Raw genomic sequence first — 71859 nt, 5'->3', positions numbered from 1 at the left:
AGCAGCAGCAGCAGCAGCATTGGCGGACAGCTGGGATCATTTACTTGGTCTATTATATACATATTTCATACACAGAATATTATATATTATTATAGTGCACAGGTGATGTGTTTGGCGCGATTCCGGTAAAACCTCGTTGTGTATATTATCATACAGAGAGAAAGCGAGTTAAAGCTTTCTAACCTACCTCTAAACCAGCGTTTCTTAAACTGTGTCCCTTGGAACCCCAGGGTTCTGCGAAACTTGAGGTTTTTTTTTTAAACATTTTAAATGTTGATACATTATTATAACTTTTATTGCAAATATTCCTTACATAAAATGACGCATTGAAAGTATTGAAACAAAGTAGTGGTTCTAACTGTCGAGCTGTAATGATTTATTGTTCAAAGCTCAGTAAAAAAAAAGCTAAAAAAAGTTGGGGGTCCACGGTGAAAGTGCACATAAAAAAAGTTTAAGAAACGCTGGAATTTCAGAGGGGGCGGGGTTAGAACCCCGGAACCCTCTACCCCCGCGTGGCCGCGTATTCCACTGCTCGACATAACCCACTATATGTACGTATGGGCGATTGTAAACTCTCCCGATTTTAATGACATGTAAACTCTCCCGGGTTTAGTCCAATACTACCTGACGGGAACATGTAAACTCTCCCGGGTCTACTTCAGTATTACTAATCTAGGGGAGCATGGGGTAACATTCGTTTTACACTGCAGTTTGTAACACTAAAATAATTCAGTCCGTCGCATGTTATCATAATACGTTGTTATCACTTAACACAAGATAAATACAGATTAAAATATATGGTAATACAATTCATAATAAAAATTATAATCACAATCTCTGCAGTGAAGCCAATTCATAGGGTAGCAATAACATATAAAATAACTTGGGAGAGTTTATACACATTTCTTTCAGGTAAACATAATATTTACCCGGGAGAGTTCACCATCGGGAGAGTTTACTAGTTTTAAAAATCGGGAGAGTTTACCACCGCCCGTACCTATGATATATTATAGACTTTCATTTACCAATCACCGGCGGTCCACTCACCGGCTCACTCACACCTACAATAACAACGTAGTATCGAACGTCAGAAGAGTATATTATAATAACAATAATACTATATAATAATATAATAATATAATAATATAATTTATATAATAATACTATACTACACAATGCGCACAGTTCGCAGCAAAACAGCTGTGCCCGAAGTGCGAGCCGCGTTCGGGGCACGTGTCTGAATATAGGTCAAACGAAAATGACTGCGACACCGGCCGGCGGGTGAAACAAAAACCGAAATAATAGCCGAAACATGGAAAGGGGTAGGTACACTGCTAGGTCAGTGTTGCCTGCCGGTGAAACGTGGACGGTCTCCGCGCAGTGTTTAAGTATCGTATTATTTTTATTATTACTGTTGTGCATAATAATAATATATTATAGCTTACATCTGTTCCGGCGACGAACTACGGATTACTGCGAGCGCGGCCGACCGACCAAACACGCGCGCCACCCGAACGGCGCAGATGCGTGTGTGCGAAATTCGAAAAAAAAAAAAATAAATAACCACCAGCCGCAGTCGGCCTCGTCCGTTTGCGTTTCGCATGACATTGTGCGTATTACATATTTTTGTCGGTTACTTACAAACGGTTTTTTTTTCGCCGTACGTTAAATAAAATAATTATTATTTTAAGTTTTAGATACGTGGGAACAAAAACCAAATTATTTCTAAAAAAAAAAAAAAAACGGAAACAACAAAGTAATATAATACATATATATATGATTTATATTTCATACACATAATATTATTTAATGTTCTTACAAAGCGCCAATATAAATATTTAAAACTAACAATATCGTAAATGGTATTGACTAGAGCCATATATAAATCGCGTGCTAAACATTTTACCCTTGATGACGACGAAAATAAACATATAGTTTAATAATAATATATCAATCATTAAATTTCAACTACCGAAAATATCGGCAAAAACAATTAAAAACGATAATCTACAATAATTAATATTATAATACATTTATCGCAAATACAAATAGAATTTAGATGGTAAACAATTTTTTTTTAAAATATAAACCAGAAAGTAAACTATAATAATATGGTCATATTATAATAATATCGAACAAAAATGTATTTAAATGTAATTTAAACATATAGTATAACGGCTTAATAATATGGTAATATTAATAATAATAATACAGACATTTCAGGGGGAAAGGTCATCGAGGAAGCTCTGAGGGCGGTAATTTAGTTTTAAAATGTAAACAGCAACAATAAAACACGATCGATAGGTAAATAATCATAACAGCTCGATTCATAAAAACGCAAAAATACAAATACTTAAAATTTAAAACACTTAGACATTACTCACGAAACAATAAAAATATCAGTTTATGTCAATACACGATGATTAACAAGAAAAAAAATTATAATAATAAAAAATCACTTTTTTCACAAAATAAAAATAAAACAGTATAAAATATAGTTTGTCCGTATTAACTATGCATATATATATATATATATATATATAATTGATTGGTACCTATATAAAATATAAATATGTAAATAACTATCGCGACTTTAATGTACTGTATAATATACGAATATAGTACCTATATAAGTTGAACGTATATAGTCCAGTTATTATTATTATTGTGACCACATAATAATTAATTATACAAATACTACAATATATATATATATATATATATATCATGTTCCTACGTTCCCTATTTAAGTATACTTTTTTTTTTGTTCAAAGGATAGCGACTAAATTCAAATAACATTTTTGCGTGCGAAGCGAAAAAACACTAGTGCGGTCCGGCGAACACGGCCAGTGGAAAGGGGTGGGTGGTGTGGAGTGGGGTGGGGCGGTCGGGCGGACGTGAGTTGCAAAAAGATGAAAATATCATCTCGTGCAGCATGACAATTATATATCGGTACCTATATTATAAACTCCAATGTGATGGCGATTCGCGGGTAATAATGACTACAACATATAATAATAAATTAATAATATATATTACTTAATGTTTATACTGTAAAATATTATGCTGGTGATAATGCGCGCATAAAATATAATATGTTTTATGTGCGGGGACTTGCGTGAAAGATAAAAAATAGGTATTAAATAGTTATTAGTCCTAAAACGTGGCAGCGGCGTTATTATTAATATACAATATATCGTACGGTTAGAATGTGACTGGCGCGAAATGTCGTTAAAATTTTTTTTATTTTAATCGAGCCGCCAATAGTGGTATCCGCGTGGCGTGGACGAAAACATTTTTAACGCGTAGTAGTATTATATTATGTTAATATAATAATAATATTATATTATGGTGTGCCGCTGCACGTGCGTACCACCGATGGAGGTAATGTGTTCGTGCGCGGGAAAAGTGCACAGGAAACTTGAGACGGAGTAGTGTATTGTATTAAATATATATATATATATATATATATATATTAATATCATCACAATGCGTAAACATTTTGTTGTTTATCACTTTTTGGTACCAATTTGTGTCGGCGGTCGGGGCGAAAGAAACGAACCTACCGCCGCTGCTGAACGGTTCGTAAAAAATAAAACTTAACTTTAAAACGTATGGCACTGTGGTACATATTATAATAATATAATAGATGTATACGACCGTATAGGGATTGTGTTGAAAAACTATTTTCGTTGAGCGCGTGATAATATAATAATAACAAAGAATAACTACTATTATACTAGACCATTGATTTGAATCTCGGTTACTGCGAATAATTTGTCGACAATAATATACATATTATATATTATATATTATGGTGCGTTTGGAATTATAATAATCGTCAACATGCGAGTGCAATGTGTCTATGACAATGACATAATATAATAATATTATGAGTGAGTGGTATACGTTTGCAAAAAAAAAAAAAATAATAATAATAATTCGTCAGACTTTTCGTATAATATTGTACGCGTGACTCCTCATAATAATATATATAGGCATAGCACAGTAAAATAAATTATATTATATTTGTTCAAAAGTATAAAGAAATTAAAGTTCTAAGAAGGCCCTTACCACTCCCGTATGGCAGCATATATATATTTATATAATTTTTATATACACATTGTTTTAATATTATTATTATGTATGATATATGCGCAGCATCCGATAACTCAGGAGGTGTAGAGGGACGAACTCTGGACATATACCATCATAATATTAACATTTTATATTATTATACAAAAAGGAAAAACAAGTATTATTTTGAGATCTTTTTGTGTTTTTTTTTCTTCGAGTTAAGGTAAATTAAATTTATCTCTATAAATGTACAAACACACTGCACACATATTATATAACGTACCATTAGGTCAGTGCGTGTATGAAATGTGTGCGAGTGTGTGAGTGATGGTGTTGTGGAAATGGGGAGGGGAAGAGAGCCGGCGGCCGCGTTCAACCGAAACACACGTCCAAACAGTAAATCAGACAATTGCAAAAACAGCTGTCCGTACACTTCTTCTTGTTCTTCTTGCCGGTGCCGCTGTTCTTCTTGTTCTTCTTGCCGCCCGTACAGCAGAACGACCGCTTTGGCGAGTCGAACTCGGACGACTGACTGCTGTCGTCGCCGTCGCCACAGTGGTGTGGGTCACTCGCGGTGCCTCTGAACGACGAAGACCGCCGCTTGATGACGTACGACAGCCCGCCGCCGGCGCCCGCGGCCCCGTGGTTCCGTCTCGCCCGCGGCGTGCTCATGTACTCAAGCGTTTCCTTGGTCAAACGCTGGCAGGTCCACTTCGGTTGTTTTGGGTTGAGTATGTGCTTCATGAGCACCGCCGTCTCCTGGGCGTTGAGCAGGCCGCTGGGCATCGGGCCCGACAGGAACTCGTTGGCCGTCATCTGCAGGTAGCGCACTGACAGCAGCACCGTGTCGTCCAGCACCGCCCGTCGGTTGGCCACCGTCAGTTCTAAGTGCTGCTGTTTGCACTTGTGCGTGCACCACCGCTCCAGCGTCGTGAACAGCACCTGCAGCACACATTTAGCATACGTTAGTATAGGTACAACACAATATGTAAATACGATATACATATTATAATATACGTTATGTGTTTATGTATAATTAATGCGTAAAAACATAAATTATTATCAGAATATTAGTATTATATTGTATGACATTTAATATTATACTATGTACTTAAACCTATAAATTATGATCCGCATATGTACCGTTATACCTAAATAGTTTGATGTAATCTTTAAAACAAAGTATGCGACATGGCGCGAAACTCGTTGAACATTGTTAATAATTAAGGAACAGATCACAGATCACAGATGACCCCTCCCCCTCTTTGTGAAACTCCAGATGGGGTTAGAAATTATTAATATTTTACTTTATATCAAGCCCTTTAAACCATTGATATCTGTTATTATGGTCAGATCTGAACAAGGATATTCGAGGCTACCAAAGAGTCCAGTGTTTGGAAAGAACGTCGTTCATGAACGCACGTTCACGCGTTCACGTTCATAAATAGAGAACGATACGTGAACGTCACTCGTATTTTTAAAATAGAACGTGAACGTGAACGGCGTTTATATTTTTAATGAAATTAATCGATTATTAAGAAGTTTAATTTATTTACCATTTAATAAATATATTTTTAAAATATTTTAATCAATCATATTATAATAATATTTTCCATCATAGTTCCTATGATATCGAATTTAAATTTAATTAGTAATTACTGAGAAAAAAAAATTAAATGAACGCCCAATAAATGCGTTCATTTTTTGAATGAACGTGAACGTGAACGCGAACGAGTTCCTTTTTTAAGTACTGAACGTGAACGTGAACGAGTTCATTTTTTTAGTGAACGTTACGAACACTGCCAAAGACTAAACCCTGCAGATTCACGAAGATCACGGAAGAATCAAAAACTTTTTGGAAGTCAGTATATATCACATCAAAATTGGACCGATGATGAAATTAATCATAAATGTAATTTCGGAACATTAAACAAGTGATAGTAGACTAACTCGGTCGAAAGTCTTGCTGTTCTTAAATAAAGACAAGATTGATGGATGATAGGAAAGCGTTTAAGACAAGAGACTTAAACATTTTGGATACACGGGATTATAAGACAATTGGGCGATAATTAAAAACAACAGACAGGAAATAACTAGACATACATAATATCTACATAATATATTAATATTATAATACGAGTATATATACGTGCACCACGATTGTCTGTTGTAATTATCATCACAAAATAATGAAAGTGTATTATGTATTATCATGTAATACGCTGTTGACGTTCATCTATAGTACCTAACTAATATTGTTTTCAACATTCCTCAGTCGCAAAACATGTCGATTAAACCCTGTATTCTGATTTAAATAATGACCGTGTGCAACAAAATCCCCCTGCTATATACGATATACCAGGCACGGATCCAGAGCAAGGATCTGGGGGAGGGGTACAATTTTTGTTAATGTAAAATTACAATATTGGAATCACTATCCATGAACGAAAATAGTACTAACTTAATTTGTGCACCCCAGAATGATAAGTATAATAATATGTTATATTATTAGACATACATATAATTTGAAATATAGTATTATCAGGACTGTAGAAATATTAAAAAAATGTGGGAAATATTATGTATGGGGAAGGGGCGCTGAGCCCCTAGGCCCTAGATCCATCCCTGCGACATACGCACGTGTAGGTATAGCCGTATAGGCATGTTATGTGTTAATCTCTAGGTAAATGCAATATAATACATGAGCGTCGCCTCACCATTTCATTGGACACAGCCAGTCCATCTCGACGAAGTAGTTCCCTGAGCTCGACCGTATCAAGTTCGTCGACGCTCTCATCAGTCATCACCCGATCAGCGTTCCTGTCGATGAACGCGCCACAGTACGCCAACAGCGTGTCGTAGTGCTGGACCATGCGAGCGAACGCCTCAGAATGAGCGTCGTCGGCCGCCACAGCCGACGGCATCAAGTCTTGTAATGGCGGCGCCGTGGCCCGGGCCGTGGCCACTGGCGAACAAGCGGCGGGCTGTTCACGGCGTGGCACAGTCTGGCCACCATATAGCCTTGCCGCATGGTACACCATGAGCACCGTATCCACGGTCAGGTTGCGAGTCAAGTAGACGATGCACTCGTCAACCAGGTCCACGCACATGTACTTGTTGGCCAGCCCGAGCGTCTCCAGGGCGGTCACCACAGATTTCAGTTCCACCTTGTTTTTGTACATAAACCTGCAACAAAAAGAACGGGGTTTATGATATATGTATTGGCATATAATTTTACTATTGTAAATTGTTATCTTTATTCGCGGTTATGTATTGGACTTAAAGTTAAACGTTTTTGTGGCTCAAGGCCCTCACCCGCTCCCAAAACTTGTCTTCCGTGCGTGAGTTTCATTTCAAAGTATAAGTAGGTCTACTAATCAGTTATAGGTACAACAAATTGGTATTAAAAAATCCAGTAAATGGACAGTAAATTATATATTTTAGTATTTCAATTTCAATTCTTGTATACGTATTTAAACTGATTAAATTTGAATGTATATTGTATATATATTATATATTATATGATATATGTATATTTGTATAATACATATATTTAATTGAGTCAAGTTGCCAGGTTCTGAATCGATATTAACTTTAATATGGTTGATATGTGAACTTAAACAGCTGCAGGTTTTTACAATCATAATTAGTTTTAAACTTTGGAGGCTCGTTTTTCATTGTTTCATGCACTTGACTATAGTGTAATAATTAGACACGCTCGAAAAACACCCTAACCCATTCTAACCCCTATGAATAAATGTTTCATTTTTATTACTAAACTTTAATCTAGAAAAACTTCGTTTATTCGCACACGATCCTAAAAAAATATTTATTTTTCTATAGAATCAATTGTTCAAGAATTGTATTCTTTTACTGTGGCTGTTCACAATTCTTTTTGTGGCATGACAAATAACCGAAAAAGGTTTCAAAATTAATTGCAATTAAACTTACAATAGTTTATTTTTTAAAAGATCTTTATTTTGGATGTTAATGTCCAAAGCCTAGAGGTTGCTATATGGATTCACAAGATACATGATATATTTAAAAATATTTTATGGACAGGCAAGAGTTTAACTGCACTTAATATTTATGATTATGACGGCGTTAAAGTTATTCTGCTTTTCTATTTTAAAACTTTTCATAATATACATATTTTATACTAGGTATGTGAGTAGTATATATTTTAGGCAATAAAAGCGCAAAGCATCATTATGAAGATTAAAAATAAATTCACCCATGAAATGTCATTTGATTTATTGATTATATGCCTAATCGTTTCTATAAATCTCCAAACCTCCAAAATTGATCAGCATAATATTTTTTTTTTAATGGCATGTATAGGTAACATCTTTTTTAATGGCACAACGCCAATAAGTACACTGGACACGGTGAATATGACGATTTCAGGCTGTGATTGATAGAGCACGGAAGATTCTTTAAAATCCTTGTTATTTATTATTTTTATTTTTATTACTATCAGTTGGATAGAATCAATCAAATATTACATCAATGGGTTAAATTGTGATACTTGATAAAAATGCTCTTCTTAGAATATACTATGCAGGTTTTGCCATGAGTAATTTTATTAATTATAGTCTGTAGTCAATATGAACTCGAATTTAAATTCCCTTGAACTTAAAAAACTAACATAATAGAACTAAGCAAAAGGTAAGTAAATATTTGTGTATTTTATTTATTCATAAATAAAAATACTCTTAATCTCAATAATTTAAAAAAAAATTAAAAGCAAAAAGTGATTCATAATAATATATCTAGTACAATATATTGCCTAACAACAGAAAACAATTTATTCAACCTATACGCACTAACGATGTTTGTGTATTACTATATAAAAGAAATACATTTTATACAACAACAATTCTAATAACAACTTTTATTGAAAATCTAAAAATTTAACTAAATTATATTATATTTTAAACGTTAGTGTTTCCATCGTTTTCATATATTGGTACTATGCATACATATCTATTTCTATAAATAAACGCATTCACTGTGCTTGTGTGAGTCACAACTATAGTAATACATTTTCAAAAGAAATACCTAAAAGGCTAATAATAGAACATAAAACTAAACTTATTTAAAATAATCTAAGCTGCTTGTATTTAAAATATATTGATGCTTTTCTTTTCCCCACATCGATTAAAGTCGCAAAGCCCGCGAGTGCCGCAGTTGCAAGAAGTTGATTTTAATCATGTATAGAAGAAAAAAATTCCAAGAAGTCGATGAATGATTAAGCCAGAGGGTTAAATATCATAATAATTCGATTTTTTAGGTTTCACCTTGAAGTGATCAGCACATTTAATTTCATCATTGTATTTCTTTTTGTACAAAATTCGGAAAATATTAATATTTTACAATTTGATATGAAAGGTTCAGCGTTCAGCTGATTGCCCCCCTCCCGAAATGTTTTCAAAAAATATCTGTTTATGAACATGTCCAAGTAAGGTTAATTAATTCATTATTTTTACATATGACCCCTCCCTCCCTCTCCTTTGTGAAATGTCTTCTGATACACAGGCTGATATGGTTACCAATAGTTTTGATACTAACCAGTTCATATCGCGTACATATAACCGTGTTTACGGTGTACCTTCCACTAAAATTTTTTCCAAAAACAACATACACGAGCACACATACATACATAATAAATATATATACATACATAGAATGTAATCTGACACCATATTGTTCATTGAGTATAAATTCTATAGAATTGATGCTCATTGCTGACATCTACAGTGACACACTGTGATAACTGATAAATTTTAAATCTAAGTACAGATATATATATTCTTTTTAAGTATTATTAGTATACTTGCACTCTTAAGTCTATGTATATTGCATATAGTATATAGATACCCAAGTGCTCGTATATCCAAGGACAATATGCTATTATATTAAACGAATGAAAAAAAAGGTTTGCAATTGTAATAAAGACAATTATATTATGCCACACACGCCGCAGTAAAAAATAATATATATTTTATTTATTATTTGCCATTTTCTTATCTCGACAGGAAAATGTATACGTACACCCAAACAGGATAGTAAATAGTCGTTTTTCGAAGTAAATAATAAGTGAAAAATTTGATGACTTGTTTTTTAATCTATTTACATTTCTGACCTAAATGCGTTACACAATGTAATTAATTCCATCAAAATGGTATAATTGCATACATTGATGTATTACCTATGCATAATTATTAAAATAGATACTATGCATATGTTTTATACAAAATTTTAGGCAAAAATATATTTCAGTATGCATTCTTCAACAAACACATTTTGTAATTTAAATGTATTCATATATACATGAAGTAAAAAGCAGTTGAAGAATTGTAAAGAATATTAGTTCCTGTTAAGCCGTTTGTCGAGTTCCATAAATTAAACCAACTGTTTAGTATATTATAGCATACTCCAGCAGCGTTGGCTCACACAAACGACTTAATTAAATCATATTATCAAAAGATCCTAAATGGAATAATCAACTGCAACTATTCTTGACACTTTAGAACTTAATATTTGTAATTTTGTAGGAAACTAACTGCATCAATTTTGGTACATAAACTGGCTAAACTTAATTGGAATATTATATTACCTATGTTAATATAAATAACTTTGATGAATTAATAAGCATTTGATTTTATATGATACAATCTCATTGGACTCAATTATTTTTTCATAGGCTACAATGTACGTAATTGGTTCGCGCAGTGTTGCGTCTTATATTAACCTTCTTTACTACACGTACTCATATAATATGAATAAATACATAGTTCCTACATGGCTACATGTATTAAAATTTTCCAGCGATTTAAATGGTTAAATTTCAAAGGAATATTAATGTCCGAACGTGTTTAACTTTCAAATTTCAATTAAAATTTGACGTTAACCGATATCGATATAACTACCATATTATGTACTTTGGCATAAACTCAAAAATATAATAGTATAATCATTTCCGATTTGTATAATCGGATTCATAATTAACGTACTTCAATTTTTGTAAATTGAGTTTTTATAAAAGACGTGACAAGACGTGTTTCTGAAACGATATTTTAGAAATATTAGCTGGAAAAATTTCAAGTTCCCACGAATACCTAGCTATAATATTGATCGATTCAAGGAAGTAGGTAGTAGGAACACCGCTATCTGTCGTCCTTGTCCAACTTACATTATAGCATGACGTGCTCAAGACAAAAAATTATTTTACTTATTATTATTATTAATTAAAAATTATTATGAACTATGCCAATTTTCAATAAACGTCGATGTACATAAAAAAGTAGTAAATACTATAATATTAAGTGGAACAATATGGTAGCTAAAAACATGACGATTTGCGATAAATGATAATATTAAATATATGAATCAAATAGTTATGGGAAAAAAATGTTCAGTAAGGTTTTTTTTAACAAATATAAATGAAAATATTGCAGCCATTTAATTTCAAACAACGATGCATTTCGCTTTAATAAAGTTGTGTAGTACTATAATAATTACGTAGTGCGAAACCCTCTAGAGTCTAGGACAACATGATTGCGATCAATATATTTCTACGTACGACTCGTATACTTCCTACGAGTGTGTACTCAATCGTGATACATAGATATAAGTTGTGTTTAACATTTTTTTTCTTAAGAACCGACAGCTGTTTCTAACTTGCATAGACATAACATATTTGTACTATTATAATAAGACATTTGGGTTTGTATAAAAAATACTATATTATAAAATACTCAGGAAGATATTAAATATAGACATTTCTCGATATCCTAACTTGAACGATATTTACCCGACGCAAATATGTCATCGTGCCATAAATGTCTTTGTCATAGAGTACCTATACGCCATAGTTTAAGTGTATGACACCAAACAATTTATCGTAGCACACTAGCACCTATAAAGAAACAACGACTCACTTGAGTAGGTTGTCGAAGGCTCTAGGGTCGTCATCCGGTATGTGGATCGGGGTGCCTTTTTTCGACCAAGGTTCCCGGAGCATGGCGTCGAAGACCGGGTATTGACATAGCACATCTATGTGAGCAGGGAACCTCCAACATTCGGGATCTCCGACCAAAAATGTGACGTCACTGCCCGCTTCGCTGTTGTACATGTTTTTCCACCTGAAATCATAAAAAAAAACAATAATATTATACAAATGTAATAAAGCCATGTAGGTGTGCATTTCACGGGCAAAGTACGAAATGGACAGTCACACACTGCGCCCAGGGAGGGTCAATTTATTGTTATTGTTTAGGTTTTAGTTCATTCTGAGATCCGAGTATAGTAAAATGTATATATTGTCCGGACATAGTGCACCGTGACTAAATTTCAGTGAACAAACTGCAAAGTATATAGATACACAGATAATTCGCAGGGAATGCATTTATTAGAATAATTCTGCATTAATTGTATAAATATATATATATAATATTAAGTTCCATTATAAAATAGGTACTAAAAATATAGTAGAGTAAACTAACATTATCCTATTTTTTAGTTTTTTTTTGATACAAATATACAATTTACAATGTTTACTATGAGTTTACCTGATTTTATGTTTTGTTTTTCAATTGCCTAATACTGTAAATGCTTAATTTAATTTAAAACTTTATCCGCAATTATTATTATGTACCATACCTAGTCCAATAATTTACACATTTTGTAATCTATTTCTCAGTATATACCATGTTTTTGAATCGATGCCTTATCTTGTTGATATTTTTATAGATAGTTTTGTCAAAGCAAATATTTTATATTTATTTTAATATCGACGGGGTTCTTAACGAAAATTTCGTTTTTAAATAATTATGTTAACACTCAAATTGTTATTAAAATTGGTTAGTCGGACGTTTTTTGTAGATAGGTACCTATTTAGTCATTTTTATTACGTATTTTAAGGATACTTGATTTTTAAGCATATTGAATTTTAATGTTTATAAGTTTATAAGTGATAGAAAATAAAAAAATCTATCCCTGATTATTAATTATATCATCAGTTATTTACTTTTATTGTTGTTGACATTTTTACAACTACTTTTTAGATTCTCCGAGGAGCTATATGAATGTATTGATTTAACAATGTGTTTGTATATGTGCGTCTGTATGTTATGTGTGTGTAGTGTGTGTGTGTATGTATGTAACATGTATTCACGATTGATAGTAGACAAAATGCTTTGATTTTCAACTTCAATTTCTTTTCTGGTAAGAAAGAGAATTTAGTTGATACTTTTGGGAAATCAAAATTAAAAATTCTAAGTACTTTTCAAAATAATGGAAAAAAACTAAAACAAAATTAGTGAAAATTAGTTTAAAACAATAAATAATTAATTATTTTTGTTGCAATTCAAAAACGAATAACAATAGATATCGACAATATCGTAATTTACATTGATATTTTCTATAAGTACGTCAAGGTGCAATTTAAAAAATGTATTTCTGAGATATTCATAGATAATTTTTTTTTTAATGTTAGTTTTTTTTTTGTTAATATTGAAAAAAAATGTTGATCTAACAAAAAGTTTGACAATTTAATACAAAGTTCTTCATACATTTGTATTGTAGCTATTTAAAAATAAAAATAGATACACAAGCGATAAGTACGTTTTTTTTGTATAAACATTGAAGTTCAAATGTTGACATCATTACTAAAATTTTGAAATTGTTTTATAGTTTAAAATGTATTAAATGTTTAATTGCTACAGTTAAGTCTTGAAAACTTAATACAAGGTTTCTCATAATATTATAGTAGATAATATTGGAATTTAAAAATTTACAAAATAAACAAACACAATTTTTTTTATTGACTTTTAAAGTTAAAATTTGAACAAATGTATATAAAATTTTAAAGAAGATTAACAATTTTTGTTACTTTTTTATAATTATTGATAAATACTAATAACAATTATGAATCAGTTGATTATTAAATGTATCCATAAGTACTACATAATGTAGGTACTACACAAATTAAGCTAAGAATTCAGTTAAAATATTTTATCATCCACTATCATCAGTTCAGACTCAGGGTATCCATCAGTTAACATTTTTTTTAAACACAGATTATATAATAGAAATGTCTACTATATGATTTACTTATAATGTTATTTTAACAAAGTAAAAGTTTCTTTTCCTTAGTACATATTTCCCAAAATGTGAACAATGTTCGAGTATCTTAGTTTGCTAACTACTAAGACAAATATTAGATTATAGCCGCACGAAATCACTCGTAAACTTTTGACTCGACGTCCGTCGCATAGATTGTGGTAAATGTTGTACAGGTTCAAGGACCGTCGTGATGCCGGCGTTTCAATAAAAACGTATTCGTCATCGTAATATGCAGGGTTATTAGGATTTTTCGAATTAAGTTTTTAATGATAAAATGTAGAAATATATCGGAAGCAAATTTTAATTATATTATTAGTGCATACAATAATATAATATAGTTATAATATGACATGATAAAATATATGATTTATAATATTTATATACATCGAATAGCGTTCATCAATCACGGTCGTCGAGGTCGCTCACCATTGTCACAAATTAACAAATACCATTTTTTTGATTACATGCGCGTATTATGAGTAAAACGATAAAAATATAATTCCATGATATTACATTATTATTATTAAATGACTACACGCATGGAACAGTATTTCCCTGTAGATCGACCACGTGTATTTAATATGTACAAATTGTACTCGGGTGTAAGTGTTCAAGTGTGTAACAATAGAATAACGATCAGATCTTATTCAAGTGACTTTGGACCACAAAGATTCTTTACAACATTTCAAAATATTAAGATAAAAAAACAATGTGGTATATTAAATATATGGGCACAAGGATCAAGGGAAAAGTAACGTTTTAGGTATTTGAAAAATATAAAAAACAGTCAAAGAGTAGCACATTAATATTTCATAGTAGGTGCATAATAAGCACTGCAGTATAGTCTTACATTTGGACATTGATGCATGTTGAACATATTATATTGACAAAATCTGTGTCTGTTCTTTTAGGGAAACATTGATGATAAGACTGTATGCATATTATTGTTTCGTAAGACTCGAAAACAGGTCTGATCGCAGTAAAACGACCACATGTGTAAAAAATAAAATAAATAACACGCAAACAGAGTAGTTTTTTATAAAACACACAAGCCATCAGACAATTGGAGTTGGCGGAAGAATAGTTTATAATAATTTATATTACGGGTGATGGGGTTTTTTCCTTTACACATTGCATCGATTAGGTATATGTATTCAATAAACACGTCTTATTAATGTACAGTTGTTATTATTACATCTTAAAATAATAAAGGATACTATATATTATAATAGAGAGTGCATTGAAATACATAATATAATAATATAATATAAATAAATAAATTATACACACGAAGTCGTCTGCACAGCGGGATACTTTTTTTATTTCCCTATGCAATTATTATAAATTAATTAGTTTGTAAAAACCACATTATATGTATATATTATTTTTGTAATAAGCACCACTTTGTCGAATGTAGCCTCCGATTAAATACAACACGACTCGAAATCATTGAAACGGTTAAGAGCAGTCGCGCACTGCTATAATATTATAGGTTTATACGTCATGATTACATGAACTGAATTAACTGCCGAATTCGTATATTATGTTAATGGCACCCATGCACATTAAAAAAGTAATTTTAAAATGACCATTTGACTCTAATACATATTTACAGATTTATTTACATTTATTTACAGAATATAAATAATATAATATATTACGGAGCTCGACAACAATGCAGCTGTAGCCATATGATGATTGAATAGCGCAAGCGCGTTATAACTAGTACCTAACCAACATCTTTACGATCATACGTCGGTGGTTACAGAGGATTTTGTCGTTGTATGGACAAGAGTTTCAATCGTTTGAAGATCTCCGCTTAGAAAATACCCACTCATCGAGATCACGAATATTTTTCATCACTTTAATATATGATGACGACGATGTATTTATTATTTATAGTATATTGTATACACATATCACTCGTATAGTCATATCAGTCATGAATGAGCTAATTCTAAATTAAATTATTTGTCGTTGGCCAGCTTCAAAGGTTTGATTTTAGTGTTTTGAAAGCTCCGTACAATAATAAAAATATTCAAAATGATCACTTGTAAATGTTTAAATTCAATAATAGACTCGTGTGTTGATAAATCAATTCAACACCAAGTAAAAGTCACCTATGACTTATATTAAATGCAACAACAAAATTGATCAAGATTTTCCAAAAATGACCTAATTAAATTATTAATACATTTCAGCAGCAAACCAAAGTCCATAGACAATAAAATTGTGCAATCAATCACTAGTTTAATATGTGTGATATATTATGTTGGAACTTGGTAAGTATAATATCAGAAGAATTACTAAATGTTGAATCGGATTTTGAAAACGATTTATCATGGAGTTTATCAGTATCTATGCTTCAATTTAACAAAAAACCTATACTGTAGGCACCTACAGACTACAAATATATTACAGACTACGATGGGTCGATACCGTATATTCGTAGGCAACACGCAGCTCCTGCAGTGTAGAAGTAATAATATGATATTGAAAATTGAACAAAACACCGGATTCCCATATAAATATATAAGAATACAAAATGCAACAATAAGAATACAAATGATATGTCTCGATGCAGGAGCGAAAAAAATGTATATTACATTATATAGATGTCGATCCGTTTATTGACGGACGACAGACGAAAAAGAAGACGGTTACAATGTGCGTGTGTATAGGCATTTATGCACTTATATTATGAGGTATTATAATATTATGTATAAAGCTGATGTACCTGCAGCGATATAATTTTACGACTGCTACACCCACGTGTGAAAATATTAAATATGCTAAAATTTGCAATATCGGGAGGCATTCAACCGCGGTTAACCGTGTGTTATTATATAGGCCGTACACACGCATTGACGTCCTCCGTATACATCACCCTTTGGTAGTAGTACAATAATCCTTCAAATTTATTGTGTCAAAAAGTATAAGGTCGCATTCCTCTAACGTTATAATAATAATAACCACAATATAATATATTGTCTCGCCTCGTCGATCCCGTATTTCTGCACCCCTTTCCACCATCTTTTCTTTTCGTTTTTATTCGCAGGGTGATTCGCAGGGTGCGAACTGCGTAGTGCTCGCGATCTCCGCACTTGACCACCGTTTTCGTACACAGCATAACGGTACAATAAGCCGACAGTATTATGCTATTATTATTATTATTATTATATACATACATCTTCGCTACAGGGTCTCACACAATACATTATATATATATATATATGTAAATATATATAATATGGTATCATGGTGCCCATGGTGGTAACAATGTATATGTATAGAAAACGAAAATCGTATTATTATTATTAATCTCCATCGCAGGCCCGGCTCGGATTGCCCGAGAAGAGATTCTCAAAACGGTAAACATATACATTATACCTACACACTATATTATATAATTTATATATAGGTAGTTGCAGGGTGGTTTTTTTTTACAACGAACCATTGAACCATTCTTATTTATGTCACTACAAATGTGTATAAATGTAATTATGTGTTGTATAAATTATAACAAAACATTTATTACAAAACTTGTGAGTCGTTATTCGATGACTAGGGATTTTGGTGTAAAGTTAATGTCTCACATGCAAGAACTGTTAGCCGTTTCGGGGGGTCCAAATAAAAATATTTTTATATATATATATTGCAGTATTGCACTATGATGGTGCCTGATCGTGAGTAAAATCAAATTGTATAAATGTTTACGAGCATATAAGTTATAAATGTTATAATTTATTACATTATATCTTACCTGCCGTCTTTGGACGAGTTTTGCGGATACATGATTTTTTGCGACGACCCACGGTTTTCGACCAACGGTGACCCTCTGTCCTCTTTTATTGCAATAGGGGAAGATGATTTTCTGGTGGTACCGCTGTAAAAAAAAATATATATAAATTTCTTGACCTTGACGAGGGTATATTGTTCAGACTACACGGTTTGGGTTTTACTTTTTTATAACGCTGTATTTTTTTTAGGTATAGATAGTAGATATTGTATTTTGTACATTACATATGGCTTAAAAAACAAACCTGACTATTACTACCTGCTCAATAGCAGGGCTTCAAAATTGTGTGAGACAACAGTGGTTGGGATCGGTTAAGAACCAACATAATACCCACAATTTATGTCTACAATTTTTTTACGAACCCTAGTACGTATTTATAAATGTCGTTTATTCCAGATAAATTGACATTTTAAATGGTTTCAACTTCGAAACGTAATAAATTCTATTTCTTTACTATAAGTATATTATATAGTACCTTATAGGTAACACGACTTCAATTTGTTTTATTTTTTCATTTGTTTAATATTATCAGAAGTATAATATTTTATTGAAGATAATACAAATTGTTGAGTGCGGAGGTACACTTAAACTGACTAACTCGTTGAGTTATTATACTTAAATCAAAATACGATAAACGTCATATAATTCAAAATATTTCCCCCCACCTCAGTCGGATTCATCTACAAAACGAGGTACACTAACACCGACGTACTCGTGAATTAAGCCTACATTAAAACCAAAATACATCGAGTGCCGTATTTTATAATTGTTCGTTTGACGAAGTCTGCAAGTAATACAGTAATATACAATTAACATAATATTAAGCACAGTCACTCTTAATTTTCAGTTGCAGTTTAAATCGTATTTAAATCGTGTTTACTTATGGTTGAAAATCATATTCTGATCTTATAATTATAAAACTGTATTCTGAAAACCTCGGTTGAGTTAACTGATCCGTTTTAAATACAATACGTTTAGTGTTGCACTGTTGCTAAACTTATCTAACGTGTAAGCTGCGTCCGTCGATTAATAGATATTAACTCCGAGATTAGTGATCAATGATTATTAAGTTAATTGCACACTAAACCAAACCGGTCATTCTTCACAAAATCCACAAAAACTATTATTTTACAAGGGGTATTACGAACAATATTAAAGATCATGTCATCTGGACAATTTGATTGGTGCCGCATTATTAAATTACTATAAAATTGTTACAAATATTCTATTATAATCCTATATCAGTATTCAGAAACACAGCATAACCACATTTTTTGTTGTTATTTTAATTCGTTGTATGAAATAAAAATGTTAAATTTTTGAGTACTTTAACAAATAGAACGGAACATTGAAAATTCTATAACATTTATGAAGAAATCAATTTTAATACAAAACATATCATCTCATAAAAAAGTAAACATTTTTGTCGTTCTAAAGTCTTAGTATATTATAGGCAATATGATCTTTGACACAATTACATTCAAACACCTAAAATGATATACAGGGAAAAAATAGAAAAATAAAAATAATACTGTTATTCCGCCGAAATTATTTCAGCAGGGAAGCGCTGCAGATGTTCCAGCAGTTTCATACCTCCTGTAGCAGCAGGTGAACTACCGCTGCCGGTTATCATCGCCCTCTGTTGTCCATGACTGGGAGCGCAAAACGCAGAATATTTCGGGAACATTTCGCATAAGTCCAGCAAAAACAAATAAACTAGGGCGTTTTGTATTTAAAAGTACGTGATTGAATAATATTGCCGTCTGTTGACCTAGCTGTAACCAAATTCGTTTTTATCCGTAGCGATCACGAGTTACTAGATATTAAAATATTTAAGATATATAGTTTAATCCCAAACGACCACAGTCCACAATACTCGGCGATTTTCTATTTTTGTTGAATTTTGACCTTTGATTGGTAAAACAAGTTCACACTTTAGAACATCAATTTTTATAATACACATTAAATAACAATTAATGTAATGTAGGTAATATGGCATGTGAATATTATCTTCGGAGATTATTTTTTTTTTGCACGATCAATGTTCTCGCATTGTGCGTTTAGTTTTTGCATGAACAATAAATAGAAAACCAAGATAAAATTCATTGTCACATTTAGTATTACATATTATAATGATAAAATACAGGGGTGAAGGTAAACCGCCGTCAAGTCTTATCCCATTGTGCCACACAACAGTTATAATACATCGCGGGAAAAATCAGTAGCCCACCCTGTATATATATATACTTATACTTATCGAATAATGATAATTATAATAATTATCGGAAATTCACACCAAAACACACACAACGTTCGTTCTTTCCTGTGTGTCCACGAATACGTACACGATAAGGACACAACGTCGGGGGCAATGCACAGGAAACCTCGCCCTGCACACACACACATCCATGTATATACGCGTAACGCGTACGATTTGTAATGGAAAATTGTTTCCCGGCGGTTGCTTCTGTTAGACATATATTTATAGGGACAGCATTGTGTGCGCGCTGTACATCATGTACAATGTTATACAGTTTGCGGATCAAGTGCATGCGTATGAGTGTACAACCCAACACATTGACGAGATTTCATCTGGATCGCGATTCACATTCGTTTATTTGAAATTCCAGCCTCCAAGTCCGTAATCATAACAGTCTGCTGCAGCTATACACTCACTCTCACATACACACGCACACACACAATTCACTCTCTCGCTCTACAGTACAAATAAAATATTTGATTTGCTAATGCGTCTGGCTCGGTCTACGTTTACAGAGTACTACATACATAAAAACAAAAAGTATAGGTAATATAGTATGATGCGTATTTAGGGTATAAACATAACGCTGCAGACGCATTTTGATGGAATGACATTGAATACTTATATATTGATTTAATGTGTATTTATATAATATAATTTATAAAATATACATCAAATAGTGATACAATATTGAACTTATTTAGGTTATACATAGTTTTGTTTTATTATATATAGTTACTTTTATTTTAGTATATCATATGTATAAAACGTGGTACAATTTCAAAAATGTAACCCTCCTGTCCACACTCGTTCTGCAGTGAAACCTGAACTTAATTTTATTGAATACCTAACAATCAGACAAAAACCAAACGATCCACTCGAGATAGTGAGATATTAAAATATTATGAAATCTGTTTTTCACAAACTGCGTAATTTTGAATATAAGGTATGATTTATGAGTTTTTATTATACTTATAAGTTATAGGTGAATAGGTTATAAAAATTATCCAAACTACAAATTTAACATATTTTTGGTGTATTTTATTATGTAAATATGTTATATAGGATACAAAGTAATTATAGCTATATAATTGTTTTTAAAAATATCTTTATTATGTATATAAGCAAATATTATTTACTTATTAATAATTATATTATGAAATATTGATAAAACGATTAACTCAAATACATAAATCGACTGTCTACTTTAATAGTTACGAAATATTGGTTATTTTGTATTAACTTGTTATATGTATTATTTTCCATACTAATAAAAGAAAACATGTATCAATAGTTACCACTTACCTAGTGAGGTTACCCACAAAGTCATAAAGTGTCTATTGAATAGTATTATAAGAAAACTACAAAGCTTTGGACAGCATAGTAAGATCAATAAAGTATACTGGAAAATATTATATATTATTATAGGTACAATAATTACATTATAAATTCAATTTAATTTAAATAAAATAAAAATAATAACTTCTGAATAATGTGAATATGCAAGCCTGATGGATAGTCCCGCAGAGCCAGAATACAACTTTTGACGCTTAAGGACAACCGTCGTAGTATATTAATTGTCCTTGCCGCTTTACTTAACCTTTATCCCTATTTAATCTGACATTGACCTTGCACCCTATCAGTTATTAATACGTCAGTTTAACATTTTTTTTACATTTTTTTTACATATATTATATATAATATTTTACGGACATTTTAATTTAAAAATGTATTTTATAGTATTTATTTTTTTTACAGGAAATAAAAAAACATGAAGTATATTGAGTACACTCAACGATTTTGAAATTATTTGCTCACGTATATTATGTCTGTTGAAAAGTTTATCGGAAAAAAAATGTTTAATCGAAGTAATTAAAATAATTATGATGCAAATTCATGGTAAACGAGTGGGTCCAGATAAGTTGGTCCCAAGTACTTGGCTATAAAGTTTGAATGGCTTTTAAATATCATTAAAACACCAGATTGTACATACATGATCGTATTATGAAAAATGTGTATTCTTAAATAATAATCACATAATGCTTTTGCATACTTTCAGTTACTAGATAAAGCACGTAGGTAGTTACTTGTTTAATAGTAAAGTGTGCAGTTTGAAAGAAAAAACCTTTTTTCAGAAAGCTTCTGTAAAAGAAGAAGTTTAACAGCTCTACGTAATTCACCAATTTATGTCATTATAGTGTTAAAATATAGAACTAAATACAAATAGTATTTTATTATAAACCATAAAGTTATTTGGGATATAATTTATTGAACATTTAAAAATCGCGAAAACTGCGATAATTGATAAATGATAATAATGGTGTCTATATGGTGAAGGTAAGTACCTTAAAATACCTTTTAAATAAGCTATTGAATTCAACTAAAATAAATAAATCTTATAATTTTTTGATTTACCGTAGAGTGGTTTTGATAGCCGAGAACCTTCCTTGAAGTACATGTATTATATCCCACTATTTAAGACCAGCATCAGTCTACAATTTTTTTAATTTTTTTACAATTATTGAAAATATTTTTAGTTTGAGCGTTGCATATATTGACAAACATTGAGAACGCTTGTTTGCATATTATTTTACATTTTTAAATAGTATCATGACATTGGTCAAGAAATTATTCGTTAATTAAAATCGTAAAATCGTTGGCTGTTGCAGGGGTCATATAATAACGCGTACCAGTTACCTATAAATACTAAATAGGTAGTATTACAATACATATAGCTTTAGATTGCGCTCACAACAATAACCATTGATAGTTTGTTTAACAATTTCTTATAAATAAAGATGAAGCTAAATAATCTGTCTGTGATACATTGAAAAATCGTTCACATGAATTATTGCGGCAACTTGTAGCATATGCCATATACATATGTGTTGTACTATACATAATATATACTTATTGACTGTTGTCGTATATAATTACTATTCCACTGCTGGACACTACATAGGTACTTATAAAATCACTCGTTAAATATGGCCCATGTATAATTATTCTCGATTCGAACGATGGTGAGTGGCGACCGCTCTACGTGTGTACGCAATGAATTAATATAATATAAAGAAGTGGATAGTTATTATAATATTATATATTACGAGCGGGCGGGCACAAATGCTGCAGAATATATGGAAAAACCAAATCAGTGTATGATATAGCAGCACAAAACTATACATAACTCGCATATAATATTGTCATGTTAGAAAGGGGTAACCTTGATCAGAAAATGTTTAAGATGTGTTTTGTAAATAGCATCCTTTTCTATGTTCTGCAGCAGACAAGAAGTTGTAAAAAAGTATTCAAATTCTCTACTTATTAATTATTTTTAAATAGATATAAAAGAATGTAATATATTTAGGTAGGTACTAAATTGTTTCAAATTGTTTACTACAATGACTTGAGTTTATAACTAAATGCATTTGTAACAGCGAAGTTATATTATTGATTACATTAGGTCCTTAATTGTTCTATGATGGATAAGAGTATAAGAAAGTAAAAATTGTTAAACACTGCAAAGTGCAGACCTCGGAAAAAAACAACATACCCCCACGTCCGCAAAGGCTTGCAAAAGTCTCGAAAGAGTAATTTAAACACCAATGTGCAATGATGGCATATAAACATAATATAGGTATATACTATATACTAATATACTATAAATAAATACGAATCTGATGGAAAAAAATATCGGTCACCCGCCTCCGACGGCGCGCTCGCGTATTGCATTAATATCGCACTCAAGCAACGACGCGGCGAGCGAACGTGCCAAATTCTTTCGTCGGCTATTTCCGAACGCCGAGAGGACTTTGCGCGTATTATTTTTATCGGACACATCACCGCGGCCACCGCACTGATATACTTTGTAAACGTATTATAATATTATTATATACATGTTGCTACTGAGGAAAGAAGATAATATTATTATACATTTTGAGTTTAGACCTACGCTGGCTTTATTCTGAGGATTTAATTACCATTGGCCATTGCCTAAAATAGGAAGCCAGTGTTTATAATCTGTAGTTGGGTAATAGAGATAAATCTTAAAAAAATTTCTTTTCGTAATATAGAGGTAATGTTTAAAATCAACAAAATATATAATTAGGTATAATGTATATATAAATTCGATGTGTTGTCGAATGATATTCTAGCTAGATAACCGACGGGATCATGGAAATGTTTGGATCAATAGGTAAGTAATATAATTATTTAATCTAACTGCAACACTTTTGGTATTTCCTGCTGCCCGATTCGAGATCTACTGTCTATTAGAATAAGGCCTATATAATGTATGAACCCAAAGATGATATCGCAGGGGATCCGATACTGCTGCACGAACCGGAGTATTATACATATACGCCTAAACGGACTTTGAAAAAACTATTATCTACAATGACTGCTCGTCGCCGGCCGGTTACTTTTTGTTTTTTATTCGTTCCGGCAATACGACACAATAAACGGTTCACCTAAATTATAATGTGCTCGTATTTACATACGAAGTGGTTTTACCGGCAACGCGTACATATTATATACGTAGAGGTAAAAGCCAACCAATAACCGACCGACAGACCAACCTACCCACCCAACCTCAGTTTATATAATGTAATATTACTATACAATATAGAAATATAGTCTATATACAGTCCGAGATGGCATGGCTACAACAGTGAAAACACAAAAGGCGAGCGCGCGCGTATTCCGCCGGTAATTACAGTATTTTTCCCCTGCCACCCACCACCAACCACCACAACCAACGGTCTTCTAATAAACGGTAACGAGAACGGCGACGAAGAACGTATAATAATAATATATGTACAAATAATATTATATTGTATGTGCTGCAATCTTCGTTTATTATCGTATTGTTTTAACCAAGCGCTAGATGTCTGGATGATAAATTTTTGTCGAAAAATCTGATCGCGTGTATCAGCTGATCATATCAAATTTAGATTCAAGGGTCCGTATTTAGGTCTCGGTGGTATCTAATAAATAATAATACTATGTATAATCAATGATATAATATATAAAAGTACTATAATGTACCTATCTACTGCCATACATTTATATATACCTAGTACCTACCAATATAAAGATGAATTTACCTACTAGTAGATGACTTATTGGTAAAATTACAATGTATAGGTATAGTACCTAATACATAGTAATACGTAATATTCATAGACTATACCTATGGACTATAGGTATTCCCACTATTTGTATAAAATACGATTTTGTGCACATAATTTTATTACACAAGCTGTATTTACACGTTTTCATGTGTACGTAAAGTACCACATAGTGCGTACATGGTCGCATAGATACGTATTGGGTCTATTTTACTGGGCTACATAGGCTTTGAATGAAGGGGGGCTAAGAAGGCTATAGCCCCCCAAAAATTTTGTTAAGCCTCCTCAGAATAAGCAAAGAATTTCGGCAGCGTCGTCGATACCACGAGGGGAAAAAACGCCCCCCCCCCACCCAAAAAAAAAATCCACTACGCTACGCCTATGCTCAACTTAACATGTAAGTACTAATTTGTCACTTAGGTTAACTAATATTATATCCACAGAGTTAAAATATATATGTGGTTGGGGGTGCTACATTATGTATAGTATAATGTTTTTGTAATTTATTTAAAATTATATGACGAGACAACGATTTATTTTATAGTAGTGTACCAGCGTATCATATACACGATCTTATACATAATACATTCATATTGGTTTAAGAATCAAATTGTACCGAGTACCATTCAACTGTGTATAATATTATACATTATAATTGAAAAATATAATACATTCAATGTGATTAAATATTTCATTTTTGGTCACCGTATTATTTGATTTGATGTGAATTTTTTTTTGTTAATATAAAACTGTGTTGGTATGCGATATATATGTACATACGAACGTTATTGTTGTATCCAATGATTCTTACAAAAACAAAAATATAATGAAAGTTATGATATTTTATTAATTTGATATAAAAACAAAGTACCTATATACATTTTTTGAATGTTGTTTAAACCATTTAGGCTAAGGTTTATCGGTGTATTCCCATAACACGTTAGATATACCAAAAATATTTAATTGATTACAGTGGCAGCTATCTTTTAATCAGTATGTTGTTTCAGAAAAACAAGTAACATTTTGTTGGTGGGAGGGTGATTATTATTGATTAATAATTATTTATTATACAATGATATAGGATAACATAATTTAAAAAAATGTCACACATTAATGAATCATTGTACTAATAATAAATAATTATTAATCGACCAATTATCCAGTTTTTTTGTATTTTCAACTAAATACCAGCCATGATTATTGCAGATAAGCGGGTCCTTAAAAATATCCTCAGAAACATAAACTATTTTGAGAATAGCTGCCATTAATTGAAAAAAACATTTGTTTAGTAATTGCAGTAAGTCATCATATCTCCGTACTAAAATACAGAATAACCTAATATAAATGAGTACCTACTCAAATATTAGGTGTTTACATTTTTAGTTAATAATTATATAAATACCTAATACCAAGTTACACAAATATTAAATAATTGTTCAAATGTTTAGTTGGTTAAAGACGTAGGTACAGACGTTTAAATTAGTATTGTACCAATTAAATATTTTTAATTTATATGCTTTCAACTATTAATCCGAAAAAATGTTTGTACCTACCTCCTACATTAATTAGTTACTTATATCAGTTATATCGATATCTAAGTATTATCTGACAAACACAGCAGCTGCTGTGATGTAAAAATTCGTATGTATGGAATTAATTTAAGCAATATTCAAGTAGTATTCACTAAATTACAATTTTATTTTCTTAGAGGAAAATGGAAGTATTTAATTTAAACGTCAATTTATAAACTGAGTAAAAACGTTCAAAATATTGAAAATTATATTATATAAAACAAATAAAACATGAATAGAAGAGAGATAGAATACATAATATGTACCTAACTATAATAGTACAAATGTACTAATTGGTGTACACCATAAACGACAATATCGCATATATTTCACGAGATATAACTTTCTTGTAACTTTTTTTATAATAATATATAGTTTGTTTATCAGTAAATTTAAAATTTGAATACCTATAACGTATTCGTCGTCACTTTGAGGTTTATACTTAATAATTAAGATAGTTTAGGGTACGAGTATATATATATATATATATATATATATATATACAACGCTATTTGCTGGGAATCCAATGATATAATGATTAAATATTATTAAGTAACAACATTCTCATATACTGTTAGAATTAAAGTGTGTTGTAAACTTGTAACCTATATCCTTGTAATACCTAGGTATATTGATGAAAATTAATTTTAAATCTCCTTAAATAAACTAACTATCATCAGTAAAAAGCGTAACCGAACAATCGAATTAATCGTTTTTGCGGATTGTATAAAAACATTAATCTCGCACAATTTTCGACTTTTAAACGCATTACAGTGGCACAGCGCGTATCTAAAACGAGTAGAATATTATTATGATTGATTTATTGGCGTATTCGGCGTGCATACCTATACGTATAGGTACCTGGTACATATACATTATTATAGTTTGATAATAATTTATTAATCCGTTGAACGGCAAATAATTTATTGTCTAAATGTTTTGTACTATTTAAACGGCAGGGAATGCGTATTAAAATAATTTTAATATAGCATAGTTCAATAGAACACATCACGTGTGTATATATTATATTACCATGTAATTTATTATTTATGTGCTATAATATATATACACAAGTATCAAACGTACCATCTTATATACGAATATTAAATAGACGGACCTAACCACGTTTACTGGAAACTCAGGTACAAAATATTCGGACCCCGTTGCAATACCACATTTCACTAGGCAGTCGAGTGGCTATTATACATATATATTTATACATATACATACACAAACATATTTACTACCTATATAGAGAGGTATATAGGTACGTGCCTGCGACAGACGAAGGCAAAAAATAGCATGACAAATCTATCTAAAGGGACTGGATTTTTTTAAAGTGGATGAAAAAAAAAGAAAAGAAATAAAACCGACTCACCTAAGTCCCATGGTTGGCGATTTTGTGTGCACGTATTGACGTATTAAGAATAAAATTATGTAGGAATTGAAATATACGGTTTTAGGCTTGCAACTATAATATTAATATACAATACAATTAATTCGTGCAATATTCGAGTGTATTAGTCTTTTTCGACTAGTTGGGTTACGGCACTGATATTGACGGGTCAGTCTCGTCCATCGTGAATTGAAAAAAAAAAAGTTAAAGTATAAATGAAAAAAAATTCTCACGCGTTCGGAAAAAAATTTAATTCGCACTTGCAGGCCAACTAATAAAAAAACAACAACAAATATTCGCGTTTGATTTTTATCCAAAAATTGACGTGTCGCAATAATAATAATTATTCGTCGTTATAATTTTTCCTTTTAATAAAAATATTATATCGTGACATCGACAGGCGCACTTGGATTCGAACGAGCGAGCGCGCGTCAATAAACACTTCGTCGGTGACCAACAGGGCCAGTGGCGTCGACGGTGTAATCGCCGTACGAACGCCGGCGAACACACTGATCGGACGACGCGTGTCGTCGGGTAGACGACGACGACGACGACGATGCCGCCGCCGCCACCGCCACTCGCGATAAGGGTGCACGTCGCCGCCAGAGAAACGCCTCCCCTCCACCGTCGCCGGGTACACTATGATTAGCGGGTAGTGGTGCGGCGGGGCGAGGTACGGCGGCGGAGCATTTGGGTTTTTATACCGTAAAGTATATCTATAGCTGCATAATAGTTATAAGTGTATAACATGATATAATAATAATAATAATAATAATATATAGGTAACCGAAGCAACCACCACCGCTGATGTCCGAGGGTCAACGTACAAAAAATGTACACACATACAATAACGTTTTTTTACATTATTATTATTACCTTTTTATGTTTACGCGTGTACGTATATTACAATATGCCCACAACAGTGCAGTGTGTGTATATTATATATTATTACTATATTATATGTGATTGTAAGCCGCGTGCGTTATTGGAACGCTATATTATACTTATTATAACGCACCGAATCGATAATTATATATATATTTTGTGTGTGTGTGTACAGGCGTACAGCACGCGCGACAAGCCGTTATTATTATTGTAACGAGACGATTGTACGATATTATGAATTATTATGATTCATGATACATCTATATCTATACTTGTGTAGGTAATAGGTATAATCATTATGCTATATTTCAGGAAGTTTACAAGTGTACCATAGTATGTCTATATATATTATACATGTGTAATGTGTACACGTCTCACTTGAAAAAGCGACAATTATTACCGAAGTCTGCTCTGACTCTGCGAGTGTATTATATTATAATACAATATAGTATGAAATATTGCGGTCCACAATCTTGAATTGCCTAGATAGGCTAATCGCTCGTATAAAATACGTATATAATGCACCCGTTCGCGATTCATAAACAATAATATTATTGTGTAAAATGGTCTCGCAAAAATACGAGAAAATTGCATGAAATTGCAAGAGGTATGAGTAATTATTGGGGTAAATCACTCAGGGCTTGGAACCGAAATCAAAAATACTAGTATTTGAATCTGAACTTTTTGAAAATATTAGAATCGAAACCTTACCGATGCATTTTTTTGATTTTTTTACGAACCTAAACCTTCAACCATTATTAAGAAATAATGAATAAAGTTCGTTTTTACTTATAATTTTTTTTTTACTTTTTGCAAAAAAAATAAATACTTCTAAATTTATTAAAATCATATTCCAGAATACTTTTCATTGAGTACCTATCAAAGGAGATAATGTGTTGTGTGTACCAATTATTTCTCATGCATCCCTCTGGAGAGTGGAGACTCTATTATATGCAATAAACACAAAATACTATTTATTATTTTCCATTTGAATCGTTGAACAATAAACGTATTTACAAAAAAACTATTCCCACAGTTTATAAATGCAACGTAATCATAAAAATAATAATAAATCTACAATGCGGCATAACAATAAATTGACAAACAGATAATGCATATACATTTTAAAACATTAGAGATATTTAATAATAGTATGGTAATATACTAATAACTAATATATAATATGTATATTATATATTGGCATGACCATTTTGCATTGCATTTATGCGTTTATTTTAAACATAATAAAATTATTTAGTATTGTAATATGATATTGCAAATTATTACAATGGACATAACTCTGGTATAGTGGTATCTGATATAAATACCATGCATATAATATAACGCCCTTTGAATTATTATAGCATTACAATTAATAATTTAACGTTGGAATATTTTCATTCGTGGAATTACTTTTAAAAAAAAAAGGCATATCACAATAATTTACATGTATTCATATTATATAAAAAAGGTATTTATGTTGATTTTCATATGTTTAGAGTTAGCAATTAAAAAAAAAAGTTTTAATTGTAATTTAGCCCACTGCAATTGATTTCATCAATGTTCAACGTATCCAATTATACTATTGAATAATATTTGCATCTAATACATTGATAAATAGAAGTAAAAACAATCATAAAATCATACAGATATTATAATATATTATATACCTTCAATATCACAACACGATACAATTGGCGTTGATATTGTTACATACCAACTTTTAGTTCTTATTTCTTGTTGTCTTCATAAACGAGTTCAAACTATTATTGACTTACAAGAGTTGGTAATTGTATAATATAATATTATATAGTATAATATTTCAATTTAATTAATATACTTAAATTTAGTTGGACAGTTTATTTTGTACCAGCAATTTTAGTTAAGTTCAATTTTTCACTAGCACGAGAATATGAAATAAGAAACACAATTTATCAATGTAACAATTAAAAGTTGCAACTCAAATTGCATTTACATAATTCATACTAGAAATATTTTCATTGTATGAAAGAGTAGATTGTATAATATTAAAAAATAGATTGATATTTTAGTGTTTTTACTGTCTGTAAAAAGTAAAAGCCAATTTCGACCCTTCAAACTTCCTATTACGTATATACATAAGACCATTATCTATATATATTTGTGCACTATTCAATCAAGAATAAATTGAAGAATGAGGGTCGTTTGCTGATCTATGAATAGCATATTCTCATGTTGTTACTATTAAGTTTTGAGTTGTTATTAACGATATAAATATATAATATTTATTAATATTATTTGGCCCCTATGGATTTATTAAAACAAAACTCTAACTATATGCTAAAACAATTTTAAATTTAAAACATGACTCATCTGCACGCACTCTTCAATAATAATAAAGTCGCATTGAGGTTTCGTTTGTAACTAGGAAGACGAACAATGGACATGGGTGGTACAACATAGGATTACCACATCAATTAGTGATTGGAATTCATAATGAATCAAGATGCATATCTACGTCGATTTGTAAATTAATTTATGTATTTTTATTTACTGTTATTTAACATTAAAAGGTATTTTTTCTCATAACATTTTAGAAAGAATTGAAATATAATAAACTTAAAACGAAACTGATAAAAAAAAAATTATAGTAATTATAATAAATGTGTGTTAAAAATGTTAACTAACTATTTATCATTAACCAGTGTTAATTACACATTATATTATTGTGTTCAATTATAGATTTGTTACAGTAATAATAACGTATATAGTATAGGTACCATTGAAATTAAATGATGTAGGAATTTTTCTGTCCAAAAATTAATTTCAATTGTAAACAAAAACTTAGACATACAATTTAATTGTTCTTTGTAAAAAGAATATGACTAAGTATCTCACTACACACTATGATGTTCATTCCATTTTGAAATGTTAACTATTCTAATAAATAATCAGCTATTAACAATTTTCAATTTCTTCATCACTCCCGTTAGAAAAATCTATTGCTATAAATGTATATTATAAATTGTAATATTACCAAACTGTTGTAACTTCAAATTTATTTATCTGCTTTTTATGTTATATAAACTATTTAAATTCACTATACAAAGTTTTATCGGATAACACATCATTTTTTTAAAGTTAACCTTAGATGTAAACTATACGTAACTATATGGTATAATTGATTAAGTAACTGTTTTTTCTCTTATAATATCAGCTACTACCGCTATTAAATACATGTTTGTATTTTGATTTTGATTTTAGGTCATGTATGAATGTTTTAAGAGTAATTAGGTAGGTATAATTTTATAAGTACATATCAAAGTACTTCTAAAATTCTCCAATTATTTTCACTTTAAAGTTCAAACACATAGTTATAATTATTTCTAAAATAGAACCACAAGACTACCTTGTATTATCACAAAGTAAGAAGACGTTGATTGAAAATTCGGAAAACGTATTTTTATTGCTAGGCATTCAAGTGCCGGTGATAAAAAAGAAATTAACGGTCGTCGCATAAATATACAGTTGGTCGTCCTTTTACCGTAAATTATAAATTAAATAACGTAAAATACTTTTTGATCAAGGCTAAAGGATATATTACACTTATGTATAAGTATACAATAAATAAACTGGTCTAGGGCGCGAAACCACAAGATTTAATACTCTTATATATGCACATAATATAATAACGTATTAAAACTAAATGAAAAATCGAACGTGCTATACGACGTGCACAAATAAATTTCCAACTATAAACATCATATTGTATATGTATATAAATGGTAATATACGCCAGATTCGATCTTTTCTCAGTTCTCGAGGGCTTATATTATTATTGCCCAACATTTGACCCGTTTTTATTTACCTAAAATGCGCGCCAAGGACTCGGATATTGATAAGCTCCCAGTGTATATATCGATTGAATTTATGTTTCACGCTATAGATTTAAATATTATTTAAATCAAAACGTTGAATGACTAGAAACATTCGATGTAGCCATATAGGTTCGGACAAAATATATCTATAGAAATCGCAGTCACAGACTTGTCCAATATAGTTTGTACCAGCAAATATATAATATATTATATATAGTGAAATTACAATTACTTTAATTTCACTCATAACAGTCATAACATACATTATACTATATTTTATTATTATGTTTCTAATACTAATAATATGTAATATTGTTGAATTTGAATGAACATAAGTTGATAGTTTTATGGACATGTTTATTATTCTGTTTCATAAGATTACAAGAAAGTTGATGTACGAGAAATACAAATTGACATGCATTAGGTACTAGTGAAACTTTAAAATTGAAATATAAAACATCTTAAGCTGCATGATTATTATAAATTATGAGTAGGTACTACTATATTTATAACAATAATTTTGGTTTGTGAGTCAAAAGAGACATATTTTAATTAATAAAATCAGTGATCAAATGTAAACATGTGTTAATACATATTGTATATTTTACATTACACAATTATCAAAATATTATGATCATCGTAGTGACGCAGTTACATGCAATATGCATATGTCTAAACGAAAAAAGTTGCATAACAGTCCATATAATATATGATTTTCAACAATTTTACTAAACTTTAGTGTTTAAAATCAATACAGTTAAACATTTATTTATTATTATTATTATAATAACATGTCAAATATATTCTTTTAGATGGAGATAGACGAACCGTCGAGGTTCTCTCTCAGGTCTCAGCTATAGTATCGTTTCTATATCATTATATTCATAATTTATAGGATTACACTAGAATACATTTAAAATATTATGAGTTAGTATTTTATAATATTTTATTATAGTGCAATTATTATTTTACTCATATGCCTCAATTAATATTTAACATGCTGAATAAGTAAGTATATTTAATGAGTGTATACGATTTTTGTTTGATATAAATAAATAAAACTAAAATCCTAAGCACATTCATAAGATAACTTTTTTGCATTTTAATTATTATAGAAAATACCTATATAAAAAGAAATATAACTATTCATAACAAATATATATTTTACTTTTACAATTATATGCATAATTCATTACGCGAAACTCAAAAAAGTTATCTTCTCATAAGTGAGAGACGTGGTGTACTACCGTAGTGTCAGAGAAGGTGGGACTTATTATTACTACTGCAGAAACCTCATAAGTTATTACTAATATATAAATTTAAGGTGAAGTACGGGCGTAAGGCATAATTATTCAAATTCATATGACAAATTTTATGCGTTTTTTTACTACTATGTGGTACCTATATCTATATGGTTGTATAAATGTAAAATATATTAATATATTTTGGAGCCCCTTGTAACTATCATCAATACTTAATTTTAATGGATACATATTATGTCATATATGACTATTGAGTATGGGTAAAATTTACATTTCAAGGATAGGTACCTATAAAGTGAATATGTATAACACTAGTATATGTATACTCAAGTATATATCCATGTGTTTAGACTAATGCCCAAGAATCAAATGACAGGTTTATTTTAAAATCTATATAGGTACGTACCAAGTACGTAAGAAACAAAAATACTTATAATAATAATATTATTATAACGATTACGGCCAGAATAATTACTAGACGTCGGGTGGGTATATATAGGCTTATGCAATAAATTATCTAAAGTTTATACCAAATATGTTTATAATCGATGTCTATTTTCTCAGTGAAAGTAATTTGTTAATTAACATACTTATAGAGTTATATTCAATTTGATTTAGTATCCATAAGTACATAAATTATGGTATAGGTTGTATTTTATACTGATGCTTTTGTTCTTTGATGATCATTTCATTTTATAATCGATCTAGATATAGTGTTGTCTTAAAGGTTTCTATGCGTAATTTCATTGTATTTTCTTGTAAGTAATAAACGATCATACCGTATTGATTGTAATATTGTGTAAAGAATGATTTAGAAAAATTCTCTAAAAGAATTCTCCAAAAGAATTTTTAAAATTGAAAAAATATCTACTTGGTTATTTTGGTTAAATTCCTTGAGCCTATATTCCCACAGCATATCTTTCTTGATTAAGCTTTTTTGGGTGTTATATTTCATCCCCTTCTGATTTAAGTCTGTACACACATGCGAACTCACACAAATATGGGTACATATATATAATATATTGATATACATTGCCTTGAAATTTGACAGTCACCCTTCAGATCGCACATAAGAGTGTAATTTTTGCCATTCTTCACGAACCCGATATCTGTTCAATACATCTGCGAACTGCAGGTGCGTCTATCAGAGAAAGAGAAAACGAACTCAATGTCAGGTGGTCCAGTGGGCCACGTTTATTATATACCATAATTACATATAGAGAGACACTCGTACAGGTTATATTATTTCGTGTTTTGTTATTTTTTTTTTCAAACAAAAAATATGTATAATTTATTTCCAACTTGTAACGCCATCACACGCGTTTTGAGGCAATTATTCAACTGGATCCTGCCACGCTGTTCTAGCTACTGGGTTTTGTTTTTGTGTGATCCACATAACCGGAGGCTCTGGCTGAACGTACGTGTGCAATATGTATAAATGATGTACGCGTATAACGCATTCAATGACTTAGTTCTTTTGTTTTTCCAGTGAAAAGCCACTATATATTCGCGCTCTTTAATTACTAACAATTTTTTTTCCTCAATAGACAAATAAACACACCAATATATTATGGTGGCAATGATATAGCTTCCCGTGGTAGTATATAGTATATAGTATCACTATATACACATCACACTTACCCCGAGGAGTGCATATAGTATATACCTAGGTATATATATTTAGACAGCTATACAACGTCACTACATTTTGTTTGGATCTTTTGTTGTATAGTTGTTTTCTGCTGTTGAGTACCTATACGATAATAAGGACGTTCATTTATGATGCGACTGTTATTGTTTTATAAGTCGAATTGTTCAAGGTGATTAAAAGTATTACACGCTGTACACAAGGATAAAAAATTTTGTCATGTGCTGTTTTATGCCCAACGGTTGTTTCCAATTACGACGGAAAGTTCTAATTTATATATATATATTTTTTTTTAATTTTATTAATATTATCGATACTGAATTTTATATTTTAGAGTTATTCAATAAAACCTACAATTTAGAGTGTTAAGCGTGCCTCAAAACGTACGAAATATACTTAAACATTAACTGCTGAATATATTATAGCCTATAGCCTTACAAGTAATTTATCATGTATAGCATAATTTTAGATATTATAAAACAAATGTTTATATACACATAATAAAAAAATATATATTTAGTCCTTCCTATTTGGATGTTATAGTCACGGGGACGTATACTTAAGTCCAAAGTAGTGTTTTTTCCGTCATCTCTGGACACAATAAAAAACCTTTTTTGAGATGTTTAAAAAAGGAGTAGGTAATCTCATGTATAAAAGAAACATTTTTAAAAAAACCGAAAGTGATTTGTCTGGATTGTAAAATAGTCCTATATAACTGTATCCTAAGTATTATACACAAATATATACCCTCGCCTATTGAATTTCAACAGAACGGCCCATTGTAAAAAATCGACGTTTTTTCTTACCCCTCGCATTGACCTTGTCACTCAAAACATTATGTCCCCAAAATATCTTATACAGTATACACATTACACATATATTTATATACAATTTTTTCGTACAGTTAACACACGTACCATACAGACGAATGTACATACAGCAGTCATACATTATTCACATTACACACATCGTACGATATTTATTAGATTTTGATATTTTTTGTTATTGTTTTTTTTTTTTTATATAGTCCCGAACGGATACATCCTAAGTCAGCCGAAATGATGGTAAAGCAAGCGTGTGAGCGTGCAACTCGCGCACTCGTTATATTATTATATATACATTTATTTTCGTCATTATTTTTCGTCCGGGATCAGCACATTTTTTCGAAACCATTCAGGGCGAGGTTTCTGATGGCCAACAATTGTTCTACTCCCTGGAACCCAATAACAAATCGTGCGCGCTCCCGAGCAAACACACACGCTCATGCGGATAGAGTGTAAAAGAGGTTTTTTTAAGAACTTTTTTTCCATCCAATACGACCGCATTCCCATACAAATATGTTATTATTATATTATTATTTATTATTAATAACATTACACTCGGTGCTCTCGTGGTCTCCGTATCGAACAGGTGGGGTGTTATTGTATAGCACGCTGTGTTTTAATAATAATAATAATAATATATTACTCCTATACTTGGAATCGAATACGATGATAAATGTGACAGTGATATTATGCGATAACGATATATCATAACATTCATAACTCATATAGATATTCTCCTAAAGATGTTGTAACAGGGACCATCAAATTCTGTGTGCCTTGCCTCCTGGGTGACACTTTAATGTATAGATATTAGATATACATATGTGTGTTTTTAATTTATATAATTAAAAATATTAACATGACATAATATAATTACTATAATGGTAGTTTATAGTAAGGTATATTTCTTATTTTGATCAGTCATCCGAGATTATTTAGTTATCATAATTCATAAGAAACTAATTTTGTTCGCAAATAAAAAAATACAAATATATAATATACATATATAATGGTGTAGTAATACCTTATACCTACAGTTGTATACTATGTCTATATATGGCTATAATTACGTATATGTACATTAACGTGTATAGAACTGCAGGACGTTGGCAGTGTAATCATTGTGATTTTTTACAGTAAGGATATATCATTGATATTACATTGTTATTACAGTTACTATAGTTGTTTACTACCAGACACGGGTAGGTATGTCTTTTTCCAAACTTAACTATCCCATCGATAAGGTTTGAATAATATTACATTTTGTTCACATACAGGGTGTATTTTTAATTGCGATCACCACTTTTTTTGGCAAAGTTGTTGTAGAAGCATTTCAATTACCTAACTAAAGGTATATCTAACCTCGGGCACTTACAGACAAAGCTGATAGGGGCCTGAGATATAAATCGAATCAATTTAATTACAAATAAAAAGTTATCCTATCTCAGTAAAAATGTTTTCGTAAAACATTTTGGGGGGATATGTATTTGAAACTGTCTAACCAAACAATCTATCCTAACAAAAAACCTGCTAATAATATATGTGACAATATGTTACCTTGAAGCACTGCCAGTGACTTGTTATCTTCATTCCTCAGTAAACGGTAGACACATTTCTCCGGAATAGAAATTATGAGGCTTGCAGACATGCGTAGGTACAAGATTAAGTCCTGACATTTCATCATAGGTACTGTACAATGCACATTGTTATATTAATACGCTTCGCGGATGATAAAACAAAAACGATTTGATCGAGAATCGAATGGCACTACAACGATCGACGCTGAGTAAAAAGCCGGAGACTATATATTTTTCCTATAAGACTGACGGACCAATAGGCAACAACAACCAAAAGTATTATAGTTATCCGGTTGCCGATATTTAGTGAGTAGTGACTGTAGTCTGTAGATATACGGAATTTATAAATGTACAATTTAGACAGTGGTTGCTAAATGTATACAGTGGTTGCTGCACCAGACTACCAGAGTATATACCACGGTCGAGACTTTGATCATATTCGTTAGCGAAAAAGTCACGTTTGATAACAGTGAAATGTCTTAAGGGTTGGTTAAACGTTAAAAAATGTTGCAAGTGCCAGGAATTGTGCATTTGATTTGTTTAGTTCTATAACCATAATATCATATATGTGCAACTAAAGTAACCCAGCAATATAATATCCATATAGAGACCAAAAATCATGATTTTTTAATGCTCACTGATCTGTGCAGACTCCACACCCCTACTATGCGCCATATAAAATACACACATATTATTGTGATTTTTGAATTAAGTATAGGTACGTGGAACAACAAATATTTTCACTTATCAAATTGGTAAATATAAAAATTCATGGTTGGCATTATCAAGGTAAAAACTAAAAATTAAGTTAATTGACAAGTTTTTATTTTTAAAACTAACCTCTAACTTACGAGTTAAAATGCATTTTACTGCACCAAAAAAAAAATCATTGTAAAACCAATACATTAATCGCTCAGCAGTCAGCTTATAATTTAAAATGCAAGGTGTTTGTTGCCAATGTTCCTATTTCATAATAGTATAGGTACCTAACCTAACCTAACGATGATCGATAACTGATAAGTGAAGTTAACTGAATTTATATAAACAAATAGATCAATGTTGGCATAAATTGTTTTTATAAGAATTATCCACGTTTGATCATTATTTATTAACTTTCGTTAAAAAGCATATACACATAGTAGGTATGTTTATTTTTACGAAGGCCCAAATACTGAAATATCCGATAACAATAATTTATCACACCCAAATGTAAAATATTTTTCTAATAAAAATTAATTAGAAGTAAGATTAATAAAAAACATAAATCAAAATTTAATGATTAGTTAATTAGAACCGACGAAGGCTTGATAAAAATTAAATAATTATAATAAAATATAAATTGCATATATATAACTTATATTATGCGTGTATATGCCAATATATGTACTGGGTGCCACATATAGTCGCAATAGAGGAGATCTAAATGTGCATGGCTACTTATTCTATACTAGTAAAAATTGAAATAGTAGCTATTATAACTTATTTAAATAACAACTATAGGTAAACTCGTTAACAAAATACAGATGATTCCATTGAATTGTTCAATTACAATATGAATAGGCTAAAAAGTAAAAATAGCAACGGATAAAATAAAATGAATCTATTTTAATATTTGTAGTTATAGTCAAATGATTCTGTTTTGTACACCCAATAAATTCGTTCATACAATCATAAGCCACAGTATATTATAATATATACAATACACATATTATGATAGGTATATATAATAATTACTTTTTTAGTTATGAATAATTATGATTAACACAGACTTTGACCTAAAATCAATTTCATAAAAGTTATTGTTATGAATTATTAGTTACTACCAATGTATTACTAAATTCATTCGACTTCTTTCTAATAGTGGTAAGAGGCGTATAATTCTTTTTTTTTCAATATTTATAGGCATATAAATTAAGTTTTAAATGTTCTTTTATTTTATGCGTTGTTATTTTCAGACCAAACAAAATAGTCGAAATTGTTGGTTATTGTGTTAATTTATTTGCATTCTTTCGGTCTCTTCGAATTTATGATCTCAAACTAATATTTACATTTTGCGACCATTTTTGTAAAAATGCATCATAATGGTAGGTATAGGCTAAACACTAATAATATCGTGCAGTGTATTTTTTTCTAACGGTATCGTAATAAATACGTCAGTTTTCAATGCTTTTAGAATCCATTACGATAAAGAAAAACCATGTATAATGTACCTATTGGCTAATAGTTATTACCTAAACTACCTACCCACTATAAATTATAATCATACAAATAAAAAAAAAAACATACATATACACATAAAAACCTTTCAAATTCCAACATCCAACGTACAAATTAAATTAAAACCATTCTGATCGAATTATTAAACCGTTTTTGTGGAGTTCAAACAAAAATACGAGTGGGTTGCAGGGAATTTTAAACTAAATTTACAAAGGTAAGGTAGCTATTTGTATATTATCTCAAGATGCATTTCGGTTTATTGCGTAAGCTCTGCCGCGGTATTCGATGTATACTCCGCAAACGCCGCATCATTTTCGGATATCCCTTTTAATTTTTAATTAATCTGAGATGGCAATTCGACTGAGGCTTGAGGGAATTATAGTTATTACTCATTAGTTATAAGTAAATAGTAATCTTCAAATTAGAAATACAATTTCGATTGGAATTTTACTGTTATAGTAGGTATATAAAAAGTACAATAATATTATGTGATACATTGTACCTACCTAAATTATTGGCCGATCGTAGTCGTAAAACTATTTTAATATTTATGATATAAATTAAGTATGAAGTTCATAGTTTAAACGTTTTTGAATATTCTGAGTAGGCACCTACAAGGCTACAACCTAAATGATAATCCCGTCGACCTGTCCACGTTATACAACCAATAGTAGGTGTGTTCCAAAACTATAGCTACTAGAAAAATAAACACAAACGGTCAACGAATACCTACCGATAGAACGGTCGAGCACGTTGGAAGTATTTATAAAATATATACTTACGAATTATATTACGTAGAAAATATTATTATGTTGTGTACGATAAACACAACTTGTTGAGGCGAACGAGACGCATTTTACAACGCTGATTACGCACAATGTGTCAATGCCTCAATACTTTCGTGTTTATATGATTCTGCGGTTCAGTTATATTAATTCGATTTTGTCTGTGGTAAAAGTATAGTTAAAAGTAGTATAAACACTAAACAGGTAGATAACTCGTCCTACTTATTTATATATTTTGTATTTATCGAGTTGTCACTTGTTAAGATAAGAGAGTGATTCAGTCACAGATATAGATAATAATTAATAATAATTATCTATATCTGTGAATTCAGTAGAATTGACCACGGCTCATATAAAGGTTATAACTTATAAGTTAATGACTAATGTAGCCCGTAGGTATGTGATATATTTAGCAATTTATTATTAGGGCCCGGATTTATATGGAAGAAAAACATGTAAAATACCTGTCCATCTCCTATGCATGTTATAGTATTTGTCACCATACAATAGGTTAGTAATTGTATTTATTAAATTAAAGAAAACAAAGTCAATTTATAAATAAATGAAAATTTTTCAAAAAAATGTCTATACATAGATTTTATTGATGTTCATGATATAGGTACCGCAGTTAAAATTAAGTGTTCAATGTACCTACCTATAATATACCATATATTTTCCTATTATGTACTGTTGTCGTGTAGATTTACAGCTATTTTATAAACAAATAATACCGCTTACAAATTTATAAATAAATTCATAATATTTATATAGGTAGGTATTAGTCAATAGTCACTACGCATTAGGCAATACTGTATTTGTATTTTGTATACACTATGCCAGTATTGAGTATACCGTCTATACCCATTTGTACCGGATAATTGGTACTTAAATAAATATTGGTATAGTTAATGTTTTACAATTTTTTTAGATTTTATTTTTTTTTTTCGGTTCAAAAACAATTAATCGAAGATACCTGCAATTTTCAGAAAATGATTATATAGACATTTTAAATTGTCTTTAAATTAAATTTATTAGTTTTGCTTCTATAAACAAAAAAATGTATGCTCTGTTGATAAGCTTCCAAATTAAAAAAAATTCTTACTGAGTCATACTTGAACAACAAAAAGTTGATAGTAATAAATACAGTAACCCTACAAAAAACATTTCACCTTGACCTAAGAGTGTTCCTATAATAAGTGGATAGTAGATTCTACTGTATTTAGATTAATTTGAAAATATTACTTATATAGTTTAGACTGTTTAGTATACAAGTTATAAAAATAATAAATATGGTAAAATAAATTACTGCAATAGCAATTTAAATATAATAATGATATAATTTACTTAGTATTTAGTAATATCAGCTGACGACCGTCTCCGCTAGGAATCTTTTTTTTTATTAATATATAATTATATAATTATTGATTATAATTTATAACTTATAAGATATAATAATCTGAAATTTTAGCCTCTATTTAATGGGTTCAGTTTGTAGAAATTTTGAAGTTTGTTCCCAAAAAACATCCGTTAAGGAAGATTTCACTGCAATTATTTTACTATATTACAACTATATTTTAATTTTTATTGATACGCGAGAAATTTATTTTATCTATTTTATGAATTTATGATCTATATCTAGACAATTAAATTATTATTTATTTATATTTTATCTAGATTCAACACTGGTTGCATTTAGGCATTATTTCGCTATTTGGCTGGAGAGTGGAGACACTCTATACTTCTCAGACCTCAGTGTCGCCGAACTTTATTTCTAATTGTAGAGGGTGTGTATACTATAGTGACTGCATTACTTGTTTTGGGTTTTATTGAGCAGTCTGAGCGCGAACAATATTTCTTTATTGAGTTGTGGAAAATTTGGTTTGAAAATATATATATTATTTTATAAGCTTATTTATAAGCTTTTTTTAAATAAAACAAAACTTTGGAGGTTAAACTGTTTTTCCATTATGCACATCAAATAAAAAATCAAAAAATCTAATGCATACACAATATTATTGTACATTTTAATATTTATAAGTGTACAAAATATTAACAGGCCGCTTCCAGTGTTATATAAAACTCATCTAAATAGATCAATATAAATATCAAGTTTCTATATCATATTAGTATAGTAATATATTATACTAGTACATATATCTAACCTTTATCGGCTACATGATATTATAAATAACAGCGCGTTGAGCATCCGAATATCGATTCAATTCCCACAACCAACTAATACCATTTTTATTTTACCTGACATTTTATTGATTCCACAAAATCTACAATATGATGTTTAACAATAGACATTGATCAGCCGGGTGTGGGGACTGGGGAGGCATGACAATTTAAAATTCGCCGATTGTTCGAGTGATTGGTATTGTATATTATAGCAGCTATAGCTGTCGGCGCCGACGTGGTCGGCCCGCTTCAAAATTTAAAAATATCCCTCTATAATGTAGTCTCGGCCTACTGCGAAAAACCACTCATAACAGATTTTAAGGAACGGTATCTTAATAGTTTATGCTAACCCTAACCCATTATATTCAACCTGCCTCGGTAGTAGGTCTACACTTTTTATTTTACAGGAGTTTTGTCTTTTGTGGTCTGAATATGATAATAGAGATTGGATTGATGAGATATATAATCAACAATCCAGTACCTATATTATAAAAACGTCGTTATTAATAGTCGATACTCGATACATTGTAAACATTATATTAAAATCCTATTTAAAAATTTTACGGATAAATATTAATCTGAGGTAGGAGTTGTAGACTGGAATAAAAAGAGATCTCGCTAATTATAGATCAGTAATACACTAATACCACACCAGTCTATAGATAATTTTAAGTACAAACACCGTGTTGATATGACCGTTAAATCAAAAAACGCATATACTTGAGATCAAATCCAGAACAAAACCACTGAATTTTTTAAAGTTTTTTTATCAATACAAATAAAAAATGTACTCATCATAATAGTTACATTAGAATTCTAATTTTTTTTCACGTTACAAGAACAATTTTTGTGTTTATTTTATTTTTAAACGTAGGTCATTTTTATATTTTTGCTGGTAAAATATCACAATTTTAAAGAAAATGTGTGCTTTTACTAAACCTTCTGGTAATAATTTTCTCAGTTCGGAATACATCTGGTCTGTAGAATAAAAACAGTGTACAACATTTTGCTGTTCAATGAGCCACCAGTGAGTGCTTTTTTTCCATCGACTTTTTTGGAGTCGAATTCATAAGTTTACGATTTTAAGATGTAACCGATTTGACGATATATGCTATAAAGTTAAATAATTTAGTATTCCAACAGTATTAATGAATTATATAATAACCTTCTCTACAGTAAACATATTTTCTACATCATGGTACCTACTATAAATTCCTAAACGACAAGCAAAAGCCTCCGTTGTTGCCAATACAATTTATAATCAAAATAATAGAAAAATTAATTTGGTTATTATAATGTTAAATTATTTCACATTTATTGATTATTTGATTTGCTTTATAAATATAGGAGGCTTTTTCTTTCTTTCTTACTACGAGAATATCCCTGATATGCAGGAATAATGCAATACACAGACCACAGAATCCACGACATGAGTTGACAGCGGTGACAGAGTCCTTGAATAGTACCATATAGCGCCATCTTGCGGTCCAAAGCTCACCCAGCGTTTCTAAACTCGGGTTTCAGGAACCTCTCGATCGTCATGTTCTCGTAGAGGCTCTCATCGTTGCCGTAGTCTTTTGTTAATTGTCTTATTGATGTTTAAATTAACATCAAAAAATGAATTAATGATTCAATTCAAGCATTTTTAGGGTTCTATGAGTGTTCGAGTAGGTATTTAGGTATAAACTATAAGGTATGGGCATTTTAAAATTTCCCCATTTATTTATTTTTTTTTATTTCATTTACCTACGTATTACCTACCTACTGAATTTTCAAGTTATAAGTTTCGCTCAAAAATCAGATCAATTTTCATATTTTAAGTTATAAATGTAGATAAGTATATTGTCGTATTTATTCACATATTATACTTTCAATTTACTAATACCTTGTATTTTATATCTAATAAGTCATAATCGCATAATGAATTGTGAAGACGTACATCGTACACCATATTAGGAAATAGCCAATATAGTTTTGCATCGTAGTATCGTACATAGGATTACCTATAGCAATTTAAACGTCATCAATCGTACGTCCCACCTTAATAATATATACAACGAAAATACAATAATTATTATATTACATTATTATAATATTATGTTTGTTTAAAATTTAAATTAAAGTTAAAGGCAGCGGTTGTAGATTTACATTTTATATCCTGCGCTGGGCCGTGAAAAACAATAACGATGATTGAGCACAAATTGTTTGATTGGACAGCCGTTTGCGGTTCTGAGATTAAAGATATATAGGTTCCGATCGCACGATTTCGATGGCGAGATAGCCAAAATTATGGATTTGATTGAGACAACTCGAAGGGAGAAAAAACCGACACGACCGTCGAGTGATGTGTGGTATATATACATTTATAAAAACGTATGCAGTAACCTATGGTATTGAACCTTAGATATTATAATGGTTATATAATATGTTATAAATTATAATGTGAGCGCGCAGCTTTTTTTCGGCGAATTCCGTTAATGATTTTCTATTATTTTTTTTTTTAAATTTCACTCTCGACTCTCGAGTCTTGACATAAAATTATCGATATAAGACGCCAATAGTATACAACAACGAAACAAACCGTCACCACGAACTGCTTGGCGCGCGGGGTCGGGTCGAGCGACCCCGTGAACTCGTCGAAAAACATAATATATTATAAATTATAATTTAAAATACATTAAACATTAAACATGTATACATAACAACGTAAGTATACATCACGCATCGTAATCACATAGCCATAACACATTAATACACATATTCAAGTACCTATGTGCTAATATAGTCATCTTGACGGCCGTCAATCATATATTAAAATGTTATTTAAATTCGCACACGTCGCTGAAGGCTGTAAGGCAATAAAATACAGTACTAAGTACCCAGGGATATTGTAGTTTGCATTTGTTTGTAGATGAACTTTTTTGTTGTTTCATAGCCGAACATTGTGTCTTGTGAGAATTCAGGGATGGATTCAGGAATAGAAAACGGTTTGTAGGAGAGGGACAAAACTGAGTATAATTCTAAGGGGGCATTACCTAAATAAACCCCTTGCATTCGCACGGGCCCCTGGACGATCGTCCATGCCCTCCATGCCCCGAAATGTCAGAAACCTGCAAAGTTATTCCATAACAAATCGATTGTTGTAACTTGAAGACATAAAAACCAGATATTACAATAATGCTATAATACAATGCAATGTCTGTCAATTTGGCACCAGCTCATTATGCACTAAACTATCAAAGGTTGGCTAGGAATTTTGTAGGGACCTAAGCCTTGAAGTTTGTTATAGGGAGCTTAAGCTTTGAAAATCCACAAATAAACGTGCCGGTACCATAATTTTAGGTGAGCTGTTACATTGTCTGATTCCAAAAAAAAAAATGTATTAAATTATTCAAACAAATTTACAGGATTTTGCTAGGACACCTGTCACATCTGTGAGAGGTTTCAAATTTGACGACGTCAGCATCTATACATTGTCGAACTCAAGATATAATATGAAAACCAACAAAGAGGAGTGAAATGTTGAACTAAAAGTTACTCTTAATTACTCTTATTAAGTAATTAAGGAAATATTCATATATATACTATTCTTTGTTTATGAGTCCATACGGCACACAATCCGTACAGACCACTCTACTACAGATATCTATTGAGGACTTTACTTAAGGTACCTATTTAAAACTACAATATAATACAATATACCTACCACAACCACACTAGATATATAATATAATAATATAGGTACTTACTTATTATATTATATATTATTGTTACAATATATAGGTATTATAGGTACCGCCACTGCTACTCATCATTGCATACATAATACACATATGTCCTACACGGTAGGTATAAATTCATCCAGTATAATGTAAGAACTATCCACTTATCTATAGAATATAATAAATTAATCAAACTGATCAAATACATATATATTATGATGCCTTCGTAGTTCATAAGCATATAATTCGTATAGGTAGGTATATTGGTACCTACTATAATAAATGTAATATATATTTTATTTCTTAGTTCCTACTTAGCTATAGTATACACAAGTGTACATAATAAGCACAAGTCGTGTGAAATCTGCAGTAGACTATCAGATTACATACATGGTAACAATTTATAACGAGTCAATATAATAGTATAATATACTTCCCAGCTCGCTACAATCTTGTTGATATTTTATATACTAAATAATATTCCAAACGATTCGTCAAAGGACCAAGAAATCAAAAAAATTGAAACATTAAAATCGGTGGTGAAACATTTCGCAATATTATTAATACCTATGTATAATAAATATTCTAAACCTACCTGTTAGATATATTACTGCGTGTATGTCCCCGCAATATTGGTAACGATAGTTGGCCAATAGATCGGTGCAGGCTGCACCGTGCAGCGAAGGGGTACACCGATTTACGCAAGTCCCGAGTACATAACAATAAAATATGCGTATTTATTTATATGGGTACCTATACATTGCACTATTAAACACAGAGAAAGAATAAACAATAACAATAAACAACGAAATACGATTACATCACAGCCGCACTATTATTAAATCCAACGAAATTCACGAGGAGCTCGCGACCCCTTCCCGACGGGGAGGAGAAACCAAGACTACCCGCCCGTTGCGGACTCTGTCGCGACGACGAACAACCATAATGCAATATTCGTACATATTATATACATACATAGGCACGCACATAATATGTATATGCACAGTGTATAAAACCTGCCCGCTGGCGACTACACAGAGGGCCGATCGACCTGAAGATGACTATACGTATGTGTATATACAGGACGCTCGACGCCGCACTAGCGCTTCTTGCGATTGCCGCTCGCAACGAAAGTTTCGACGACTTTCCGCCCTCGCTTTAACCCCGTCACCCCCTCCCCATTTCAACTTTATACATAATACACACATGATATTGCGCTGTGCCCCCGTATATAATATAATGTGTGTACGCATTCGAGACTTGTCAATTTTTGTGCGCTTATATTATATTTTGTCATAAATATTAAAAGATTAGAATATTTATACGAAAAATCGCAGAATAATAATGTAGGTATAAGCGTGTTTAAAATGTTTAAAAAATATATTTTTTGTTATCAAAATGTTCAGAATTTGTGAATATTGTTTACAATAAGTCGATAACCATAATCTCGGTAAAATTATATTTTCAGTTAGAAGTTCATATAAGAGCTTTTATTTTCGTAGTCAATTTAAGCCATTTTAATAGAAGATTCCTTACAAATAGTTCTATCTCAAAAAAAAAAGTTAGCTGGAAAGTTACCTATATAATTATACCTATTACTATAATAAGTTATTTATAACCATGAGATATTTTGGTTTTTTATTACATAATTTTTCAATTATTTGTGCAAGTATGATGCTAGGATGACACAGTGTCTTCACTCAGAATTGTTCATTAAATATAACACATCCATTACCATGAAATACTCGACAACTACTGTTTAGGTACAGCAGAGCAGTACCCATTGGTCAACTTTTAATTTTAAAATTATAGTTGTATGAGCATTTCAAAATTGTAAAATGTTTATATATTTTTAAATGTTCATAAATCACTTAAAAATGTAAATATAAAAACCCATACCTATTACCTATCCACTAGATAGTATTCTTGAAATATAGCCATACTTTACACCAATTTTATAAAATCTGGAAACCCGGCAGATATTACAAACTACCTAGCTGTAAAATTCAGTTCATCCATTCCTATAGGAAGAATATTCGAGACCATTGTGCCTAAGTTTTGAAACAACCCTTTCGGTGGACTCAATCTGTGGATCAACATGGTTTCTTCTCGAGTCGCAAATCGATTTGCAACCTACTTAATTTTTTGTTGACCCACCTGTGACCTCTTAAACCAAATTACTTCCATAAAATACTGGTAAATTCTCATTTCTCCAATTTTATATCTCTAGTTTCATTGACGAGATAAATGCAATCTTTTAAATCATTTAATAATTACGTATCAAATACCTGGAGTTCTGGGCCACATGGAATAGCTGGGCCTGTTTTATTTCGCTGTTGTGACAATGTGACATGTACCATATATTAAACCGTGGATATATATATGAATACTTGTTATGTTCTATTAATCTGACTTAGTTATGCAATAATAAACACATATTATCCTATTAATCTGTCATATATAGGTTAAATAAAAACCTTTTGGTTACATTTTTCTGGATGTTTTTGAAAATAACTATGAATTTTTTTTAACCTTTGGAGTAGCAACTAGTTTCACTTTTTTACCAGAAAAGATGACAAAGAAAATTAGAGCAATTTTTTGTACTACCTATAAAAAGTGTTTACAGACACAAAAAAACACACTCACACATTACTGTGAAATCAATAAGTACATTTATCGCTACGCTTAGAATTTAGAATATTAAAATAATAAAAAATTCCTATTTGAGTATAGGTAGACTTTGAATCTATCGTTTTCGTTTTTAGTGAATGGCAGACTTTATTAAAATTAACACTTTTATTTTCCTGATATTGTACGTTGAGTTTTACTTAAATTTCAAAATAGTACAATATGGGAATGCCAATATGCCATAATAAGACCAAATATGACCTTTAAATGAAAATATTTTGCTTTAAAACTGTAAAAACATTAAATATGCACAAATATTCCCTTAATTAATTTATATAATTAACGCACTCACATGAAACATATTTTATGTTGACTTAGCATAAGTACCTACTAACCTACAGTATAATCGACCAGTAAAATATTATGGAAAAGCATACAAAGCCTAGCCATATAATTATGGGTCTGCGTACTTATATACATATATTATAATACCTAAGCTGGCATTTCACAGTTACAATTTTAACAATTATAATAATACTTCAGGGGGATGAGGTGACCGAGTGGTCTGACGCGTCCGCTGCGACGCAGCCGGTCGCGGTTCGATCCTCGGCTACCGGGCGGCATTTTTCTCCGGACAAGTCACGGTGACCGGAGAACAAGTGCTGCCATCCCCCACCCCCGGGGCATGGCAGAAACCTACGGGTGCCCCATTCGAAATTCTGCCAAAAACAAACACACACGTGTTCCCCCCTACCGTTCCAAAAAATATACAATACAAACTACAATACAAATCCTACTACAGCTAATGGCCTCAGTTGCCGAAGCTTAAGTTCAAAAAAAAAAAAAAAAAAATAATATTTCAATCGTAGGCACAATGAAACAATTTTTTTTTTGAGCAATAAGTAAACAATTCTATAGTTTATTAGATAGGTATACGGGGTAAATAATTCTTATCTGTACAATTCATGACAGATTTTATGACGTTAAATTCCGCAGCAGAGCAGCACCGTACGTAAAACCAAGCGTAAGTAACCTGCCAAAATGGTATGAAAATATAATATCTACCTATAAAGGTCGTGTTGTTGTTTATTTTATATGTTACATATGTATAGATGCATTTAGACGAACATATTTTGTGACCTTTGAGATTTCTCGGCCGTTTTTGTTTCGTGACATATAGTCGCCGGCCTACAGTACGGTTAAAGTTATTGCGTCGGTTACATGGGCAAAATCAATACTCTCATTACATTCATTGGTTCGAAAGCGAACGCTTCATTGATCACACTTTTTTTTAACTTATATTTTTTCCCGTCGACATCGTAAACGTAAAGGCAGTCAGCTGGCGACGATCTTCCGATCCTCGGCGCCTTCAAATAATAACCCCGTGAAAATCTATCTGCATTTTTTTCTATTTATACAATTTTATTATTTTAATATTCAGCTGCAGCCATAGGGTATAGGTACCAACTGATGTTTTTTAATATAATATAGATACCTACTTACCTATACTGACTAACTATATAATTATTTTGCGTAGAGTGTATTCGCTATAGATAAATTACAAATTAGCCCCTTGCAAGCCCTCGAAAGTCTTTCAAGCTTCCCAAAAATTTATGAAAAATAATTGTAATATTTTCCTTTACACGGATGTCCAATAAGTATGGCCATTGAAAACTATATACCATTTGCCTATCTACCAAAATAGAATATTTTGAATATAAAGTTCCTTGTTTGAGGAATTTCCTATGCATATGAATTGTTTGCAATTATTTTAAATGCAAATTTTATAAAAACCGAGGAGCTCGCTTTTCTTGCATAGTACCTAATTACCTATAGTAGTTTGGAATTCAATGATATCACCATTACCTACTTATATTATACAAAACGCCTTAGTAATGTCCCGGATTTTCTGGGACAAATCCCAACAGTTGTCCCTGATTTCCGCCTATTATCCTCAAGGAATTTATAAGTATGCAGTATCACCTATACAATAAAATGATTTTATGGATAAGCCATTAATAATATTATAGTTACAGTGGCACCGTGAAGTAATTCGAAATACATTAGGTACCTGTTTGACAGCAATTTCAATGATCGACTTCTATCATCCTACGTTTACTTGTGCATCCAATAATGTTCATTATTTAACTTCCAACTATATCATAAGATCCATAACCAATTAATTGTAAGCACATGTGTGAAGTGTCAAAGGTAAAGCTCATTTATGGCGCCTCCCAGATCATGTGATAATTGAGGTGAGTTTTGCAATCGATAATAGCTCGAAAACGATTTATAAAATTACAATACGTTCTGGAAAAGTGACATTTTTTTATTGTTTTATAGTGCATTAATCTCTATTTGATAACTCACCTACACTTTAGACTTCAATAGCCTTTTATCAACTGGTCACTAATACAATTATTATTGAATGAACAAACCAATTTTAATACGATCGTCATAGTTAAGTAGCCAGTAGATGTATTCATTATTATGTAATAATTAGTCTTAGTGTATGTGTATCATAAAATATCCCTGGGCTGTGGCTGGTCCGGTTCATTATCTTATAATCTTATTATTTTCTGCAGAATAGAGAAATATCTCGTAACTCCCATGGCAAGGGACTTAACCACAGTGACTGTATACCACAGTATCATACAAAAGTACACACTATAGACATATAAATGTATAGGTCTATAGTTCACAGACCACAGTCATATTAATTTAATAGAAAGTAATTGATCTTCTTTATTACTTTTAGATCATAGTTGTTTTCAGCTAATAAAAACTATTCAACTCATTGGGAACAAAAATATTAAATAATTAAGTATTAAGTTTACTACCTAAAATGTTATTAAATACATTTGCAGAATTAATATATTTTATATCCCTAAATCTTATTAAGAAGATTTCTAAATGTATATTATGTAATACCTTAATCAATAGAATATTTTAATTCAGTAGTGAGTTGATTTATTCAAATACTTAATACTGTGAAAATAGTGGTAGTCATTATAATTTATAAATATAATATTTAGTATTCACATTCTACTACAATTTGTAGTATAGAGTATAACTTTTTTTAGACATGATAAGAGACAACAAAATATACTATACACAATACATATAATAAAATATAATATATCAATTTATCTTTACATTTAAAAATATAAATATATTACATACATATACATAAATGATTATCTAACATGATCACTGAAAAAGCAATATAAATTAAGTTCCTTAATATAAGTTAAAAAAAGAGAAATTAAACTTAACCACATTATTTGCTCTCTATTATCTTTGCAGTCTTATTTAAACAACTAAAAAGTTGTATGTATGTATAAAAAACAATTTATAATTTTTTTTTTAAAAATTAATTATTAACATATCAAGTACCAACACATTCAATGAGAAGGATTTTTTTTTAAATAGGTATTTTATGAATCTAAATATACTTATTACTTAGTAGATATGTACAAAATTCAGCATTATAATTTTGCTCTTAGAGTAGGTTTTGATTTCAGTCACGTGCTTTGAGGTACAAATTATCATCACGTTACACCTGAAAAAAATTTGTAATAACAGAAATATTAAAATTAAAATGCTAACAATTTAATAAAAGCATAAAGTAAATAGTATGCAATTATCTAATTGCCTTTAGTAAAATAACTACTGTTTGAAATATACAAATAATGAGGCTGAAATGACAGTTCTAACTAAACACAGTAAGTAATAACTAAGCAGGTTTTTTTTTTAAATTTTTTTGCTTAGTCGACTACAAATTAATAAAAAAATTTTAATTTTAATTTTTTTTATATTTTTTTTAAGATTATATTATGAATTTAAAATAAATACTATCACTGATTTTAATTTTGATTACAATTACTTTTGTACTGTAACGTATTCTAAATTAATAGCCAACACAATTTATAAAAGACAAGATGAAACCAGAGATCCAAAAAATTATATTTTGTATCAGAATTAATTTTTCTGAGTCATAACTACTACAGATAAAAACTAAAAAGAAATATAATATTTAAGATATTTTAATAACAATTTCAGAATCAAAATAATATATTTTTTCTTTCTTAAATAATTTTTATTTACTTAAGAAGAAATTTCATTAACATGTTTTGTCTCAGTTTTATAAGCGTGTAACATACCAAAAGTATGTCCAGCAGTCTTCATTAAATTTTGTTAGTTTTAATATTACAGTGAACTAACTTTAACTTAAAGGTAATACTATTTTCTGTAGTTTGTTGGTATATCTTTTCAATATACTAATTTTGAAGCTAGTTACAATACATAAACCTCTTCAATATTTAAATTGATAAAACAAAACAATATTTATGAAAACCATGAAACAGGCGAAGAAGGATGTTGAGTCAATTTTTTAATACTTGTAATTTATAATTAGTAAAACTTACTACAGTTATTAATCTACTTAAAGTGATATATTTGAGATTTTAATACAAATAAATAATAAATAATTTAATATAACTTTTCCATTTCAATTGATAAATTAATTTCTACTACTTGATATGTACAAAATAAAATATTACATATTATAATTATATGAATTAAAATTTTACATATAGTATGTGTCTAAAAACAATATAATATCTATAAATACTAGAGGAATAAGTCAAAGGTATAAGACATTATAAAACTCGACAGGGCAAATAATTTACTAAGTGTGAAACACCAACAAAAAATTAAATATTAATTTCAATGTTTTCAATTGAGTTAAAATAAATCTAAGTTATGGGAAGTAAATAAACTAGTAAGAAAAACCTTAATTTACAATAACAATGAAGTTGTAACTTACTGTGGCATATATATTACATTACTCAGCGTAAACAATAAAATGCTGATGATCAACCTCAGGTATTTCAACATTGACATACTGTTGATTTAGATCATCTTGTACCTGGCTTATTGACCGATTTGAACTAGGTCTTGGTCGCGACATATGCCTGCTACAAAATAATAATTTTTGTCAATATTTATATCTAACTCATTTCTTAAACAAGTTACAATACATACTTTGCTTTAGCATGTGTTAGAATATGAGACTTCAAGTTAGTTGATTGGGCAAACTTTTTGTTGCATGCATCAAATGGACACACATAAGGTCGGTCACCGGTATGTATCCGTACATGAGTTCTGAGATTGAAGTCTAATGAAAATCTCTTACCACAACCTTCAAAAGTACACTGAAAAAATGTATAATGCAATAAATATTAATGAAAAATGGGTTTATTTTAATCATGTCTTGTATACCTGGAAAGGTTTCTCCCCAGTATGTACTAATTGATGACGTTTTAGTTTTGAACTCTCGACAAATGCTTTACCACATTCTGCACACACATGAACACGGGGTCCGTGAGTATGCAAATGTTTTCGCATAGCTGAATTATCGCGGAACATTTTTGAGCAGTTTTTGTTTGGACAAGCAATAGTACGGTCCATTAGTTCTGAACTATAAGATTTTTTCACTTTTGACTTATGTCCAGGTCTATAAATGTTACATCATTATCATATTAAGGTTAACTAGTATAAATAAAAAGTCTTATTGAACATACCTAGCAAAATCGGAGAGTTGTTTTGGATCACTAAGGTTAATTTGAGGTATTTCTTCAGAAATAGTTTGCTCAGTCATATATTCTTCATAATCAGGATCAGGGTCAGGTTCGGGGTTGCTAACTTCTTCTAAAATGTAATCTATATTATGTTAAAGGATTATTTTATTTTTTGATCATCTTGAAATAATCGAACAAAATTTAAATATGAATTATGACAAAGATAATCTTTACCATCATCTGTCCCGGAAGCCCACATGGTTACAGAAAATTCTCCTTCTAACGTTCGAATTTGAACTTGTTTTTGTTCCCATTTCCTTGGCCGACCAAGTGGTAGTGGTTCTGGTGGTGATGGAACATTAGTTTGTGTTAAATAATGATCTTCAGTATTTTCTTTCTTAAACCTAAAAACAATAATTAATATCAATGTTATTATTTTAGCAAAACTTATAGTATATATTTCAAATGTTGATTGAAGACAAAAATATTAATGAAAACTAGCCTTTCACAATCTTGAGAATGACTCAAAACAAAATACAATTGTTTATCAATTCATGATTTTTAACTTGTACAAGCTTTATTTTCTCATAGATACATTTATATTTATTCAAATATTATGTTAGTTAGACATTTGAGTAAAATAAATCGTTATATTCAATCAATTTGTGTTCTCTTAAATATTAGGTATAACAAATGGGAGTCTTTCTCTCCTCTGCATCAATTATTATTATTAATTATTATTTCCTCTGTAAATTTATTTATAGTAACAGTACACAACATGTTGTGTAAATTATAAATATACCCATTTTAAATAAATAAATATTGTATTTTCAAAATTATGTGAATTAAGGAGTGACATCCTTATTGATAATAGAATGTTTTTTACCATAGTCGTCAACTAGTAGATAATTATTTCCATTCAATACATTTTTTTTAATAGTTAGGTTAATTTATATCGGATAAAATACATACAATAATATAATACAGTTTAATGTTTATCAATAGCTCTCACACTGCTCAGAGAACCAATTACTAAAATTACTTGTTTGTTAATAAACAGTTTTACTTATTAATAAGAAATATTCTGATTAATAGTCATCTAACAAATTAAAATGTTCTACTAAGGAAATAGTAAATGTTTGTTAACAATGGCTATTAACATTTAATATACTGGGTTTACTACCAATTTAACACTCATTTATAAACACTTAATTTGTTTATTAAATTATGTTGGATTGAATCTTTTTTTTCGACATGCTAGGAAGTACTTAAATACACATTTAAAATTGAATCACACATAATTTTTGTACAGTTCATTAAAATATGGAAATCCTATGAATAATGATTACTAATTAGTGTATACTGTAAAAAGGGAAATACTTAAACAGAATTATTATACACGAATATAACAACTAAAGCTAAAAAATATTAATATGTTATCATGTTTTGTAAATATTGTATTTTTAAATATACGATCAACAATATTTATATAGCATCTAAAACTAAAAAAAATTTGTGAAGATTTTTAAATTGTACATTTGTACATAACTACTTAAAAGTTATTTACATCTTTTGTTTCTTTCTGTTATATTCTATATTATATCATCTAATCAATATGATAACAATCTTCAATCATTTAAGGAATTATAACATCGAACTATATAAAAATTCTATCTTAAATAATGGATAAAAATATTTTAATAAACAATAAAAAAAAAACGTAGGTATTAGGTAACTGATAAAATCTGAAATGTCACTTATTTCTACTTATTCAGTAAATCCATTAATTTAAGATTCATAGTTAAGCCTGTCCAAATATAGTATCAAAAGTATGCATTGCTATTCTAAAAATTCAAATAATAGGTAGGTACTATAAGTGTAATGACTCAATCATGCATCCATTGTATATGATTTAGGATGCTTACACTGAGGGTTTTAAAATTTGAAATGTTTCAAAAATTAATTGTTTATTTCTTAGCCTTAAAAAAATGTCACAATTTAACCTGACATAAAAAGCTGAGTGTACTAGCACATTGATGAAAAAACGGCTTACAGTTAAAATAAAAATTCTCATTCACAATAATTTAAAAGACTAATAACAAAAGATATAACTTTCCTAAAGTTTGACGGTGTTTTAAACATTGTTTTTATATTTATCAAAACTAAATAACTGTAAACAAGTAAACATTTTACTTAATTCATGGCAAGAACTAACAGAGGAGTATACTGAAAACTGTGTCCAACTTAATAGTGCATTGTGTACATTTGTAATTTGACAAGATTCGGTGATAAAAAGCAGAACACTTCTAGGTATACAGACTATGGAATAGGTTTGAAGACCATTCAAAGTATGGACAACAGAGACCGGTAACGGTGGCAGTCCACCGGTGGCTAATTTGTGTACAAGCGGTTTACCTTGATGGTCCTGGGCTTTCAGGCTGGGCATATAGCTCTTGGGGCACGACGCTCTCGTAAACATAAGTGAGCTGTCCATCATCTAGATCTTGGTGGTGAGGGTGGTGGTGCTGATGGTGGTGATTGTGGTGCTGGTGCTGGTGATGTCCTGTCTGCAAAAGCATAGTGGTGTTGTCGTTCTTTGGCAGCCCTTGGACGGGCGTCATGATTATTTGCCGGCCGTTCTGGTCCACTACGGTGGTTTCGACGATCTCGCACGGCATCTCCACTGGTATATGCTCAGTCAATTTCAGATCATCATCACCGTCGTCTTCGGCTTTCATGTAATCTGCCGGCGACGCCATTTTGTTTGTTATTGTTTATAGTACAAAAAAAATATGTCGCACGCACGTCCGAGCAATGTACGCGCGAGGAAAATGGCGACCGCCGAGTATGCGCGTGTGTGCGTAGAATGTAGATGGTCGACGGACGGACGGGTAGTCGAACGACGCCATTTAATGAGGTAACAAAGTATTTTATGGATAGATGGCAGTGCGCCGTGGGGTCTAAAAAACCGTATTCAGCAGCAGTACTGCCAACCAAACGGGTAGTTGTGAACCCTCGTTCCTCGACTGTTGGTGGCGTTATCAAAATTGCCTGATTCCTGATGCCTTGCGAACCGCATCAGTGCATCACTGCAATAGAGTGGATGTTTTGTTTATGGTACACATACACACAACACACTAATACACTATTCAATTGGTGTTTGGTATTGGTGAGTGGTGTAGTGTACTGACTACTGGGCATTTGTGTCTGGCGTCTGGTGTCTGGCGTCTGGCGTCTGGCGTCTGGAGCCATCCCCAGGGCCCAACGTCCATCGTCACACTAGCAGTCAGCGAGGCGTCATGACAAAGTCAAATAAAAATATTAACATTAAACATTTTGTTTAATGTTTGAGTCATTGGACTGGGCATGTTACGGTGGCCGACGCAGACACCAGACGCCAGACTTTGGCACAATGCACTGCAGTTCCACAAAGAAATGTGTCAACGAAAATACAGGACATTTTGTAAGTTGTAAGTATGAGCATATACCTTACTCTGAGCTTGTACTATGTATTAGGTAACTCCTAGAGTACCCATTGGTCTATGAGGTTTCGACTGGCCAGTGTTTCAATTCAGTAATTGGGGAAAGTTTAATCAAGCAATTTGAAAGTATCTAGGTAGGTACCTATTGTCATTTTACCCATACTGCCAGACCTAGTTGAGTCTCGAAATGATCTGTAATTGCCGATCGTTGCACATCATACCTATGTGTAATAATATACTGTGCTTATCTTTATTAATAGGTTTATACAGTATCAGGCATCACCTGGACAATGTGGTTCTGGGGGGTTGCAATGATATTAAGTGTATGTATTTCGTATAAGTTCTTATTTGGAACAATACTTTTGCTGTCTTGCACTATAATACTCTGTTCAAGCCACAGATATATAAACATACGTATGTTTATATATCTGTGGTTCAAGCTTAAAAAATTGTAGTCGTCAGCCAAATTGTGCCAAAGGGTGTGACAATACTAAACGGCAGGTGTACAAATAGTTGAGACGGCGGTAGTGGTAAAACAGGTGTTGCCTGGCTGCTGCTTGACAAACACTGGTCCCACCAACTATATACATTTCTTCATCTGAACAGTATAGTGGTCGTGTATTACGTATTTTATTTTACTGTGTTATTTATTAGATGAAAGTATGAAACACATTTCAATTAAGTGCGTGTAAAAAGTATCTCGCTTAAAGTTGTGTTTTCCTGGAACCTAAGCTGACGTTATATTATGACTTGTTTTATTCTCAAATGAAAATAGCTTAATGTAGTAGCTAAAATAAAATTGAATTAACATTTTTTTATACTTACCAAAATCCATCCACCATATATCTTGGATACATATCTTTATTACAACCTTTGTTCTTTGTCAACAATACATCTGAATTTCAACACATATGAAGAACATTGCAATTCTAATCTTTTTAGGAAGAATTTTGTATACAGTATAATATTCTAAAAACATTTTTGTTTCTAGCATAAAATCCTTTAATTCAATATGTATACTCTTTAAATAACAAGTTATTGTTTTTTACTTAAGTATTATATACAATTTACTCTAAGTAATTAATTTAAATTTAAAAATAATTAATGAATATTATATATTATTTTTATATTTTTATAAATTAGTGATCATACTCGTATTCTTGTGATTTACTCTTGTAATGAATTTGGTATGTTGTTTAAATATAGGAAAAGTTAGCTTAGTTATGACAAGTGTATAGCAAAATAATCTAGTTCATCAAAATCCTTGAGTCTGGTTTTTAAATGTTACCTGATTACGTTTTCAGCTTACCAGCCTGGTTATTTTATCATTTATGCTATTGTTTGATATTTTTCTATTCACTGTACCTGGCATATAATTTACTTATTACCTTAATGTAACAAAACATTATAATATTGTAGATAATGCTAACAGATTTGATCCCCCCAAAAAATCTGTATTTTTATTAATTTTGTAATATTATTCTATAGACCAGTGGTTTTCAAACTTTTATTATACACAGCACACTGTACACTTCAAAAAATGTTCACGGCACACTGACCTTTTTTTTAGATGAAAAATTGAGGCATACTTAATGGATACTCTCTTCACACCAGTGTGCCGTGGCACCCAGTTTGAAAACCACTGTTATAGACTGAACTTTACCATGTGAAAGTCTTCTGATGTATAACTAGTTGTTTTTGTTTTTAGACTCACCTATCCCTATAGCAATTCATAATTGATGTTAGTGGATTGAAGATCAGAATACGGCGGCTTTTAAATACAATGGCAATCAAAGAAGAAATAAAAATTAAGAAAGTTATTACTGGAGAAGAATGCACTAATAGACTTCAGGATGGAGTTCCTCTTTTACATCATAGAACCTTATAATATGAAGTTGTATTTGTGTCAAACACCCTGTTGCCAACAAACTATACAAGCGATATTCTATCAGCTAATGAGGTTCCTGTTTACCTGCCATCTGAAGTATGAGCAATCAAAAACATGGAATGAGACTGCGTATCAACCTAAGTTTGTACGTTTGCTTACCCGAGTTACAGAAACATTTACTGCCGCCGTGTTACAAGGCCACATCACCCATTTTGGTCAATTCACACAGTGTCATTCAAATATTAATTATTTGGAAATAATTTTTTCATTTTATTACAAAATAATTCTTGTATTTAAAGTCATACTCATATCTCTATAATTTTTTTTTTCAAAAACATAATGTTTAAAATTGTAAAGAAAAATATTATATAGTTACTCCAGAAGTTAGGTTATTGCAAAACTGCATTTAATAGCTAAACAATTTAATATTCTATTAATCTTTAAGGTATTATTATCATAATAAACTAAAGTTAGGATAACTTGGGCTTATCATAATAATAGTACTTTAAACTTCAGTTGAAAACTAAATTATTATCTGTATTCAAATAAGAGTTAAGTTAATTTACTTAAATATATGACCATTTAATATTTATTGGGTAATTTTTGTTATAGGACAACCTATTTTTTAAACTTTCTCCTATAGTTGAATATGTTTATATAAAATAGACATCAAAAACAATCTAAGTATAAATGTGCCTGGAATATTCTCTGCTCAATTTTAATTTATAAATACAAACTATTTTAAACTCCTAATCTGAAGTATGTTCACTATACAATTTTAAATATATTTTTTCGGTAAAAATTCATTTCATGGATACTAACTATCTACTTAAAAATGCATTTTTTTATTATTAACTACAAATACATATATTGTGTGTTCTAAGCAACCGTGTACACTTTATCACTCATTAGTCATTAGTCATTACGCTGTTAATTTATTTCTATTATGTTTGCAGGACATCAAACTAAACTAATGGATTATAAATTCCTATGACTTCAAATTTTTTCTACTCATAAATTTTGCATATGCGCAACAAAACTTAATTTTTTTTCAATAGGCAACCCCTATTTGAAATATTTTTGGGTTGATGGATAAATTTCTAAAAAAAATTTTATTTTATTCTAAACACCCTTATCCAATCAAAATTATTATTATTAAAGTAATAAAATATTTACTATTAATGAATTATTATTTTATTGTTACACATTAAGAAATAACATTACTTAAACATGTATTTTCAGGAAATAAAATTCTAAGATTTTATTTTTTTTTTAACAATACTGTCGATATTATAAATTTTAATTTACAAAAATTACAAACAAACTTTTCAATAAATAGTTCGGAAACCCCCCGTTGTATACAGTGCTTACCTCAAATCGACATAAAAATTCACGAGTAGTTGCTAGCTGTATTTGATTTTCGTGTAAGAGGTTACATGCGTGTCTAATTGTATTCTTGAAATCTTGAATGTTGACAGGAGGATCAGTAAACAACACATTTTTCAAGTGTCCCCGCCAAAAAAAAAATCTAACAGTGTTAGATCAGGTGACTTTGTTGGCCACTCAACTGGTCCATGTGTTGCAATCAATTGTTCACCAAATTTTATTCTCAAAAATTTTTGGACTTTTGGGTTATTATGAGTAAGTCCCATGTTTCTGTGCCTAAAGATAAATCATCGAGGAGTAATTGCGGGTGTTTACCAGTTGCCCCCCCAAGGCTATTATCGCGTTTTTAAAAATATACCAGTTACCCTCACATGTTAATATATACACAATACAAATATACAATATATAGCTCGTAAAATAGAGGAGGTAAATATACAAATCATAAATAAAATATAAAGTTCAAAATTATAATAATTTGTCAACATAACATGTAATTTTAGATGCGTCTGAGTGGATATAATCATCGAAAACGTATGAATTGTAATTTAGTATGTTAAAAGAAAAATGCCCTGACTTTGAACTTGAATTCAATCCGTCAATTATTGTATCCGATAAAATAAATATAAAAACAAAAATATTAGTAGATTAGATTTTGTAAAATCGGTTATTAATTATTATAACAAAACATTTGTATTTTATATTATTTATATGTTGACAAATTATTATATTTTGATTTTGTTCTATTTTATATTAACAAATTATTATAATTTTGAATTTTATATTTTATTTATGATTTGTATATTTACCTCCCTTATTTTACGAGCTATATATTGTATTTGTGTATAAATTAACATGTGAGGGCAACTGGTACTTTTTCCTCTAGGTAGTTTGGGGGGATTTGGTATAAAAAAGGTACTTTTGGGGGCAACTGGTACATGCCCGCGTAATTGCAAATCATCACACAACAAATCTAAAGTAACTTCTTCCTGTTAAAATTCCGTCATATAAATGGGTCCCTAATAATTTCCCACCAATCAACCAACCCATATAATTGTACCTCAACATGTTTGGAAGTTTGTAAGAACAACCCAGTGGGGATTTTCATTCGACCTAACGATTATTTTACATATTTAATGTTCCATTATTATTAAATTTACTTTCATCAGTCCACTAAATATTATTAATTAATAATGAATAATTTTCAGACGTCACCATAAACCAAGAAGTAAAATGTAATCTTGTTTCTGGGTCTGTTATGCGAAAATGTCGATCAAAGTCTGGTTTGTAAGGGTGTAGTTTGTCTGTCTTAAATATCCTGTGAATTATAGTTTTAGGCGCACCATCAGCATGTCTAATGGACGAACGTGGGTTAATATTTATTTATGCTAAAACTTGATTTTCAATAAAAATTTTAATTTACACGAGGTTGATGTTGAGCAGCATTTGTTCTATTAAATGAACCATTTTTTATCAAAGACTTATCAAAATTTGAACTATAATTTTATACTAGGTACGTATTGACAATAACGAACAAAAATCGCAAACTAAGACCGCAATAACACATGGTTCTAATAATGAGTCACAATACCTCATATGAAAATAGGTACTTAACTGATAGTATTTTAATAGATACCTAAATATAATTCTGATTGATGGAAAAATACCTACACCCAATTAGAAATAAAATTAATGTTTAAATGTCGATTTGGCTGCACACGATTCTATACAACAAAGGGACTCTCGAACAACTTATTGAATAGTTTATGTTTGTAATTTCTATAAATTAAATTGTAAATAAAAATGTGTAGTATTGTTAAAAAGAAATTAAATAGAAATTTAGAATTTTGTTTCCTGAAAATATATGTTATTTCATAATGTGTTACTATATAAAATGAAATAATAATAATTCATAAATAGTTAATAATTTATTATTTTCATAATAATAATATTTATTGTTAGCTTAGAATCCAATAATACGTAAAATAAAAAAAAAATTCCAATTTTTTAAAATTATATATATACCTCTAATTTAGCCAATTTTGAGTTTAAAAGACAAGTTGATTCATAAAAATGTCTTGAAAAAAATCGATCAATCTAAAAATTATATTTAAATTAGAGATAGTCATTTAAAAAAAAATTAAGTTTGCGTACTCATAATACATGAGTTAAAACAATTTTAAGTCATAGTAATTTATGATACATTAGTCTAGATTAATGTCCCGCAAATAAAATTGAAAGATATTTGTAGGATAATGACTATTAATGAGTGATAAAGTGTACCCTGTTTCATGTGACACACCGAATAATATTAATTAAATTAAGCTATATTATGTCTGCATGGTATTAATTGTAATACCTACATTTTCTGGTTTATTAAAAAAAAAATATTGTATTTTCATACCTATTTTATAAACTACTTATCGTCTATTTAACTATTATTAATTTATGTTCGTTTTTTTATCTACTTTTAAATATACAGTATACCTATTACCTACTAATTACTATGTTATAGAAACCTTAGGTGTTAAATTTAATATGTTATACTTGAATTATCTCCAAAAACCCGGGAGCCAACTCAAGTTTAAAATAAAAGTACCTAATATAGGAAATTTAGGTTTTCTGGCAAGTTCGGTTTGACCAAATTGTGCAGTATCTTATTATGATTTAAGATTTAAAACTACTGGTATTGACATTTTTAAAAACACTAGCCCTAATATCCCATGTTAATTAATAATGAGAAAACTTTTCAATAACATAAATTAAATTATTGATACCTACATACTGCATATTGTTATTAAACTTTTCCTCAAATACCTATAAATTGTTAGTAACTAGTGTTTTGAACAATGAACATTTTAATAATGTTAAGTGTTAACACAAATCGGAGAGGTGATTAAATATTAATACTAAAAGTTTAAATCAATATTAGATGCTTACACTCAACTAACTCAATTCAGTATGGTCATTACTCATTATTATTACCTCATTAATTTTGATAGTATAATTTTCAATTGTGTCGAGCAAGATTTTTTTTAGTTTTCTGAAAAATGTAAAACAATTTGTGTTATTATAAATGTTTTAAATATTATATAAGGTTTAAATAAATTTCCATGCACAAGTATCATTACTAAAGCCTAGCAATTAATGATCTACATTTCTGACCAGTAGGTAACAATGCATCAAAACAATTTTAAAATTGGGTAATTAGTGTTCTGTAGAAATTAGAAAGTTGTGGTGAGCTATATTTTAAGGGTAAAATATAGCAAAATTTATACGACGGAATTTAGCTGACCTGTCGGGTTTTGTGGCAAATAAACAAACATCAGTGTGTTGAATATAATATAATCTCGAGATTCTATCGCCCATTATATTATTGAATGGTATGTTATTGATCAGTACAGTAGTGCCATAGAACAATAGTAGTGCACTTCTGTTTGCACAATAGTATTTAAGTATATTTTAAATTATAGGTACCCAAGATTATTTTAGGGCTTTTATGTGAGTTTTTCTCAGCGAGGCAGCGGTCGAAAGTCGAAAGAGAAGATCTTTAAAAGTAAAATAGTAATCGGTTACTTTCTGTTTTCAAAATCAAGTACTTTATGATTTAGACTTTTATTTGCTCATAAACCAATTTTCTTGTCTTATTTTAACAATAACAAATGAGTTACATCATGTAGGATATGCCATCTCTATCCATTCATTTTTTTTTCTATTCTACTATATGTCTATACACATATAACCTATTAAAAATACATCACACTTCTCAAATGTACATAATTATTTTTATAACAACTATGAATATTAATTTGATAATTTCAATAAATGCCTTTACATTTTTATTTCAACAACATAATATTATAGATTTCAGACATCGTAGTATCGTCCACTCAACTAGGTATTAAAATTACTAAATTAAATTTGTTTGTGTGTACCTTCCTTTCAATGTTTAGGTAGGTATAACAATAATTTACACATCAATACATCATTCCGTATTTTCTTAATAATTTTTCACGTTATACGTATTGATTTTATGTATCATTAGCCGAATGACTAGGTATATCTTAAATTCCCTAAGTTCTAAGTTTCTAACTATGGGCTTACACATTTTCTAGGATAGAACTTTGTGAGTGGTGGCCGGTGGGCTAACACTATATAAATAAATAAAATTGCAGCAACCAATCAGTAGTAGATAGTCTGGTAGGTATTATCACAATTCACAGATAATATATAAGTCAGTGGCGTAGCCAGGATTATTTTTCGGGGGGGGGGGGGGGCTGATCAGTTTTATACGCAGCGGTGGTTTAGTTTTTGATCGAATACCTTAGACCATTAAAAAACATTTTTAATTTTATTAACATTTCGGGGGAGGCTGCAGCCCCCTTAGCCTCCCCCCTGGCTATGCCACTGATATAAGTATACCTATATTATCTATGGGTATTTATGGGTATTATACTAATGTTGAGTAGATAGGTAATGTTTAATATTCGGAGAATATCCCAGAGTCTAACGGTGATGTTAACTTGTATTTTGTAAATTATAATGTTATTCATGGAACTAAACTTTCGCCCTCATTTTTTTATCGAAATAAAATTTTAGGAATAAAAGCTAGTTATGAAAAATAGTCTTAAGTTGCCTCCACATTGTTTTCCACTTTTCATTTCGTATGTTCGAATACCTTGAACTATAGTTTCTGTAGGAACTATAGTGTTTTATTTATTTAAAGTAATATGTGATAAAGGTAAAATATTTTATCATTGTTAAATTGGTTGTTGTTTTGTCATTTTCGGTCTTTTGGATACAGGTATAACGCCTTGCACGATACTTATCCAGATTCGACGTGGAGCGTACATTGATGAAACTTGGTTTTAAAGTCGCCAACCCACAACCTAGATTCGGAAATCAGAGCATGTGGGATTTGTAAAACAAAAAAAGAAAACAGGGAAGAATAATTAACAAAGAGTTGTTGGGTGAATTAATATGTCTTTAATTTAAATATAAAAAGAATAATAATTAATTTATGGGCAAGAAAAGCTCACATGGCATAAAAACTTTGTCCCAAAAAAGAGGGGCACCAAAAACCAAAAAATAACCCACAATAATAATATATAAATGCATTATAGCAGTGTATCACGGCGCGGCTCCACTATGGTTACGAGCGTACTGCGTACATAATAATAATAATAATAATAATATACACACATAAACATAGCTTAGTTTTTACACCCCTACATGATGATAATGATAATACATTAATACCTAATAATTAACAAAGAATACCGGCTAGTTACGAATATCTGAATAACAATAAATACGCGTATTACCATTTCGCGTGCGGTCCTGGGCATCGTCACTAGGACACCATCGGTGAGGTGGTTGTTTCTACTCAGTACTCGGTCTTCATGTTGACCGGTGGAAAGGCAAAAAAATAGAAACGAATATGTGTGCCAGCGTCGGATGCGTCGTGCATCACACGCGAAATGCGACGATGGTATATAATCGGTAACATTATTTTGATTGGTCGATATTCTTGTAACAATTGGATCAGTAATTAATAATAACGTGCCAGCCGGTCACATCCAAACTACGGGTGTAGCGGTGATAGTGTATTAGTGTGTGTGTGTGTACTGTGTATACACTATACGCCGATTAGAATATAGGTATCGGCGTTTTCCTTGGGCGTGGGCAGAGACGCCAGCGGAACGGAGACTGGAGAGCACTATCGCATAATACCTACACAATTTTATTGGTCGTTGAATTTTGACCGTTACACCAGGCCACATTTTTGCATCTAGCATCAATATAGTATCAATAAACATAATTACAGCGTTTATGCTTAGTAAGTATAAGAAGATTTGTAAGATACATATTATTATATTCAAGTAAATATCTTGTAAAGCCCCAGCCAGTTTAAGCTCACGGACTCACTTCCCTTGAATTAAATAGCCACTCTAATTGTAGTTTTATAATATTATCGGTTTCTCCAAGTCTTGTAAACTACTTACAAGTGCGATATTAACTATTGGGCCTTTGAAAATGCCCAGATAAATTTCCTAGTCGTCATCTAAAGCATCAGCCATCGCATTTAGTTAAGATTAGATAGGTACCTACTAACAAATTCAACACTGGAAATTATTATTTCAACCAGTTGTTGGTACCTACCTATCTGCATTTTTTGTCTCACGTTACATCTATTGAAGCAATTTTTTAATATCCAAAAAGAGCAGAGCAATCATACGCGTAGGATGGTAAAATTGTTTGGGAGTAGGCTGTAGCCCTTCCAGGGGTAGACATGTAACGAATTGTGGGGTCTTGGCTCCACACACCCCCCAACTAGTGTACATCTGCAAATATACATCATAACTTACAAATGGTAGACGGAAACAAAGTCCAGAAAAAAAATTATACATAAATGCGAACAGTGAACACGTGTATACTATACTCAGTATACTCATAATTAATAATTCATAAATTATTATAGCCAATTTAGGCAATTTTATATGCGGATACTCAATTAATAAGAAACATATTTTTTAACCTATTTATTCAATGAAAAATTTCAAGTATAAATAATTTTATGTCTGAATATGGTTTATGCTTAACTATTAATTATATATAAAAAATAACTTGTAATAGAAAAAAAATTTAAGTATAAATATGAACTTACCTATAGGTACATAATATACAGTGTTATGAGTTATAAGTCAAAAAACATTTGGAGTTTAATTATAACATTGTAGGTTTGTATATATACTACATTTATACAAAAATTATATCGACAAAAATGTAACTATAACAAATCATATTATACTGATTATATTGATTTAGGAGTATGATAAAATGTTTATCTAATGTTTTTATTACCACAATTAAAAATATTTTACCCTACTACGTAGGAATAAATAAATTATCTATAACTATATACACATATGTTATTTTTTATTTTTTTTAAACTTCGGCAACTGAGGCTGGTACTGTAGGGTTTTGGGACTGTAGCAGTGGCGTATATAGGGGAGAGGCCCCCTAGGCCAGAGCCCATAGTGAAATTGCAGGCTCAATTAAAGCATTGCATGTATATTTACACTGTTAACAGTTTTTCACCATGATTAAGTTAGCCGGTTGATTAAAATCATTTTTGAGTAATCTACAAGGAAATGTTAGATATATTGACGGGACTTGCTTTAATGACTTATTGACTTTGATGTTAAATTTATAGTAAGATAACATTAAAATATACAAACGACACTGTCAATATTTTTAAAAAAAGAAACAAAAAATTAATTTTACATAATAATTATAAAATTGAATTGCGCAATTTTTATTTGAACTATATAATATGTCATAATTCTTAATTATATAACAGCTGCTCCCTTAAAAATGTATAATTATGTCTATGCTGCTTGTTTAGTGATAATTGATAAATCGGCCCATAGTGAAAATAATTCGTATATACGCCACTGAAGTCGGTTGTGGAACACGTGTGTGAATATACACATATAGTAAACGTGTAAACGATAATTATACCTATATTTACCTAACTAACTAGTGACAACCTATAAAGTTGATGTATTGTATGTACTTACTATGTTCGTAGTAGTTTACTAGTATGTATACATTAATACATTATACATATTATATAAGTCTATAGGTAGGTACTTATCAGTTATCAATTATCATACTATCACAGCAGTCCGAGTATTACACCGACTAAATGCATTACTCTATACTCTATATATGTATCCATATAACTAGACGGGTTGTACAATAGACTAGACAGGTTGTATACAATCTTAGTAACTACCTATAGGTTAGTTAATATAATAGTGACAGGCGTGTTGTCGACAAAAAATTGTCAGTAGGTAATTGCAATTCGGTTGGTATTGGTTACTCTCATTATATTTAGGTGGTGACTGGGGAGTATTGAGTGTCAGTATCCCTACTCCTACGTTTAATAGCCTTATGGTTTTGTTAAAATGTTTACTTATGGCTATAATAAGGATGAACTTTTTGACCCAAGCATATTATTGATTTTATATTTTCTTGAATTCAATATAATATAGTATTTTCTTTTGATAATAGCTACCTATATTCTAAGCAATAAAAAAGTATTCCCTTTATAAACGCATTGTCGCACTGACTTATAGTTTATACGGGAGGAATAATTTGTCCATTTGTGTACTACCTATTTATAAATAAATAAATGATAATAATATTATTGCCACAATAATTAGAGGTAGGCACCTAGGTATAATTTGAAAATAAATATATTTGCTTGTATAAGAGGTAACATAGAATTTTCAATTTTCATCTGTATGTTATAAGTAAAAGTTCTTTCGATGCTCTGCAATTTCTTGAACGCTTTATATTCATCACAATATACGCCTACATAATGTATATAAATTCGGCTTAAAAATGATGCATAGGTACGTATAACGCACGCAATTAAAAGTTTCGCCAAGAAAATAAAAACACGAAAACTTTGTTGTTGTCCGTGGATAATCCTGGCATAAGGTAATTACCCAGGATCTGCAGTGCGTGCTCGTTAGCTATATTCGACAAATATATACCTATACATATTATATTATATAGGTGTATGTATAGAGCTCCGTGTAATACAGACAACTAGTTTGCCCCTATTGTGCACAGGCTACCGAATAACAACAAGGGGGATCCGGAGAGTTTGTTCGGATTAAAGGGATAATAGACGGATCGGTTCATTGAGCTCACTGTTCGGAGGTCTTTTTTTTTTTTTTTTAGCTGTACAAGTGCATCGGCGGAGTTTTTTTTTTTTTACCTCCGTCATTATCGTCGTTGTATAATAATTTGTATTATATTCCCTAAAAATGTTCATTGTGCGGGTGTGTGTTTGTACCCATTGCGTCGGTTCGTATTAGATCCCACAAGTGCAAAAACACTGTTCAATCGACCGGTTCCATCGATAATGGTATTTACACGCTTATTATATTATACAGGTACCTATCTACGTGACGTTCATCATCCATACCGCGAAACGATAACGCTACGATCCTCGACAGTCGGTTCGCTTACAAAGGAGTCGCGCGCAGGAACTATGCCGCATTTTTGCTATACCGGAAATTCTTTCGGCAACATTTAAACGCGCGTATTACACGGGTCACAGCTACGCAATATATAAATCGCCTTTGTCGGTGATTTTATTTTACCGACAATAGCAAATTGGACCTTAAATGTCTCCTCACATATTACATTGTACCTGTGTAGGTACGACTATAAGTAATTAAACTGTTTATGAATGCGCTAGCTGATCGATAAAAACGTCGAGATCCGGACCGATGCGACGAAAACGACATACAAAAAAAAAAAATATATAAAAAATATATACATCAAATGGTCAGACAGGTAGAATTAAATTCGGGTATTTAGACTGTGCATTATAATGGAAATATTGAGGGTGTGCTAATACGACGGTGTATTATACTGCGGGTACCTTTGAATGGAAAGTATTACAAAAAGGCCGTGAGACCCGATTGTATGATTTTGTATTTACCGAAAAGAACATAGTATTGTGTAATAAACGGATATAGCTTGTTATTATTATT

General features: G+C 30.6%; 2 protein-coding genes and 1 long non-coding RNA gene across 5 annotated transcripts; 1 reads left to right on the top strand and 2 right to left on the bottom strand.

Moving 5' to 3' along the window:
- Positions 1-2745: 2745 nt before the first annotated feature.
- LOC111030171 (BTB/POZ domain-containing protein 2-like) lies at positions 2746-28642 on the bottom strand. The gene is made up of 5 exons (XM_022309551.1): positions 28343-28642; positions 17969-18091; positions 12021-12224; positions 6795-7263; positions 2746-5019 (listed from the first exon to the last, which is right to left on the bottom strand). The coding sequence occupies exons 1-5, from the start codon at positions 28351-28353 to the stop codon at positions 4450-4452; spliced, it is 1377 nt and encodes a 458-aa protein (XP_022165243.1). The 5' UTR covers positions 28354-28642; the 3' UTR covers positions 2746-4449.
- A 24821-nt stretch (positions 28643-53463) lies between these two features.
- Positions 53464-58412, bottom strand: LOC111030161 (transcriptional repressor protein YY1-like). 2 transcript variants are annotated; one of them, XM_022309536.1, is made up of 7 exons: positions 57944-58412; positions 55763-55932; positions 55532-55658; positions 55230-55464; positions 54993-55162; positions 54775-54925; positions 53464-53508 (listed from the first exon to the last, which is right to left on the bottom strand). In XM_022309536.1, the coding sequence occupies exons 1-6, from the start codon at positions 58285-58287 to the stop codon at positions 54793-54795; spliced, it is 1179 nt and encodes a 392-aa protein (XP_022165228.1). In that variant the 5' UTR covers positions 58288-58412; the 3' UTR covers positions 53464-53508; positions 54775-54792. The 2 variants fall into 2 exon arrangements, with proteins under 2 accessions (XP_022165228.1, XP_022165227.1); XM_022309535.1 differs by having other exon boundaries at positions 55532-55670; positions 57944-58411.
- A 238-nt stretch (positions 58413-58650) lies between these two features.
- LOC111030162 lies at positions 58651-67100 on the top strand. Of its 2 annotated transcripts, none has more exons than XR_002604077.1 (3): positions 58651-58998; positions 60719-62539; positions 67086-67100. It is a non-coding gene; the product is annotated as an uncharacterized LOC111030162 (long non-coding RNA). The 2 variants fall into 2 exon arrangements; XR_002604076.1 differs by lacking the exon at positions 67086-67100 and adding an exon at positions 63490-64143.
- Positions 67101-71859: the final 4759 nt, after the last annotated feature.

Source organism: Myzus persicae, unplaced genomic scaffold (genome assembly GCF_001856785.1).
Source record: "Myzus persicae strain clone G006 unplaced genomic scaffold, MPER_G0061.0, whole genome shotgun sequence".
NCBI classification, from domain to species: Eukaryota; Metazoa; Arthropoda; class Insecta; order Hemiptera; family Aphididae; genus Myzus; species Myzus persicae.
Note: the sequence above shows the minus strand (reverse complement) of the source record. Positions and strands in the feature narration are given on the sequence as shown.

Coding starts and splice junctions, on each gene's coding strand:
- LOC111030171 (XM_022309551.1), bottom strand. Junction 7,264..12,020: donor GCCTTCGACAACCTACTCAA/GTGAGTCGTTGT, acceptor TTTTTGTTGCAG/GTTTATGTACAAAAACAAGG. Junction 5,020..6,794: donor TGGCTGTGTCCAATGAAATG/GTGAGGCGACGC, acceptor TGTGTGCTGCAG/GTGCTGTTCACGACGCTGGA.
- LOC111030161 (XM_022309535.1), bottom strand. CDS start 58,287: ATGGCGTCGCCGGCAGATTACATGAAAGCCGAAGACGACGGTGATGAT. Junction 55,933..57,943: donor GAAAGCCCAGGACCATCAAG/GTAAACCGCTTG, acceptor TATTGTTTTTAG/GTTTAAGAAAGAAAATACTG. Junction 55,163..55,229: donor CTGGGGAGAAACCTTTCCAG/GTATACAAGACA, acceptor ACATTTTTTCAG/TGTACTTTTGAAGGTTGTGG.